This window comes from Balaenoptera acutorostrata, chromosome 13 (genome assembly GCF_949987535.1).
Source record: "Balaenoptera acutorostrata chromosome 13, mBalAcu1.1, whole genome shotgun sequence".
In the NCBI taxonomy this organism is placed as follows: Eukaryota; Metazoa; Chordata; class Mammalia; order Artiodactyla; family Balaenopteridae; genus Balaenoptera; species Balaenoptera acutorostrata.
This window is the reverse complement of record NC_080076.1, coordinates 68065937-68136799: the sequence shown is the minus strand read 5'-3', so window position 1 is coordinate 68136799 and position 70863 is coordinate 68065937. Positions and strand designations below refer to the sequence as shown.

Sequence of the window (70863 nt, the reverse complement as noted above, 5' to 3'; positions counted from 1 at the left end):
AGTGAATGAGGGGTCTGCACCACAGGCGTCAAGGGATTTCCAATGGATTACCTTTTCTGGATCAGTGATGAAGAATCTCTGAGAATTCAATTACAATTTTTTAAAAAATCTGAATTTCTAGGCATGAATCCATCCATAATCTTTGCCGTTGTAACATGTGCAATGCAGAATAATACTCCTGGGAAATCCAATAAGAATCACAGTCAAAAGTGGGTAAACAAAGAACTTTCCTGCAGGTGGTTTGCTTTGGTTATTTCCCCACTGCAAACATTTGGAATATTGAAAGGATAAACAAAGAAGGACTAAGTGGACGTTAGCCTGTGTTATTGAGAAAGAAGGGCTGGACTATTTGGGTATTTTCTCCTTAATGAGGACAAAACACGTGCTAACTGGTAAAGGATTCCCTCCTGCTACTGGGGATCCCCCCCACCATAGAGGCCGGGTGGTGGCCTGAGGCTCTTGTGGGAGCTGTGGCAGCCCTTGAGATCCACGAGGCAGAGGCTCCAGACCATCTTCCAGGGTTGGGGGGCGAATGTGGCTTCATATAGGGCCCCAGCCTTCAGATCAAGGTTCCACAGAAAGAGTGGTGTAGACAGGAGTCCACACTGAAAGTCAGGAGAGCAGGAGATCCGAGTGTGGACCTGATCTTTCTCTCACTGGAGCTTGTGCTGGGGGTGGTGGAGAGCTGTGGTGAGTTCCAGTGCTCGTGACCTCGCGACTCCCTGGGTGGTCCTGGGGTGTCCATGGAGGGGTGGAGTTTGCTACAAACCCTGAATCTCATGATGACCTTTACCCCCCGGGTGCAGAGGGTAGGAGATGGAGGGAAACCCTAGACCCTGGGTTTACTGCTTGTTTTCTCAGATCGTCCTGTGTCGAGTGTCCCCAAGACCACAGGCAGCTATTTGTGTCACAAAGAAGACCCCTAGGACTCAGTAGAGAGTCGTCCTAATGGCTGTGATTTCCTTCAGTGAATGGAGATCAAGCAAAATCAGCAAAGGGCCATGGTGGATGAGGTGAAATACGAAGAAACCAGGAGAAGTTTCCAGGAGGCCTTTCCCAGATGAGGGTCGGGCTTCATCACCAGAATCAAATGGTGACAACGTGTGTGAACTGTGCCCCAGGGAGCCTCATCAGACCCACAAGACTCTTACTGGAGGCTGGTCTCCTAGGCATCCTGTGCCAGGCATCTACTGAAATTCCAGATTCCCGCTGGGGAGCAGGTCAGGGGTTCAGAGTAAACCATAAGGTTGCGGGAAAGTGGAGACTCAGGGGGTCATTCTTCTTGGGGAATAGCCTAAACCTTCCTGAAATCTAATCACAAGACACAAACCAAGGGCGAGTCTTGTGGGCAGGTCTATCTAAGGACATTAGTCTCAGGCTGTGGGGTAACTCTGATGTGCACAAATCCTATGTGTATTCCCGCGCCTGAGTTCGGGCCCTGGATCCAAGGGAAACCCAACATCTCACCATCAGGTCGAGTTACGCTCTATCATAGGATGTGCTCTGTCTCTGTGAATAAACACACATACAGACCCACACAAATGCAGACACACACACACACACACACACACCCAGCACCATCACTCCTGGGTCCCCTCCACAGTACCCAGGAAAGAAGCAGGAATCTGTTCTGTGGGGACCTGGAGCTCCTTCTGCATCACCCCCGGGGCCCTGTGCCCAGAGGCAGGAGCATAAACCCTGGGATGCAAAGGACAATTACACCAATTGTCAACTTTCCTCGTAATCAGGAACTAGACATTTCAGATACTGAGAAAGTGACAATCTTGGGAAAGACCAGTCAGCCCTGATCCTCTGTCTAGAAGACACAATGGGCCTAGCATCTGGACACAGGTGCCTGACCTCAGGGAGGCGCCAGCTCTGGGGTGAGCACCTCCCGCTGAGCACAGGGGACAGAGGAGAATCCTCACTTGCACCACGTGGCAGACAGACCTGCCTGAGGAGAGGGCCCTGCAGCTGGGCCCTGAGGCCGACTCTGACCCAGTCCCTCCTCCCAGCCCTGCACACCCTGGCATCTTCCTTCATTTTCCATTAGGTCTCCCTCCATCCTGACGGAACTAAAATCCTTCTTACATTATTCTTTTTCAAAGCGTTTTGAGAATTCAGATTCATCTCATGGGCCCATATTTCTCATCCGTGTACCTATGGGGGTGGAGTCATTTATCGTGTGAGGTTCCCCTGCCCTGAGCTGAGATCTCCTCAAGGTCACTGTCACTGAGACAAGGTCATGCTGAGACAAGATTAGAGACCCTTCAAGGGCCCTTCTGAGTCACCTGGGGAGGAAGGTGACAATTCTGTCCTGATGGGGCTGCAGGACAAAGGATGAGCCCATGGAGGGGATGAGGAGGGACTGGGTGGCTGGAGCTGAGCTGGGAGGAGCAGGAAGTGGGGGGGTCAGAGCTGGGGGGTCAGCCCCACTCAGCTGCCTCCCTGGGGTTCCGTCGTCACCATCTGAGGCCACCAGGGGGCAGCGAGGGCCTGGGTTTGGGGAGGTTCTGCTGTGGTTTCCTGACCTGTATGAAGCCCCCAGCTGCGGCCTCCTTAACCCCCTAAGGGAGAGTGTGGGGTGCAGTGTCCCCGGTCTGTTCTGCTTCATAAAACCTTTACTAGGAAAGCCAACAAAGGTCCCAGGGCTCCTCCTCAGAGCCCTGCAGAGGCAGGGGACAGGGGGGCAGGGGGCCCGTCCTGCTGAGGGGACAGGTTGGGGAGGGGGATGCACACCCCCAGCTCCCCTGTGGTGTCGGGAGGAGTCGGGATGGAATCTCTAAGTCACCCCAGCCCCTCGGGCCCCTGTCCTCACCTTCCACCCTCAAAACCCAAAGAGTGATTATCGGGATTATTAGCCAACGATATTTTGACTCAAATAGTGGATGACAGGGACATCCCAGGATGGCCCCATTTCCTGGGCCCTGTAATGGTCAGTGTCCTGACTAAGGACAATGTGTCACAGAGTTTTCATCCTCTCAGATGAGCCCTGCTGTCCATGGACACCTGCAGAGCCAGGTCAGAGGGGTGAGGAGAGGATGAGGAGGGGCAGGTGCAGGAAGCTGATTTGCATGGAGGCCCCTCCCTCCTCTGAGCGGGGAGGGGATAAGAGAGGTCTGGGGGAGCAGGCCGAGGGCTGGGGGCTCAGAAGGCAGCGTCTGGAGCATCTCCACCATGTCCTGGGCTCTGCTCCTTGTCACCCTCCTCACTCAGGGCACAGGTGAGGCCTCCAGGGAAGGGACCCCAGAGACATCTGGCTGATCCTTTGTCCTCAGTGTGACCTGGGCCCCACATGGAACTGACCAGAGTGTGTTTCTCCTCTTTGCAGGGTCCTGGGCCCAGTCTGCCCTGACTCAGCCTCCCTCAGTGTCCGGGAATCCGGGACAGACGGTCACCATCTCCTGTGCTGGAACCAGCAGTGACGTCGGGGGTTATAACTATGTCAGCTGGTACCAACAGCACCCGGGCATGGCCCCCAAAACCCTGATTTATGATGTCAATAAACGGCCCTCAGGGATCTCTGATCGCTTCTCTGGGTCCAAGTCTGGCAACACGGCCTCCTTGACCATCTCTGGGCTCCAGGCTGAGGACGAGGCTGATTATTACTGTAGCTCAGCTAGAAGTGGTAGTACTTTGCACAGTGGCCCAAGTTCATGGGGAACTGAGACCAATATCTCCTCTGAGATCACTCAGCCCTTCACACCTAAACTGAGGCTTTCATTTGCTTTTGTTATTAGTTTATTTACAAGCAATTATGAACTTAAACAAAAATATATAGGTTACATAGAGAACTGCTGCATAACCTTTTTCCAGATTCACGAATTTTAAATACTTTGCCATAATCGCTTTTCTTATATCCCGTTTTCTCTCATTCCCTCTCTGCATTTGTATGTCTATACACACACACATCCATATGCACACACAGCACACACCCAGGCACACAAAACATTTATTTTCTGAATCATTTGAGAGTAATTTGTATCTACCAGCAACCAAGCCTTCGTATTTTTTCTTACATAGGATTCATAATCCATAACATACATCATTTTAAGGTGAATCATCCAGTGGTTTTTAATAGAGTCACAAGTTTGAACATCCACTAACATTCTATCTTCCAAGATATTTTCATCCTCATAAAAGGAACACCTCATCCATCACCAGTCAATCCCCTTTCCCTAGTCCCTCCAGCTCTCAAAACCATTTTTTTTAATAGTTTTATTTATTTTATTTATTTACTTTTGGCTGCATTGGGTCTTCATTGCTGTGCACGGGCTTTCTCTAGTTGTGGCGAGCGGGGGCTACTCTTCGTTGCGGTGTGCAGGCTTCTCATTTCAGTGGCTTCTCTTGTTGCAGAGCACGGGCTCTAGGCATGCGGGCTTTCGTAGTTGTGGCACATGGGCTCAGTAGTTGTGGCTCACGGGCTCTAGAGTGCAGGCTCAGTAGTTGTGGCACACGGGCTTAGCTGCTCCGCGGCATGTGGGATCTTCCCAGACCAGGGCTAGAGCCCAAGTCTCCTGTATTGGCAGGCGGATTCTTAACCACTGTGCCACCAGGGAAGCCCCTCAAACCATTAATATACTTCCTGCCTGTTCTAGACTTTTCACATGAATGCAACAATACCTTATGTGGCCCTTTTTGCCTGGCTCCTCTCACTCTATAATATTTTCAAGGTTCTTTCCTGTTGCAGCACATATGAGTACTTCATTCATTCTTATTGCCAAATAATGCCACATTGTCAGCATCGACCTACTTGCTTGAACATCTGGGTGGACCCAGGCATAAGCACCAGATGGCTTTCCCATCTTGCGAGAACTTTCCCAGTTTTAGCTCTGAAAGTGCCCTGTCCTGTCTGGGACTTCAATCTGGGGCAAATCACGGTGGATCGTCACTGAGATGGTTAATTTTATGTGTCAGCTTGACTGGTCACAGGGGACCCAGATGAAGCATCATTTCTGGATGGGTCTGGGCAGGTGTTCCTGGATGAGATGAGCATTTGAATCTGGGGACTCAGTAAATACATTGCCCTTCGCAGTGTGGGTGGGCATCACCCAATCTGTTGAGGGTCTGTGTAGAGAAAAAGGAAAAGGCAGGAGGATTTCACGTCTGTTTTCTCTTCTCACTGTACGAGCTGGGACATTTCACCTCAACTTCTCCAGCCCTCAGACTGGAATTTACATCACTGGCTCCCCTGGTTCCCAAATCTTTGGACACAAACTGAATTACATCACCAGCTTTCTCAGCTTTCTAGGTGTAGAGAGTGGCTCCTGGGACTTCCCTGCTCAATAATCAATACTAATCTCTCTCTCGCTCTCTCCCTATATATATATATATATTCCTTACAAAAAATTCTTCTTTAGTTATATGTATATATTTTTATTTGTTTTGTTTCCCTAGAGAACCCTGACTAATAGAGTCCTCTTAACAGGAAGCTCAATCTTCTCATAATGTTCTCATCATCATTATTTTTTCTAAGCTTTTACCTGTTACCTTCTTTCTTTCCCTATGAACACATAGGTCAGTATCATCATGCTTGAATCACCTTGGCTGGAACAAGGTCATGCAGGGACCCCCAGCAGCTGGGTCACAGCACAGGGGGAAGGGGTCTCAGCTACTGGACACCAAACAATGTCCTGAGTCACGTCCCCTTGTGCATAAGGCTGGTGAGAGGCTACACCTGCCCGACAGGTGTGTGTCCTGGTGGAGACGACAGAGGTGGCACAGAGGCCACTGTCCCAGGATCCTCTGTGGCACCTGCGGGGAGACTTGCTCCCTGACTGTAAGGGCATCAGTGGGATCTTTACCAAGAGCCACCTGTGCACAGGCGGCGGGAGCCACCATGGCCTCTACGAGTGTCTCCTGTAAAGGTGGGAGCACAGTCTCCTGCTGAGAAATTGGTCACTGTTTTTACAACATGGAGAATTCCCAACAAAACCACAAGGCAGATGTGGCGAGCAGAGGATGCTTCAGTAGGAGATTTCTGGAGCCACCCCCCTCCAGGTGTGCGATGTGTGGAGTCTCAGGCTGTAGTGGCAGCTTCCTGTGCAGCTTCAAATAATTATACTATATTTGAATATATGAATATATTTATACAATGATGAGAGGAATGTCACTTTGGGTGGAGGTAACATGAAATGGTTTAGCGGTCCCTATGGTCAGGGTATCCGCCAGGGTTGTTATTATTCACAGCAAAGAGGGATCAGCATCGCCGGCCTGGTACCTTCCTGCGTCCATTGAATTTGGGTCAGGTGTCATTAAACTTTTCTGGCTATTATGACATTCTTTTCTTAAACTGTTAGTATTTAATGAATCCCATATTTAATTTTTTCCAGAAAGATAAGAATCCAGTAATTGATTTTAGTGATTCTTAATAGGTATATGCTTTTACTTTATTGCTTATTACTCCTATTATGTGTTAGTAGTAATTTTCCTCCTTTTGTGGCAGTCATTCTTATTATATTTCCGTCATGTTTTATTGAGTGGGTGCAAACATCTCAGGAATTTTTAATTCAACTGTGACGCCCAAATCATGAGGGGCCCTGAGTTGCTGCTTGTATGAATAAACGTGCAGCAGAGGCAAGACAGCTCCTGTGACCCCGGGGTTTGCTTCTTGCAGGAAGCACTGGACGCCTGGAGTGATCACAGGAGGCCTGTCCACAGCGACCCCCGCAGACAAAGACCCAAACCGCTGGGATCTGACCTGGTGTCAGATGCCTGACTGATGGACTTGTGAGAAGTTCCTGAACCAGTCCCCGCTTTATTATAATCTCAAAAAAAGACATCGTTAAGTGAATGTCTACATAGTACAGCACATACCTCTGTGAAACACACACCAATGATTGTCTCAAATCCAGAGCTAACACTTCCCCGCACACTTTTCCTTTCCCGTCCCCAGAGGCCCCCCTTCACCCACCCCAAGCTCGGCCAGGGCCTCACCCCCTTAGCTCCTGGAATGTGGTCGTGTGATACGAACAGTGACACTAAAAACCTTCATCAAAGTATTTGTGTTTCATAAACTCCTAGTCCATTGCCCGAGGGGTCATGTCCATTTCCATCCAGAAAGGACCGGTCATCCTGAGTGTAATATTTACTGCAAACTCATCTGTTTCTGGAAAAACACCCTTGGGGAAGCGTGTCTGTGATGAAGAGCTTTTACCTCAGGAAGGTGCCAGGCTCTGAGGTGAGGGCGTCTCAAGGGCACAAAGGGGAAGACAGAGAACGTCTGTGTCCCCAAGAACCACCCCCCTCCTGTGGAGAAGACCCAGAGCTGGACCCCCAGGCCCCTCCTGACCCGGTCCATCCTCCAGAGCCTCAGCCCCAGAATCTCCCCCTTGATTCCCTGGGTCATTCTCCATCTGGACGGAGCTCTCTCTCTGTCTCACGTTATCCTTATTTTGTCTATATTTGAGGATTCTGGCATCTTCTCGGGGGCCCGTTTCTCTCATCTGCATCCCTAACGGGACTGGATTAATTTATGTCTCAGTTTCACTCATCCCTGAGCCCACGTCCACCTCCCATGACTAACCCTGTGACAAGGCCAACCTGGGACGAGCAAGGTGACCCCGAGGGGGGCATCTTGGCTTCCTGATTTTACAGGTGACGTACCTCATTCTGGAGGAAGTCGAGGGAAGGTGAGGCTTGCCTGCAGGCATGGGGGCCTGGCACTGAGCTGGGGAGGGGGAGGGGAGACCTGGGTGTCCAGCCCCCACTCGGCTGTCTCCCTGGGCTCAGCTCTCACCACTGAGGCCACCGGGGGGCAGCAGGGCCCGGATCTGGGGGAGGTTGTCTGTGTTGTCATTCCGTCCTGTCCAAAGGCCCAGCAGCTTCTTCCAAGCCAGTCCTAAGCGGGTCATGAGGGAGGGGTGTCCGACATCTCCCGTGTCCCATAATCACTCTACTGGACATGCCAGGGAGCATCTCCAACCTCAGCCACCGCAGAGCAGCGGAGAGAGTGATGCCTGAGCACCTTAGCCTAGGGGACTGGGGAGGGCATGAGGGACAAGGCGAGTATCCCCGGCACTGCCTGGGTCCCCGGAAGAGGGGTCACTGGATGTCCCCTCCTCCGCAGCATAGATGCCCTGCTCCCCTTGTCCCAGCAGAAGGAGGGGACTTCTTGCTTCCCTCTGTATCCACCACGACCCCCCACAGGAAGAGAGGACACAGCCAGCTGGGCTCCGGGTCCTGGCCTCTGTCACCTTCTCAGTCTGTCCTGAATCAGAAAATACATGACAGCCCATTTTAATCTCTCAGGCAGCTCTGCTGTCCAGGGACTCAGACGTTCCCAGAATCAAGGGCCACAGTAGAGGCGGTGAGGAGGGGCAGGTGCAGGGAGCAGATTTACATGGAGGCCCCTCCCTCCTCTGTGGGGGAGGGGATAAGAGAGGTCTGGGGGACCAGGCCTAGGGCTGGGGGCTCAGAAGGCAGCGTCTGGGGCGTCTCCACCATAACCTGAGCTCTGCTCCTTGTCACCCTCCTCACTCAGGACACAGGTGAGGCCTCCAGGAAAGGGACCCCGGGGACATCTGGCTGATCCTTTGTGTCTTTGTCCTCAGGGTGACCTGGGCCCCCACGGAACTGACCAGAGTGTGTTTCTCCTCTTTGCAGGGTCCTGGGCCCAGTCTGGCCTGACTCAGCCTCCCTCAGTGTCCGGGAATCCGGGACAGACGGTCACCATCTCCTGTGCTGGAACCAGCAGTGACAGCGGGGGTAGCAGTTATGTTAGCTCTTACCAACAGCGCCCGGGCACGGCCCCCAAAACCCTGATTTATGATGTCAGTAAGTGGTGCTCAGGGATCCCTGATCACTTCTCTGGCTCCAAGTCTGGGAACACGGCCTCCCTGATGATCTCTGGGCTCCAGGCTGAGGACGAGGCTGATTATTACTGTAGCTCATATACAAGTAGTAGCACTCTGCACAGTGGTCCAAGTTCATGGGGAAGCGAGACCAAAACGTCCCTGAGCTCACAGGCTCCCTATTGCTCTGGAAATGCTTCTCCTCCCTGAGCTGCCGGCTCCATGCAGCTCGGCCATGAGAGGTCAGTGGTCTCTGAGCTCCTCCCTCTGCCTACAGTGAAGGTGGTGGGAAACATGCTCTTGGGGTTATTGTCTTGGGATGGTAACCACCTCCTCATCCTGTATGACGTGCCCCTCTTTCCAGCTCTTCCACAGCAGTGTGATGGTTAAGTTTATGTGTCTATTTGCCTGAGATAAGAGATGCCCATACTGCGGTTAAAACATTATTTCTTGGTGTCTGTGAGGATGTCTCAGGAGGAGGACATTGGCATTTGAGTCCACAGACTGAGTAGAGAAGATCACTGGTGTGGTGCAGTGGGCACTGTCCTTGAGTTGAGGGCCTGAATAGAACAAAAAGGGAGAGGAAGGGGACGTTGCTCTCTCCTCGTCATCAGAGGCATCACCTTCTGACCCTGGACATTGGCACTGCTGCTTCTCCAGCTTTCAATCTCGGACCAGGACTTAACATCCTCGGCCCCGATTCACAAGCCTCTGGACTCAGACTGAATTATATCACTGGCTTTCCTGGTTCCTCAGCTTGCTGATAGATTGTGAGACACCTTCAACTTCCATAATGGTGTGAATCAATTCCTACAATAAATTATATATATTTTTTCCTGTTTCTCTGGAGCCATGTGGCTAATCCCGATTTTGGTACCCGGAGTGCTTCGAGAAAAATAGAATTTTAAGGATGATTTTTCTCAATTGATTCTGAGGTTTCTGGAATTGGCTGTCTAATCTGGTTCTACTGAATGGTGCTAATGGCTATTTCCATTAGTACAGAGAGCACAGCTAGTGTATGTCATGAACTGTTCATTGAAATGAGAAAAATGCCTGCCTTGGATTCTTCTAAGCAACCACTTGTAAGAATCGAGGAGCTAAGTGACCCTGTATATGATATTTTGGAACGTTTTGGGAACCCTACAGAATATCATGACGTTGGTATCTGCTCGGAATGTTGCTGGACAGAGTAGGGAGAGAAAAAGATGAGCTTAGTGATTCAAGAGCCCATCCCAAGGGCCGCACAAGTGACCTGCAAGCTTTCTGGAGTGCCCTGGAGGAGAGCCTCATCTCGTGCAGCACGCGGAGTGAAATAGCTGAAAATCCAACCCAGACCCTCCTCCTTCAATTGGCTAAATTCCAGCAAAGCTGAGCCCCAGCCTTGTAATGAAGAAGGTGGTTGGGAAAGAACCGGATCCTACAGGTTGGGTGGGGATGTGTGGGAGGACCTGAGGGACCTGGGGACACTGAGCCCCTCAATTCTCACGTGTCTTCTTTGCCTGTGGAAGACGCCTCCCCACTCCCAGCGGTACAGGTCTTTCCACCTCTGTCTGGGGCGATTGACCCTGCATTGCCCAAGGAAAAGATCACGGCCGCCCTGAGGAAGCTGCCACGTGAGGCTGTGCTGATTCTCCTCAGGACCCCTCACCCCCATCGCCCTTCTTTGCTTCTGGACCAACAATTAGACTCGGGTCCCAGCAGTTTCCTAGGATGAGAACAGAGTGTGAGCCTCGAGAGGGGCGCTGCACTCCAAGAACTGCTTGTTTCTCCTAATTCACACAGACAGAAATCCCCAGAACACGTTGGGAAGGGACTCGAGGGTGGGGGGCAGTGGTGGGAGGAACATCAAGCTGGATCAGCTGGATCTGTGATCTGGGCTCACTCCACAGAGACTCTGCGTTTCATGTTCCCTGCAGCTCGGGGAGGTAGACAGAGCCTCCGCAGTTTGGGGGTTGGTTGGCGGAAGCAAAGTCCAAGATGGTCCCTAGTGAGTGAACTAGAGAAGCCAGACCTGCCTGGAGACAAATGGATTCAAAAGGTAGGGAGGTTGTAATGTTAGACTGAATTTGTGTTTTAAGACCTGCTACCCACTCCAGGAGGGTCCAGAAGGCACACTTCTCACCAATACTTTAAGAAACAAATCTGTGAGGCGAGCCCCAGAATCCTTGAAGAACTCTGTGCTCACCCTTGTCTAGGCCAGACCTTATAATGGGAACTGCAGCCCCTTAGCCGGAAATCCTAAACACAATGAGAGGAATTGGATGCTGGGTGACAGGGGCCAAGGGGCGCCCCTCACCTGCCAAAGGCAAGGTTACCATCACAGCGGAGTCACAGCAGCAATCAGAAGAGTCTGACGCGTACAGATCTATGTCATGGATTGTTAATCGTGGTATTTCTAGAAGTGAAAAAGGTGGGAAGCCTGCTAAATTCCTACTTGGTCAAAAAACCTTCTGGGTCAAGTGAACAAAAGTCTAACCAAAATCATAAAAATAGAGAGTCACGGCCCCTCGGTTAATTCCTAGCCTTGAGCAGTTTACAGATGCAGAACCCCATGAATGAAGCAGAGGCTGAGTCCCCTTGAGGAAGGACCCTAGTACACTACCAAAAATGTACACTGTGATCTTTCTCCCAATCTACCCAAAGGGACCAATAGCCTGTTATCGGGGTAACTGTGTACTGGGAAAAACAAAAGAATCAGACTTTTCAGGGACTTCTGGACGCTGGCTCTGAACTGATATTGATTCTGGGCCCCCCAAACACTACTGTGGCTTCCAGAGCAGGGGCTTGTGGAGACGGGGTGATCAATGGAATTTCTTCTCAGGTCTGTCTCACAGTGCCTCCCATGGGTTCCCGAATCCATTCTGTGGTTATTTCTCCAGATCCTGAATATAGTTACCGTGTGGCCTGAACTGCCCACCATGAACTGGGTGCTATCTGACCCACCAAGGCACATACATCAAAGTGCACAGAAGTGGACAGCTGCAGCATGACAGCCCCTCTGCAGGACGTCCTTGAAGGATATGGTGAAAGGAAACCCTCCCCGCAGGCAGACCCTCCAACAGTGCACCTGGCTGTGCATTCTGGAGGGAGAAATGGCCCGACGTGCAATTATATATCAAGTCATTGGTTTGGCTGGATGGTCATGGACTTGGAAGGAACGTGATGGAAAGTTGGTGAAAAAATAAATTTGCAACATGGTTGGACCTAGAGGTTGTCATACTGAGTGAAGTAAGTCAGACCAAGAAAGACAAATATCATATGATATCGCATATATGTGGAATCTAGAAAGTATGGTACAAATGAACATATTTACAAAACAGAAATTGAGTCACAGATGTATTAATAGAAAACAAACTTACGGTTACCAAGAAGGAAAGGGGGGGATAAACTGGGAGATTGAGATTGACATATACACACTACTATATATAAAAATAACTAATAAGAACCTACTCTATAACACAGGGAACTCTATTTGGTGCTCTGTAATGACCTATATGCGAAAATAATCTAAAAAGAGTGGGTATATGTATATGTATGGCTGATTTACTTTGCTGTACAGCAGAAACTATCAATAACGCAACGTTGTAAATCAACTATACTCCAATAAAAAATTAATTTAAATAAATAAATTTGGGAAGAGGTATGTGGATAGACCTCTCTGAAAGTGCAAAAATTACGTGAAGATATTTGCGTCCAGTGTGAATGTTCACAAATGCGTTCACCAATGCAGAGAATTTTATAATCAAGTGGATAGGATGGCCCATTCTGTGGATTCCAGGCAGCATCTTTCCCCAGCCACCTCTGTCTTCATCCAATGGTCTCACGAACCAAGTGGCAATGGTGACAGCGACAGAGATTATGCAAGGACTCAGCAACATGGGCCAGGGCCACCACAAACCAAGGTCGACCCGGCAGTCCAAACAGTTCTGCTAATAGCCCAGAATAGCCTCTGGGAATGAAAGTTTGCTTCACCCCATCAAGTCAAGAACCACGACCAGCTGAGGTGCTTGCTGAGGGCAGAGGAAATACAGAATGGATAGTAGAAGAAGGTAGTTATAAATACCACCTATGACTATGTGACCAGTCACAGAAATGAGGACTGAATGGTCATGAGTGTTTCCTCTTCATTTTGTTATGAGTGCATTTGTGTGTATGTGTGTGTGTGTGCGTGCGCACATGCACGTATTAAGCAAACAGCTTTGTTTTCTTTCCTCTCTTGTTCCCTTTCACTGTCACTTCTCTGGGAGTGCTTGGGCTCCATCTAGGGTTCAAATCTCCAGGAGGCAAATAATCTCCAGAGACTTATTGCTGCCTCAGCGTCCCAAATCCCTGCACCATGCTGAGCCGTCTTACAATGTGGGGGCCACAATCTGATAGAATCGACATGCTTAAAATATCCAACCGAATCCAGAAGAGTAGGGTCACATCCCCCACTCCATCCTCCCTCAGTTGCCCCCATGAGGCTTGGAAAAAGACTTAGTTAATAGACACCCAACTCAGAGCAATGAGTCCCAGGTTCCCTTACTCCTCACGTCCATAAACAAGCAGACTTTGTGGGAATCGAAAAGGGTGTCTCCAAATGTCCACATGCATTCTCTTCATTTCAGAATGTAATAGAGGACAAAGACAGTATTTGATACAGAGCTACTGGCTGGATTCTAGGACTTCTAAGCTCAGATAGAGCTTGGATTTGAGACAGAGAAGTTTTATTTAGAGGCTTTCAAGGAAAGACTGAGGTTCATTTTAGAGGGAATCAACCAGAGACCTAAAGTCAAGTCTATCAGGCCTGAAGTCTCTTTTGGGAAAGGAGATTTTCAGACATTTGAGAAGCAGGGGACACTGTGAGTCCATCTCTCTGTTTGTGGGGAACTGGCCCAGCTGTGCATCTTTTTAACAGACACCATTTTCATTTCCCATAAGTGGTCCCCAAGCATGCCTCAGCAGCTGTGACGACCCTCATGCCCAGAGAGGGTGGGGACTGCTGAAGGAAAACAGACACAAAGCCCTCACCACCCCTTCCACCCACTCTTCATCTGCAGGTGTTTACCCAGCTGGGATGCAGCCCTGGTGCAAGCAGGAAGCTGGGTGGGGGATTTGCATGAGGGCTGCCCTTCACTGAAGAGATGGAGAAGAGGAGATTTAAGTTGAAGGAGTCCAGCCGCAGCTGTGAGGTCCTCAAGAAGCAGTGCATGTAGAAGCATCACCAACATGTCCTGGACCACTGTCCCCTTCATGGGCTTTTGCACAGGTCAGGGAAGACTCCCTGGGCTCTGGGGAGGGGGCCTGGGCAAGGGGCCCTGTGGAGGAGTCGCCCTAACGGTGGTGTCCATGGACGTCTCCTTCTGTTCTCGTCAGCTGTCAGCTCCCAGCCTGTGGTGACCCAGGAGCTCTCCCTCACGGTGTTGCCCGGACTGACAGTCACCCTTACCGGCTCTATGAGTACGGGATCCAGCACAACTGGGAATGCTCAAGGATGGTTCCTGAAGAAACCTGGCCAAACTCATCTGCAGCTCATACACCACATGGACAAATGCCCAGCATCCATCCCCAGCTGCTTTTCAGGCTCCATCCTTGGGGGCAGAGCTGTGCTCACCATCGCTGGGGTGCAGCCAAAGGAAGAGACTGAGGACTTCTGTATAGTCTGGTCTGATGCACCTGTTTCATAGTGACAGCTTCTAACAGGGAGCTGAATCAGCCTGGAGTAGCCAGCTCCACCTTCCTCCCCGCAGGGTCCTTCCAGGGCACGGAACCTGGATCAGCACCACGGACAGGGCTTCCCTTCCCCATAGGAAGAGCAGCTCCTTTCTCAGTGGACCATGGGCAGAGCAGACAAGCGACAAAGACCAGACTGGAGGCTGAGCTAGTGATGACCATCACAAGTCAAGTCATGTTGATCCAGCATTTTCAAGCAAGATCTCTTTAACCTAAGACTTCAGGAGAATGTTTTTAACGTTCCACCAGAAAAACCATCTTCCCCCCACAAGTGAACTTGGCATTGTTATTGCTTCTCTCAGCCCCTGCCTTTCCCTGTCAAGTGTGTTTCCCCAAATCCTCTGCTCCCAATCACAGCAGCAAATCTACAGACATTTGGGGAAGGCAGTGACTAGTCACCCACACAGAACAGTAGACAGGGCTCAGGACCAGAGGCACATGCAGCAGCTAAAGCCCCAGCACTGCTTCATAGTGAGTACTGGGCAGAGGAGAAGGAGGAGTAACCCCTCCCCTGAAGATCTTCAGACCCCAGGTAAAATAGGGAAGGCCAAGGGGTTTGTCTCAACCTGCCTGTGTCAATCCTGTTCCTGCTCCCAGGGCTCCAGCCTATGCTAAGCAGCTGCAAAGACCCGGATTTATTACGTGCGAATCCCCTTTGCTCCACCTGAACACATGTCACTTCTACCCCTCAAATTCTTAACTCAAGGAAAATATCACTCTGGCCCTGAGCTGGGTTTGAATCCCAGATCCCTCAGGATCTGCCCATGTATAGATGTTGTAAATGATGCGGACCATTTTAAAGTGAAAAGTGAGTAAATGACAAATGCCAGGGGGATTAAATATCTGATTTTATCCCCCAAAATAGATATATAGACAGAAGACTCTCTGACATAAATTGTAGTAATATTTTTCCATCTGTCTCTTCAGGCAAAAAAACAAAACCAAAAATAAACAAATGGGTCCTAATGAAACTTAAAACTTTTGCACAGGGCTTCCTTGGTGATGCAGTGGTTAAGAATCCACCTGCCAATGCAGGGGACATGGGTTCGAGGCCTGGTCTGGGAAGATCCCACATGCCACAGAGCAACTAAGCCTGTGTGCCACAGCTACTGAGCCTGCGCTCTAGAGCCCACAAGCCACAACTACTGAGCCTGTGTGCCACAGCTACTGAAGCCCGCATGCCTAGAGTCCATGCTCCACAGCAAGAGAAGCCACTGCAAAGGGAAGCCTGTGCACCGCAACGAAGAGTAGCCCCTGCTCACCACCACCAGAGAAAAGCCCACGTGCAGCAACAAAGACCCAACGCAGCCAAAAAAATAAAATAAATAAAATAAAATAAATTAATTTAAAAAGAAAACCTTTGCACAAGAAAGGAAGCCATCAAGAAAATGAAAAAGGGAACCTACTGAATCGGTGAAAATATTCAAATGATGTGAAAGATAAGGGGTTTATAGATCCAAAATATATATAAACAGGTCTTACAACTCAATATCAAAAAAACAAACAACCCAAAAACAAATATGTAGAAGACCTGAATAAACATTTTTCCAAAGAGGACATGCAGATGGCCAACTGGCTCATGAAAAGGTGCTCAACCTGGCCAATCGTAAGAGAAATGCAAACCAAAACCATAATAAGATATCACTTCACACCTGTCAGAATGGCTATCATCAAAAAGAATACAAATAACAAATGTTGCTCATTAGTGCTACAAGAGAGAAACAAAGAGGATGGAGTGATTATGTTCAGCTTGGGATCTGATAAGAGGTTGGGTAGGGGTAGAGATGAAAAAAGACGGCATGAATTGATAATTATTGAGCTATTCTAATGTGTACATGGGGCTTCATTACATTATTTTTGTCCATTTTTCATCCATTTATCTTTTTCATAATAAAAAGTGCTTCTTAAAAAGGAAAAAAAAAAAAAAAAAAAAAAAACAAATGTTGCTGAGGATGTGTAGAAAGGGGAACCCGACTACACTGTTGGTGGGAATGCAGCAACTATGGAAAACAGTAGGGAGGTTCCTCAAAAAATGAAAAATAGAATTACCATAAGATGCAGCATTTCCACTCCTGGGTATATATCCAAAGAAAATGAAAACAATCATTCAAAGCAACACATGCACCCCTATGTTCATAGGAGCATTATTTACAAGAGCCAATACATGGAAGCAACCTATGTGTCTATCAACAGATGAATGGATAAACATGTGGTATATGTATACAATGGAATATTAAATGCCAAATGAAATTTTGCCATTTCTAACAACACAGATGGACCTGGAAGGCATTATTCTTAGTAAAATCAGTCAGACAGAGAAAGACAAATACTGTATGTAATCACTTATATATGGAATCTTAAAAAAAAGAAAACAGGGCTTCCCTGGTGGCACAGTGGTTGGGAGTCTGCCTGCCAATGCAGGGGACACGGGTTCAGGCCCTGGTCTGGGAGGATCCCACATGCCGCGGAGCAATTAGGCCCGTGAGCCACAATTGCTGAGCCTGCGCGTCTGGAGCCTGTGCTCCGCAACAAGAGAGGCCGCGATAGTGAGAGGCCCGCGCACCGCGATGGGGAGTGGCCCCTGCTCGCCGCAACTGGGGAAAGCCCTCGCACAGAAACGGAGACCCAACACAGCCATAAATAAAGAAAGAAAGAAAGAAAGAAAACAAATGGATGTATGTAACTAAACTGAAACAGACTCAGATATAGAGAACAAACAAGTGGTTATTGTCAGTGGGGAGAAAAAGGGCGGAGGGGCTAGATACGGTAAAGATTTAGAAGCACACACTATTATGTATAAAATAAATAATCTACAAGACATACTTTATAGCACAGAGAATATAGCCAATATTTTATAATAACTTTAAATGAAATATAATCTATATAAATATCAAATCACTGTTGTACACCCAAAACTAATATAGTATTGTAAACCAACTATAATTCAATAGAAAAAATATTTAATTTTATAGAATAATTATGTAATGTTATAGAGGTGTTAATTATGGCTACAGTGGAAATCATATTACAATATACAAATGTAACATATTACCATGTTGTACACTTTAAATTTACACAGTGTTATACGGCAAATATATTTCAATTTTAAAAGTCAGCTAAAAAAAAATGATGGGGACCAGCAAGAACACCTGTCCTGTTTCAAAGTACTACCCCAGCCTTCACAATGGACACCTCAGTTATACCAAAACCTTTGTCTACATCTGAAACAGGATCCGGGGAGGAACTGGGCTGGTACCTGGACAGCTATTAACCCACCATTCGTTGGCTGGATATGTTTCTCCTTCATGTAAAAAAACAAAATCCTGACAGCCTCACTGGTTTGCTAGCCAAACCACTGTCCAAACTCTTAGAGGTGCAAAAGGAAATTTCTGGGTGACCTACAAAAATAGTGAACTTTTCACACAAAGACCATTTCCCTGGAGAATATTTAAATAACCATATGACAACCTGGACAAGGGGCACATAAATCTCCTACTTGACACAGAATTCCAGAGGCTGCAGGGGAAATGTCCACATTGGAAATATAAACATGTCACCTATGGATTGTTTTGAAAAGAAAAGCCAGAAATTTCCTCCAGGTACATCCCCGTCTAGCATGAGAGCTGATGACTAACTTGGAGGATGGAGATCACATGGGGAAAAATTATGTTCAAAAAGTATTGACAGGACTTCCCTGGTGGTGCAGTGGTTAAGAATCCGCCTGCCAATGCAGGGGACACGGGTTTGGGCCCTGGTCCAGGAAGATCCCACATGCCGTGGAGCAACTAAGCCCGTGCGCCACAACTACTGAGCCTGTGCTCTAGAGCCTGCGAGCCACAACTACTGAGCCCACGAGCCACAACTACTGAAGCCCACGTGCCTAGAGCCTGTGCTCTGCAACAAGAGAAGCCACTGCAATGAGAAGCCTGCGCACTGCAATGAAGAGTGGCCCCTGCTCACCACAGCAAGAGAAAGCCCACGCGCAGCAACGAAGACCCAACGCAGCCAAAAATAAATAAATTTATTTTTAAAAATGTATTGACAATTACAGATTATTAAATGTACAATTAACTTGTCACACTCATGGACCATGAACCAGCAACAGATGATATTTTATGCACCGGATCCCTAAGACCTAAGCAGTAATTCCAGAGAAAAGATCATGAAAATGCTGCACTAGTTGCTTTGAATCTGGAGTGTGCTGTCCTTGGGTTTTCTGTTCAGCCCCACAGGGAGCAGGGCATTGTTAGCCTCCCAGGTGTCAGACCCCCACCCCAGGGCCGGTGCAGCAGCGCTGCCCTCAGGCAGCAGGGAGAACTGACAGGAAGCATCTACAATTTAGGCTGAAAATTTCCCACACCCCCTCCTAACCCAGACATGTTCTAGAACGCTTAGAAGAGGCTATTATTTAGGGATTAAGACATCTGCCACTGAGGAACTGTGATCCAGGGCAGGACCTTACCCCTATCTAAGTCCCAGCTTGTCACCCATAGAATGGGTTCAGAGAATACAGACCCACCTCTGAGCTCTCAGTGGCCAGGCCCGTCCAGGAGTGAGGCCAGGACTCAGACTGGGGTGGAGATGTCACCCCCAGACCACGGGACCAGCAGGTGGAGGAGGACCCCCCGGGCCGAGGTGGGGTCTGCAGGGGCCACCCCTCCCTCTCCATGTCCCTGGGGGCTGAGCCCTTCTCTGAAACCACAGAGCTCCCCAGGCAGCCCCCCTGGGCTCTGGCTGATTGGCATCCCCAGCAGCTCTCTCTCCAGCAAGGGGATAAGAGAGGCCTGGGAGCAACCCAGCCCAGCCTGGGCCTCGGGGAGCAGACTCGGGGTGCCTCCACCATGGCCTGGACCCCCTCCTCCTCGGCCTCCTGGCTCACTGCACAGGTGCTGCCCCCAGGGTCACACCCACACCTGGCCCAGGACTCGGGGACAGGCGTGGCCCTGACTCTGAGCTCAGCAGGGCGCTGCCCGTGGGGTCAGGAGACTCCTGGCCTTGCCGCAGGATGGGGGGCTGGAGGGGCTGAAATCTCCCCACTGTGCTCACTGTGTGTGTGAGCCCTGAGGGGCTGCGTCTGCCAGAGAAAGTGAGGGGGGTTCTCATTTGTTCAGAGGCTCCATCCATCAACCAGGCCCATGGGCCACTGGGGCTGAGACTGATGGGAGGGGGCGCCCTCGGGGCCCAGAGAATCTTTGGAGCTTAGTCCAGGCCAGGCAGGTGGGGGTCTCTGGACATGGGTTCTTCACCTCCAGCCCACCTGTCCTTTTCTCTCCTGCAGGCACTGTGTCCTCCTATGAACTGACTCAGTCGCCCTCGGTGTCGGTGTCCCTGGGACAGATGGCCAGGATCACGTGTGGGGGGAACAACATTGGAAGTAAATATGTTCAAAGGTGACAGCAGAAGCCGGGCCAGGCCCCTGTGCTGGTCATCCATGGTGGTAGTAACCGGCCCTCGGGGATCCCTGACCGGATATCTGGCTCCAAATCGGGGAACACTGCCACCCTGACCATCAGCGGAGTCTGGGCTAAGGACGAGGCTGACTATTATTATCAGTCATATGACCGCAGTTATAATCCTCATGGTGACACAGGCAGATGGAGAAGTGAGACACTAACCTCCCTGCCTGGCCCGGCGGCGCTCACTCCACCCGCCTCTGAGCAGCTGGAGGGCAGGCCTGAGGCTTGGGCGTCCTCTCTGGTCCTGGCAAAGCTCCTCCAGGGCTGGACACTCTGTCCTCTTGGGGCCTTGGTTCGTCCTGATGAAAATGGAGAAAGGTGTCTGTTCTGAGCTACAGAGACTGCTTTCAGGGTTGAGAGGAAAGGAAAGTTTTAGGGGTCACGATGCGGTCCAGGACCCGAGTGTGATCCCGTGTCTCAGGAGAGGCCGCGCTCTCTGAGCCGGCGGAGCTCTGTGGGGATCCGTCTCCTCCTGGTGGAACCCGCTGCAGGAGTCCTGGGGCTGGGTCCCCTGCCCTCCTGGATGAGGCGCCCCATGTCCTGCAGGGCTGCCTGCGGCCTGGAGAGGCCTGAGACCTGGTCCTGTCCCCTGGGACCCTTCCTCTCCTGAGATTTCACAGAAACCGCAGAGGAAGTGCTGAGTCCACCTGGCTTCTCCTGGGGACACTCTCCTGGACACACGGTCCTCAGGTTGGACCCCAGGTCCCAAGTGCCCAAAATTACTGTCTGATGGGGGCAGAGTTTCTGTTTGGGGTGATGAAAAAGCTCTAAAAATAGATCATGGTGATGGGTGCACAACGTTGTGAATGTGTTTTAGTACCACTGGATTTTCCCTCAGAAATCATTGTATTATCCAGGTTTCTCCAGACACAAAACAAATAGGATAGGTATGAATAGAGAGAGATTTATTGTGAGCAATTTATTATGAGGATTTATTATGAGGAATCTGCCCATGAGGTTTTGGAGGTTGAGAAGTCCCAGGAAGCACCGTCTGCAAGTGGACACCTGACAGAGCCAGGGGTGAGATTCAGTCCAAAGGCCTGAGAACCAGAGAAGCCGATGTATGACTCTCAGTCTCAGGGTGGGAGACCGATGTCCCAGCTCCCCCGTCAGGGAAGAGGGGGGTTCTACCTTCCTTGGCCTTTTGTTCCTCCCAGGCCAACATGGGGAGGGCCGCCTGCTTCACTGAGCCCACAGGTTCAAATGCTCATGTCCTCCAGAAACACCCCCGGACACCCCCAGAAATAAATGTAAGTGGGACCTTGGTTTCCGAGTCAAATGCACACACAAGATGAACCATCACGGTGATTAAAGTAATAACTCTTATGTATGTATATTTTACAATATTTTTTAAATTGCTCAGTCTGAAATAAAGTACAGGAATTTGAATTTTGAAGTCATTTGACCAACAAAGCAGAAGAAGAATTGTGTAGTGATCACCCATATACCCTCTCCCTGGTCGTAACATGGGTTACATGGTGCCCTGGACAGTTACAGCCTTTCTCTCTCTCCATATATATGTATGTATGTATGTATTTCAGAGAATTCACATTCATCCGTCCAGTCCACAGCCGCCGCATTCCCAGGTGCCCAGAAGTTTATTTTAGCTGTTAGTTTTGTTACCAGATAAGATCCTCAAGGTTCCCGCCCTCACATTTGGTTCTCACTTCTCTCTGATCCAGCATTTATCAGCTAAGATTCCTTATGACTCTAGGCTATGGGACCTTTTGCAAAAGTTCCACAGAGAGGGGTGTGTTCACTGTGCACAGGAGGACAGTGGTTCTATTGTGAGAAATGCTAACAGAGCCCTTCACACAGACATGAAAGGATCAGAGATAGTAATTACAGTCATTCTAAGAAATAAGAACTATAATAAAGGCAACACATAAGTTAATTTAAAAAAGGCTGGTCTTAAGGTACTTTTGGTAAACCTGCAGGCCCTACAGACCGCTGAAGACTCAGCTCTCAACCAATAGATTGGCCATGAGACACCAGTCACTCCCACCTGCTCAGGAGAATGAGGACCAAGCATCACTGCAGCAGAGGCAGCAGGACCCAGCCAGGCCCCTGAATGGCCAGGCAGCCCCGCATCCCCGCAGATTCTCCAGCTTAACCTGGGGTACAGCCCCACTGACCACCCCCACGTGCAGGCTGAGGGGGCTTCTAACGACAGAAAGGATGTGGTGGGGACGACAGTGATCTTGGGGACCCCGTCTCTCCTCCCAGCCTGGCCCTCATGCTCCCCTCCCTCCCTGATGAAGTTCTGCCCCAAAGGGCCAGGGTCTGAATCCAGGAACCCTGGGCTCCATCCTGGGCTCACCCCACTTTTCTCTATTAATCTGGGGACTTACTCTCTCTGGGCCACAGCTTTACCTGCTATAAAATGGGGAGGTATGTACTGATCTTAAGAAATTTTTTTCCAAGTTAAATTATAAAAAGGCCACCAAAGTATATTGTTAACTAAAGAGGGAATCAGTGAGTTATGAGGTCCTAGAGTTTCCTGTCGTCACTCTGCAGGAATCCAAGGAGAGGGGTTGAGCCATCTGTATGATTTCTGGATAGAATCCCAGTGGAATAAGCAGGAGATCCCCAGTTTCCTTAAAAAGGCAGACTATGCTAAGGTAGAAATGCTAGCACCACAAACTCTGAGAGGTGTGAGATGACATAAAAAATTTTTTTAAATTTAAAAAGGAGGAGAGATGGTGGAGATCATGATGTTGATGGTGGAGATGATGGTGATGAAGCTGGTGATGATGGTAATGATGATGGTGATGAAGATGATGATGACTATGGTGATGATGATGATGATGATGATGACGTAAGGGCTTAAATGACCTCAAGTGCCAGGAACATCATCACCCAACTGACCTCCTGGGGAGGGGATAGTATCAATCTTGGTTCCCAAATACAAGGAACCTTGGGTCCTGAGGGGATTACACACGTTGCTATGGAACTTGACACTTTGCAGCTACAGTTCATCCTGCACACTCTACTCTACTAACAAAACCAAAGGGACAGGAAGGGCATTTCTACCCTGAGACATGGTTGCAGGAATAGCAATTGCACTGTGTAGGTGACCTCTCTGTGCTGGGCCGGGCAGGGCAGGGGTCACAGCTGCTCAGAGGCAGGGCTGGACTCCCTGGTCCACACTCTCTCAGGTGGTCTTTGGGGTGACCTGAGGGAGGGGAGTCCCAGTCTGATTCTACTCCACCAGCAGGGGGAAGCAGAGCGCAGCCATGAGCATCAGGACAGAGGGTGGGGCTGCCCAAGTGGAGCCTCAGAGAGAACCAGCCCTCAGGGTCCACAGGTGTCCAAGGTTCAGTGCTCGGCAGGAAGCTGGGACTGACTGTGCCATCCCCTCAGGACACAGTAACCAAATTAAAGGGTCACATTCACAGTGAACCCCAGGACACCCAGGGAAAGGGGCACAGTCCATGCCTCAGCCCACGGCCAGGATGCTGCCAGGCTGACAGCCCCACTGGGCCAGCCCAGGAGAGACCACAGGCCAGGACGGTTTCGAACAGTGGTCATGCGGTCAGACATAAGGAAGGTGACTGTGACCTCAGACCTTGGAGGCCAAGTCTGATTTTTTGGACATGCGAAGCCGTGGAGGAAGCTGGGTGACAGTCACCTGGGCTGATGGTTTGGGTGACTCCCATCTCAGTGAGGAGCCCCGGGGGGGTGTAAATTTGCATAAACCCAAACCCTCACTGCCCCTCTCAAAGCTCTGAGAGGGAATAAAAGGATCTGAGTAGAGCCCAGCGCTGCTGTGGTGTCTCGGAGGCAGAGCTCAGGGCAGCCCCACCATGGCTTGGACCCCTCTCTTGCTCCCCCTCCTCGTTCTCTGCACAGGTGCTGCTCCCCGGCCCTGCCCGCAGGCTCAGGCCCCCCAGGACCCTGGGCTGGGCCTGCCTCAAACCCAGAGTTCAGCCCAGGCACAGCTTCAGAGTGGGACCCCTCCCTGCGAATGGGTCCTTCAATCTCAACCCCTCTCCCATCCTCTCTTACAGGCTCCGTGGCCTCCTATGAGCTGACCCAGCCACCTTCAGTGTCCGTGGCCTTGGGACAGACGTCCAAGATCACCTGCTCTGGAGACTTACTGGACAAAAAATATACATCTTGGCACCAGCAGAAGCCAGGCCAGGCCCCTGTGCTGGTCATTTATGAGGATAGCAAGCGGCCCTCAGGGATCCCTGACCGATTCTCTGGCTCCAGCTCAGGCAACACAGCCACTCTGACGATCAGCGGGGCCCGGGCCGAGGACGAGGCTGACTATTACTGTGGGTCAGCTGACAGCAGTGATTATCTTCACAGTGACACAGGCAGACGGGGAAGTGAGACACAAACCCCCTTCCTGTCTGGCTCACACTCTCCTCCAGCCCCAGGAGGACTGTGAACAAAGCAGTGACAGGTCTGGCCCAGTTCCCCCAGATCTGAGCCCCCCAGGCTGCCCCTCGTCCCAGCCCTCCAGGCAGGCTCTGCACAGGGGCATCAGGAGTGGATTATGGGCTGGCAGGACCAGGTTGCCTCAGTGCCTGGGCTGTGGTGTTGACTTGAGGAAACAAGGCCTGAATGAAGGACAGACAGAGAGGCCAGAGACCCAGTGCTAGTGGACCCTGGATATCCACATGGTGCTGACTGGCCACTCATCAGCCCAGATCTCTTGGATGGATGCCCAGAACCATCCAGCTCGTCAGAGCTCTGGAACCTCCAGGATCCCGTGACAACCTGGGACTCCAAACAAGGCAAAGCAGCACAGTGGACAGAGTGGGGGCCACCACGTCCCTCCTCCGTCTCACCCACCTCCCACCCATGCTGGAGCCCCTGGCAGCTCCCAGCTGTGCCCTCCCTGGGGAGGGCTGTCGTTGTAGAGACAGTACCCCCAAGGTCGTGTCCCCTGGTGCCATCTAAAAAGGTGTAAAAGCAAGTACAGAAAGGATTTAACTGTGACCAAGTACCTTTGTTGAAACTAAAAAAAATAAGAAAGAAAGAACATAGGGAGAAACAAAATATCCCATACCCAGCAAGGAAAGATCCACAATACCTGAATATCAAAAATTTCCTGTAAGGAATCAGAAAAATAAGAGTCAGAATAAGTACAAAAATCAGTTAATCCAAACTTGCCCTGAATGGCCCAGATGATGTATTTGATAGACAAGGACACAAAAGCAACTTTTATAGTGACAGTCCATTTGTTCTTGAGGTTGAGGAAAGATTGAACATGTTAAATGGAGACACAGAGTGTAAAAACATGATCCACATTGAATTTCTGCAAATGAAAACTACAACATCTGAGATTAAAATAAACTGGATGAGACTGAGAGCACATAGATGCTGCAGAAGAAGATCACTGAACTGGATGAAATAGCAGTAGAAACTATTCAAAATCAAACACAGACCCCCCCCAAAAAAATGATGAGAGATGTCATCCCCTGCCCAAAACCCACCCATGTGGCCTGAGAAAAAGTCTCCTCTTAACAAATTTTGCACATCATTCCAGGGTCTAGAGTCCGACACATGCTCAGTTTGATGAGTTTAGGACAGTTAAGCTCCAGACCCAGGTGGTCTTAGAAAGACTAAGGAGGCCAGCAGGAGGGGGTGAGGGTGTCCATAGTGACCTGGAACAGAGCTCCTGAGACCTGGTGGGCGCACTGAATGGGTTTAGGGGCCCCTCAATCCAGTATGAACTCACCTTAAGTAATTACATCTGAATGGACCCTATTTCCAAATAAGGTCCCACTCTTGGGCACTGGTGGTTAGGACTTCAACTGGCAATTGTTAGAGGTCCTACAATATGTTTGCGTATTTTGGTGTGGCCAGAAAATTTTGTCAGTGGCAAATCCCAAACCCAAGACTTTTCCCTTCCATCCCATTCCTACATCCACTATTCCATTGTATCTGCTTTTTATTAAGTGTAAGGATAAGGATTAAGGATATTCATAGATGGAAGAGGAGTAAATATTCATGTGTGCTTAATACATATCAAGACCCATCCACGTTCTTCCTACTTATTAACTTGTTTAATCACAAATAATCAATGAACAAGCATCCCCATTATATCCCATCTTACAGATGCGGAAGCTGAAGCATGAAGGGCAGAGAAACTTGTTTCACATCAGAACTGGAACGAGGCAGACCCGGCAGCAAAGAGGTCCCTCCACCCGAGTTCCTGGACTTCCCCACCTTCCTGTGGCCTCTCATGGTGCTTCCAAAGCTAAGACATGGCCTTTCCTGAATGTGCTAGGAAGTTCTCTCTCCTATTTCAGACACAAGTGACTGGCATTGTGACTTTGCAGTGCTGCCCTATCCATTACATACACTATTTGAACCACATATGTAATTTTAAATTATCCAATAAACATTTTAAAAATTAGGAGAAACCGATGCAGTTAGTTTCCACAATAGGTTTTGCTTAACTAATTACTTGAAAATATCATTTCAATATGAATTAAATATAAAAATATTGATACATTCTACACTACACTATCCTAAGCCTTTGAAATGTGCTGGGTATTTCAGATCTACAGCACATCTCACTGCGACCACCCACATCGCATGTTCAGCAGCCTCATTGGCTTGTGGCCACCATGTTGGACAGAACAGGTGAGATGGATGAGGTTTCCTTGGGGGTAACTGTGCTTGCACTATATACTCACCACCACCAGGAGGCAATGGAGGGTCCCAAGCCCAGAGTTCCTGGAGAGGAACTGCTGATCCATTTTCCACGCAGACCAGGGATATTGAGGGTACCCCAAGATGAGGAGATTTAACACATGTATCCGTGTGACTTCTTTCTCAAAGGCAAGATAGTAAATACAACTACAATTTTAAAAGTGGCTCTGAATCGTTAAACACACTTTTATTATAGTCTGTGAAATGAATGACAATAGTCTGTACATTTTAAAGTAAATAGTGTCACATCATCCCTTTCAGTAGGGAGATCATTTCCATAAACCTCACAAGTCATAAAGTTATATTTTGTGAATAGATCTAGATGGAAAGGTGGACCATAAGGAATATTTTATTGACATTGGATACCGATCACCTGAATACAGAAGAGGGGGTGGTGACAGGAGGGGCTCAGGAGGCCTGGAGTAGGGATGGAGGAAACTATGGGGGGTTTTGAGGGGGAAGGGTGGGGAGGGGGCTGAAAGCTCAGACTCTGAAGTCAATCCCTTGGATGGAATCTTGACCCATGGATCCCTGTCTGGGGGAATCTGGGAAAATCATTTACCCTCCCAATGATGGCTCCTCCTCACTAGACTGGGGAGAGGTTGTGCCTTCAGCAGAGGGCGCCGTGGGATTATTAAGATACCAGGTGGGGTGCTGCAGGAAACTCACCAAGTGTCTGGCATAGACTGGGGGCTCAAAAGTTGTCATTCTATTAAAGTAGCTACATGTGTAGGAAGACGTCCATCCTGGGGGCACCAGGGGGCACTGTGGGTCCTGGTTGGGGACCTTCATTCGTCCAAGTTCCCTGGGCAGGGTTCAAGTGCAAAGGGCATGACTGACGCTTCCTTGAAGACACTTCTCTTGAGGAGAGTAAATCTCTCTCTGAAACCCACACGTGGCCCTTCTTCTGACCCCAGAGAATTACAGGCGTGAGGCCTCTGGGCTTAGGGCTCAGACAGGAGCTGAGACACAGGATGGGGAGGGAGGAGTAGATTTGCATTCACTGCTCCTCCTTTTTTGAGCTGCAAGGGGAGAGGGTAAGACAGGGCCCTGGGGAGGCTGGTCCAGCTGCACAGCCTCAGGGCAGAGCTCCCAGAAGCGCCTCCCACCCTGGCAGCAGGGATGGGCGTCAGGGGATGCTGAGCTGGAGAATACGGTCCCCACACCCTCGAGTCTCAGCCTGTGGATAATCCACTCAAATGCATTTGGGAGGGAGGTTTGTGAACATGAGGTTTCCTCCATAGCTTTTCTGAAATCTGAAAAATAAGCATCTTTCACAGCCACCAGTGCCACTGAGTCAACCTGGGGCAGCTGTACTGAGCACAGTAACCCTGAACCTGGGCACTGACCTGCCTGGGGTTGGGTGGGACTTTGGGGCTGGATCCTGAAGGTCAGCCAGGCTCCCCGTGACTGAGGCCTGAGAGGGAAAGTCCAGGAGCTGCCCGTGGCCTGGAGGACTCCACGGGGGCAGGAGGGGAGGAGGCGGCTGGTCTCCTGGGGAGGGATGGACAGGGGAGCCGGGGGCAGGACTGGACAGGACGTCAGGGCTCCGTCCTGCAGTGACCTCTGTCCCCGACTCGGCCTGGACTCACAGGGGACACAGGGCCCTCTCCCGTCACCCCACCCCAGGAAAGGGTTGTTCTCTCCAAGGGTTTGCTGTGACTTTGTCCCAAACAAGGCCTCCTGCAGGTCCCTCTAGTGGGGAGTGTCCCGCCCCCCTTACACTGTAGGAAAGGGAGCCAGCAGGATGGCAGTGAGTAAACGCACCCCCATGCGGGTCCCACCACATCCACATGCCCCGGGGCCCGTGCTGCTAAGAAGTGAAGACAGCAGGAGCCTGTGACGGACACACAGAGGGACAGACGGCAGGATGTGAGGACAAGGATGGAAAAGGGAAGCCGATGAGACCATTCCCTGCTGTGCTTAGATGGCAACCCACCAGGGAGGGGTCTGCCCCTATGGACTCGATCAGAGAGGGATGGACACCCATTAGAGGGCATCTCTCTGGTCAAGGTCATAATAGGGTCAGGGTCTGGGTGAGAACACTGTCTTCCTGTCTGTGAAAGTGACTGATGAACAGGGTGGAGGACGGTATCTCCTCCCAGGTTGGTCCGCACCTGTGGACATAGGATTAGTGACCTTATAAGAAGAGACCAGAAACACACCCCCAACCCCGAGCGAGCCACTGAGACAGACCTTCTAAGGGCAGAGCCAGAAAGTGCCTTCAGGGAGCCGGGAGACAGCTTGCACTAAAAGCAATATTAGGGCATCTTGCTCACGGACTCCTGACCTCCAGAACCATGGAAAATAAATTTGTGGTGTTTAAGCGACATGTGGGTGGTATTTTTCCATGGCTGCCTGAGCTGACTAAGACAGGAGCTGGGAACACTTGCGTGTAGGTGTTTATGGGAGCATTAGTCTTCATTTCTCTGAAATGAAATCCCAAGGGTACAATTCCTAGATTGCACAGTAATTGCATGTCTAGTTTCATAGTAGCTGCAAAGCTGTTTTCTAGGGTGGCTGTACCACTTCATATTCCTACCAGCAACACCTGAGCGACCAGGCCCTCTGCTGCGCAGCCAGCACCGGTTGTGCCGCTGTTTTTTACTTTAGCCCATCTGCTCCATTCTGACTGGTGTGTAGCGACAACTCTTTAGGGTGTGATTGACATTCCCCTAATGACTCACGGGGACCATCTTCCCACGTGCTCATCTGACATCTGTACATTCCCGAAAAGATGTCTGTTCACATCATTTCCCAAATTCCACTTGGATTTTCGTTATTTTGTTTATTGATTAGTTTTGACAAATTTTTTAATGTATATACAAGTTTTTTGAGGAATATGTGAGTGGAAAGTATTTTCTCCCACTTTACTGGATTTTTCAACTCCATGAAAAGGACTTGTATAGAACAAATGCTTTTCATTTTAATACATTTCAATTTATCTTCTTCCTTTTACAAATCATGCATGTATTGTCAAGTCCAAGAATGCTTGCCTAGGTCTAGATAAGGAAGACATTTTTCCTTTTTTTTTAAACATGAAATGAAAAAGAATATATATGTTGATTTGAATCACTTTGCTGTGCACCTAAAACTAAAACAACATTGTAAATCAACTATACTTCGAAAAATAAAAAAACAAAAACTTTAAAGAAATATAATAAAAATTCTGCCAGAGGTACATGACCAGTGTCTCTGTGTCTGCTGCTGGAATTCTGGGCTCTCACAGCAGCATGACCGTGGTCCCCGCAGTGCCAGCTTCCAGCACTGTCCAGCCCACCACACGATAACCTCATCCCCAGAGAGGACGCCTGTGTGTCCCCAAGGCCCAGAGGGGAGCCCAGGAGCGGACTGAGAGGTGTGCGCACATGCTGGGGCAGGGCAGCCTTTCTCACTCAGCACCAGAGAGAGTTCTGGGGACCTGGGCTCAGGCCTGGAACTCAGGTCCCAGTTTAACTCCTCCTTGGATCCCAGCTGTTCTCTGCTCAGCAGGGAGCCGGTCACAAGGCCAGAGGTGGCAGGAAGGAGATTTGCATGAGGACAGCCCTTCTGAGGATAAGAGAGGCCCAGAGGCCCCACCCCAGCTGTGAGCTCAGAGGCAGAGCTCAGGGCCTCTCCACCATGGCCTGGACCCCTCTCCTGTTCGCCCTCCTCACTCTCTGCACAGGTGCTGCCCCCAGGCTCAGCCCGAAAAGTGACCAGAGCTCAGTCTGGTCCTGAACTTCAGCTCAGCACAGGAGCTGCTGCAGGGGGCATGAGGCTGCAGGGGTGAGACCCTCTTCCTCACCCTCACTCTCCTCTCCTCTCTTGCAGGTTCTGTGACCTCTTCTGAGCTGACTCAGCCACCTGCGGTGTCCGTGTCCTTGGGACAGACGGCCAGGATCACCTGCCAGGGAGACAGCTTAGGAAGCTATTATGTTTCCTGGTACCAGCAGAAGCCAGGCCAGGCCCCTGTGCTGGTTATTTATGGTGGTAGCAACCGGCCCACAGGGATCTCTGACCGATTCTCTGGCTCCGGCTCAGGCAACACAGCCACCCTGACGATCAGCGGGGCCCGGGCCGAGGACGAGGCTGACTATTACTGTGGGTCAGCTGACAGCAGTGATTATCTTCACAGTGACACAGGCAGACGGGGAAGTGAGACACAAACCCCCTCCCCGTCTGGCTCACACTCTCCTCCAGCCCCAGGAGGACTGTGGACAAACAGTGACAGGTCTGGCCCAGTTCCCCCAGATCTGAGCCCCCCAGGCTGCCCCTCCTCCCAGCCCTCCAGGCAGGCTCTGCCCAGGGGCGTCAGGAGTGGATTATGGCCCGAAGGACCAGGCTGTCCTGGTGTTATCCGGGCCGTGGTGTTGACTTGGGGAAAGAGACCTGAATGAAAGGACAGACAGAGGGGACACAGACCCAGTGCTAGTGGACCCTGGATATCCACATAGTGCTGACTGGACACCCATCAGCCCAAATCTCCTGGATGGACTCCCAGAACCACCCAGCTCATCAGAGCTCCTGAACCTCCAGGATCTTATGAAAACGTGGGACCCTGAACAGAGCAAAGCAGCACAGTGGACAGAGTCGGGGCCACCACGTCCCTCCTCCGGGCTCACCCACCTCCCACCCATGCTGGAGCCCCTGACAGCTCCCAGCTGTGCCCTCCCTGGGGAGGGCTGTCATTGCAGACATGGCCCTTCCCAAGGTACTGGCCCCTCTCTGAGGATGACTCAGATCCAATGATGCCTGAGGCCAGGATCCCAAGTCCCTGCCTCGGTTCAAGATGACATGCAGGGCCCCACCGCCAACTCCTCACCTGTCACCACACTGCAGGGCTGACCTGTCTAGCCTCCCACACTTCCATCCAGAGATCACACTTAACACTATGCATGCAGCATTCAGAGTGAAGTTCCAAGGATCCCAAAAAGAAAATGCAAGTCTAGAGGGAAGAGTATTGAAGGGGAGAGAGCTGCACAGAGAGAGCTCTGCAGACTCCAAATATTCCTCAGATACTGAGGGGCTCACATGTAGGAAGAAACGACGTGAGGTTGAGGAAGGAAGCACCAAGGACATTGGAGGACGGTCCACACGCGTGGAGTCACACATGCGTCCGAATAGGGCCCGCTCCGCAGACACAGGGGGAAGCTCCTAATCAAGGCATCAGGGTGAGCAGTCTGAAGAACACCCCACAGCAGTGGGGAAACTTAACCCCAGATCAAAGGCTGCCCTGGTCCCACCTAAGAAAGTGTAAAAGCAAGTACAGACAGGATTTAACTGTATCCAAGCAACTTTGCTAAAACTAAAAACAGTACAAAAACCCTATAGGGAGAAATACAAAATATCCCATATACAACAAGGAAAATCTCATAATACCTGAACCCTGTCAAAAATTTCCTGTAAAGAGTCAGGAAAATAAGAGCAATAAAAAGTACAAATGTCAGTTAATCCAAACTTGCCCTGAAATGGCCTAGATGATACAGTTTACAGATGAGGATACAAAAGGAATTTTTATAACATATTCCATTTGTTCTTGAGGTTGAGGAAAGATTGAACACATTAAGTGGACATGTGGAAGCCTAAAAGATGATCCAAATTGAATTTCTACAGATGAAAGCTGCAGTATCTGAGATTAAAATACTCTGGATGAGACTGACAGCACTTAGATGCGGCCAAGATGAAGACTAGGGAACTTGATGGCATAGCAATAGAAACTATCCAAAATCAACACAGACCATTAAAAAAACAATGACCAGAGATGTCATACCCTGCCCAAAAAACGACTCTTCTTAACAAATTTTACACATCATTCCAAGGTCCAGCTCTCACTCAAGCTCATTTCGACAAGGTAAGCTCCAGACCCATGTGGCCTTAAAAAGACTTAGGAGGCCAGCAGGAGGGGGTGAGGGTGTCCACGGCGACCTGGAACAGAGCTCCTGAGATCTAGTGGGCGCACTGAATGGGTTTAGGGGTCCCTCACTCCAATGTGAACTCAGCTTAAGTAATTACATCTGAATTGACCCTATTTCCAAATAAGGTCCCACTCTTAGGCACTGGTGGTTAGGACTTCAGCTGGTAATTGTGGGAGGTCCTACAATATGTTTGTGTATTTTGGTGTGGCCAGAAAATTTTGTCAGTGACAAAATCCCAAACCCAAGACATTTCCCTTCCCCCCCCCCATTCCTATGTCCACTATTCCATTGTCTCTGCTTTTTATTAAGTGTAAAGATAAGGATTAAGGATGTTCATAGATGGGAGAGGAGTAAATATTCATATGTGCTCAAAACATATCAAGCCCCATCCCTGTTCTTCCTACTTATTAACTTGTTTAATCACAAATAATCAATGAACAAGCATCCCCATTATATCCCATCTTACAGACGGGGAAGCTGAGGCATGAAGGGCAGAGAAACTTGTTTCACATCAGAACTGGAACGGGGCAGACCTGGCAGCAAAAGAGATCCCTCCACCCGATCCCTGGACTTCCCCACATCCTGTGGCCTCTCATTGTGTTTCCAAAACTAAGACATGGCTTTTTCCGAATGTGCCAGGAAGTTCTCTCTCTTATTTCAGAAACAAGTGACTGACATTGTGGCTTTACAGTGCTGCCCTATCCAATACATACACTATTGGAACCACGTATGTAATTTTAAATTGTCCAGTAGACACTTTTTAAAAATTAGGAGAAACCGATGCAGTTACTTTCCATAATAGGTTTTGCTTAACTCAATTACTTGAACATATCATTTCAACGTGAATTAAATATAAAAATATTGATACATTCTACACTATGCGATCCTAAATCTTTGAAATCTGCTGGGTATTTCAGATCTACAGCACATCTCACTGCAACCACCCAAACTGCATGATCAGTGGCCACATTGGTTTGTGGCCATCATGTTGGACAGAACAGGTGAGATGGATGAGGTTTCCTTGGGGGTAACTGTGCTTGCAGTATATACTCACCACCACCAGGAGGCAATGGAGGGTCCCAAGCCCAGAGTCTTTGCTGGGGAGGGCCTGCTCATCCACTTTCCACCCAGACCAGGGATATTGAGGCCCCCCAAAACAAAGGAATTTTATGCATGTATCCACACGACTAACTTCTCAAAGACAAGATGGTAAATACAACTACAATCTGACAGAAGAATCTCAGCCATCAAGCACAATTTTATTACAGTCTGTGAAACAAATGACAATAATCTGTGAATTTGTTAATTAATATTGATACATCATCCCTTTCAATAGGAAGACCATATCTGGAAACCCCATGGCAATTCAAAATGTTCTATTTTGTGCATAGGCCTGGAAGGAAAGGTGGGCCATAAGGAACATTTTATTGACATAGGATATGGATCACCTGAATGCAGAAGAGAGAGTTGTGACCAGACGGGCTCAGGAGGCCTGGGGTTGCAGAGGGAAGACCTATGGGGCCTGTTGAAGGGGCAGGGCAGGGAAGGGGCTGAAAGTTCAGGCTCAGAAGTCAGTCTCCTGGATGGAATCTTGAGCACTCATCCCTGTCTGGGGACTCTGGGAAAATCACTTACCCTCCCAATGATGGCTCCTCCTCATTAGACTGGGGAGAGGTTGTGCCTTCAGCAGAGGGTGCTGTGGGATTATTAAGATACCAGGTGGGGTGCTGCAGGAAAATCACCAAGGGTCTGGCATAGATTGGGGGCTCAAAAGTCATCATTTTGTTGAAGTAGCGACACATGTAAGAAGACGTCCATCCTGGGGGCACCAGGGGGCACTGTGGGTCCTGGTTGGGGACCCTCATTGGTCCAAGTTCCCTGGGCAGGGTTCAAGTGCAAAGGGCATGACTGACGCTTCCTTGAAGACACTCCTCTTGAGGAGAGTAAATCTCTCTCTGAAACCCACACGTGGCCCTTCTTCTGACCCCAGAGAATTACAGGCGTGAGGCCTCTGGGCTTAGGGCTCAGACAGGAGCTGAGACACAGGATGGGGAGGGAGGAGTAGATTTGCATTCACTGCTCCTCCTTTTTTGAGCTGCAAGGGGAGAGGGTAAGACAGGGCCCTGGGGAGGCTGGTCCAGCTGCACAGCCTCAGGGCAGAGCTCCCAGAAGCGCCTCCCACCCTGGCAGCAGGGATGGGCGTCAGGGGATGCTGAGCTAGAGAATACGGTCCCCACACCCTCGAGTCTCAGCCTGTGGATAATCCACTCAAATGCATTTGGGAGGGAGGTTTGTGAACATGAGGTTTCCTCCATAGCTTTTCTGAAATCTGAAAAATAAGCATCTTTCACAGCCACCAGTGCCACTGAGTCAACCTGGAGCAGCTGTACTGAGCACAGTAACCCTGAACCTGGGCACTGACCTGCCTGGGGTTGGGTGGGACTTTGGGGCTGGATCCTGAAGGTCAGCCAGGCTCCCCGTGACTGAGGCCTGAGAGGGAAAGTCCAGGAGCTGCCCGTGGCCTGGAGGACTCCACGGGGGCAGGAGGGGAGGAGGCGGCTGGTCTCCTGGGGAGGGATGGACAGGGGAGCCGGGGGCAGGACTGGACAGGACGTCAGGGCTCCGTCCTGCAGTGACCTCTGTCCCCGACTCAGCCTGGACTCACAGGGGACACAGGGCCCTCTCCCGTCACCCCACCCCAGGAAAGGGTTGTTCTCTCCAAGGGTTTGCTGTGACTTTGTCCCAAACAAGGCCTCCTGCAGGTCCCTCTAGTGGGGAGTGTCCTGCCCCCCTTACACTGTAGGAAAGGGAGCCAGCAGGATGGCAGTGAGTAAATGCACCCCCGTGCGGGTCCCACCACATCCACATGCCCCGGGGCCTGTGCTGCTAAGAACTGAAGACAGCAGGAGCCTGTGACGGACACACAGAGGGACAGACGGCAGGATGTGAGGACAAGGATGGAAAAGGGAAGCCGATGAGACCATTCCCTGCTGTGCTTAGATGGCAACCCACCAAGGAGGGGTCTGCCCCTATGCACTCGATCAGAGAGGGATGGACACCCATTAGAGGGCATCTCTCTGGTCAAGGTCATAATAGGGTCAGGGTCTGGGTGAGAACACTGTCTTCCTGTCTGTGAAAGTGACTGATGAACAGGGTGGAGGACGGTATCTCCTCCCAGGTTGGTCCGCACCTGTGGACATAGGATTAGTGACCTTATAAGAAGAGACCAGAAACACACCCCCAACCCCGAGCGAGCCACTGAGACAGACCTTCTAAGGGCAGAGCCAGAAAGTGCCTTCAGGGAGCCGGGAGACAGCTTGCACTAAAAACAATATTAGGGCATCTTGCTCACGGACTCCTGACCTCCAGAACCATGGAAAATAAATTTGTGGTGTTTAAGCGACATGTGGGTGGTATTTTTCCATGGCTGCCTGAGCTGACTAAGACAGGAGCTGGGAACACTTGCGTGTAGGTGTTTATGGGAGCATTAGTCTTCATTTCTCTGAAATGAAATCCCAAGGGTACAATTCCTAGATTGCACAGTAATTGCATGTCTAGTTTCATAGTAGCTGCAAAGCTGTTTTCTAGGGTGGCTGTACCACTTCATATTCCTACCAGCAACACCTGAGCGACCAGGCCCTCTGCTGCGCAGCCAGCACTGGTTGTGCCGCTGTTTTTTACTTTAGCCCATCTGCTCCATTCTGACTGGTGTGTAGCGGCAACTCTTTAGGGTGTGATTGACATTCCCCTAATGACTCACGGGGACCATCTTCCCACGTGCTCATCTGACATCTGTACATTCCCGAAAAGATGTCTGTTCACATCATTTCCCAAATTCCACTTGGATTTTCGTTATTTTGTTTATTGATTAGTTTTGACAAATTTTTTAATGTATATACAAGTTTTTTGAGGAATATGTGAGTGGAAAGTATTTTCTCCCACTTTACTGGATTTTTCAACTCCATGAAAAGGACTTGTATAGAACAAATGCTTTTCATTTTAATACATTTCAATTTATCTTCTTCCTTTTACAAATCATGCATGTATTGTCAAGTCCAAGAATGCTTGCCTAGGTCTAGATAAGGAAGACATTTTTCCTTTTTTTTTAAACATGAAATGAAAAAGAATATATATGTTGATTTGAATCACTTTGCTGTGCACCTAAAACTAAAACAACATTGTAAATCAACTATACTTCGAAAAATAAAAAAACAAAAACTTTAAAGAAATATAATAAAAATTCTGCCAGAGGTACATGACCAGTGTCTCTGTGTCTGCTGCTGGAATTCTGGGCTCTCGCGGCAGCATGACCGTGGTCCCCGCAGTGCCAGCTTCCAGCACTGTCCAGCCCACCACACGATAACCTCATCCCCAGAGAGGACGCCTGTGTGTCCCCAAGGCCCAGAGGGGAGCCCAGGAGCGGACTGAGAGGTGTGCGCACATGCTGGGGCAGGGCAGCCTTTCTCACTCAGCACCAGAGAGAGTTCTGGGGACCTGGGCTCAGGCCTGGAACTCAGGTCCCAGTTTAACTCCTCCTTGGATCCCAGCTGTTCTCTGCTCAGCAAGGAGCCGGTCACAAGGCCAGAGGTGGCAGGAAGGAGATTTGCATGAGGACAGCCCTTCTGAGGATAAGAGAGGCCCAGAGGCCCCACCCCAGCTGTGAGCTCAGAGGCAGAGCTCAGGGCCTCTCCACCATGGCCTGGACCCCTCTCCTGTTCGCCCTCCTCACTCTCTGCACAGGTGCTGCCCCCAGGCTCAGCCCGAAAAGTGACCAGAGCTCAGTCTGGTCCTGAACTTCAGCTCAGCACAGGAGCTGCTGCAGGGGGCATGAGGCTGCAGGGGTGAGACCCTCTTCCTCACCCTCACTCTCCTCTCCTCTCTTGCAGGTTCTGTGGCCTCTTCTGAGCTGACTCAGCCACCTGCGGTGTCCGTGTCCTTGGGACAGACGGCCAGGATCACCTGCCAGGGAGACAGCTTAGGAAGCTATTATGTTTCCTGGTACCAGCAGAAGCCAGGCCAGGCCCCTGTGCTGGTTATTTATGGTGGTAGCAACCGGCCCACAGGGATCTCTGACCGATTCTCTGGCTCCGGCTCAGGCAACACAGCCACCCTGACGATCAGCGGGGCCCGGGCCGAGGACGAGGCTGACTATTACTGTGGGTCAGCTGACAGAAGTGGTTATCTTCACAATGACACAGGCAGACGGGGAAGTGAGACACAAACCCCCTCCCCGTCTGGCTCACACTCTCCTCCAGCCCCAGGAGGACTGTGGACAAACAGTGACAGGTCTGGCCCAGTTCCCCCAGATCTGAGCCCCCCAGGCTGCCCCTCCTCCCAGCCCTCCAGGCAGGCTCTGCCCAGGGGGCTGAGGAGTAGATTATGGGCTGGCAGGACCAGGCTGTCCTACTGCTGTCAGGCCAGGTTGGGAACTTCGGACAGAGGCCCTTATGGAAGGACAGACAGAGGGACACATCCCTCCAGTGATAGTTTTCCCCACATTTCCATATCATGGTCACTGGGCCCCTCTTGGCCCAACTGTCTAGGATTTGACCACAGAATGTTCCATCCCATCTGATGCTGAAGCCCCAGGCTCCCATGGCAGCTGGGATTCTGAATGGAACACACCAGAGCAGTGGGCATTCTGGCATCTACCTCCTTCTCTCTTCCAGCCTCGTCTACTCATCCACAGCTGCTGGGAGCCTGTGACAACTCACAGCGGTGCCCTCACTGGGAAATGCTGTTGGTGCAGAAAACTGCTCCCCACCCCGGTTTATCCCACTGGTCAGAGAGGGTCAGGTGAATGATGCCTGAGGCCACCATCCCCAGGCTCTGACTCAGTTTAGGATGACCCGAACGGGCCAGCTTTAACTTTCCTGCAGAACCCTGAGTCCTCATTTGTGTGACCAAATCCTGGGTCCCCTCCCCTCTGCCCAGTCTCCCTTCCTCATCTCCTTCCAGATTTCCAGGACATGCACTTAACATCTCAGAGTCGGCTTCCAGGGAACCCGATCTAAGTTGGCCAGCTGTTCCCAGCATGCTCATCAGGGACCCGAGGAGGTTATATATACCCCCAAGTCTCTGCTTTCCCACCTAAATCCACAATGTGCTCTTCAAAATCCCCAGTTAGATCTGGTTGTCCCTGAATTTTTATAAAAAGGTGCATTGGAGACCAATAAGCTACGGTGAGAATGTTTGTGAAAGAAACTGGCAAAAAACGATTTCTCTATCCAAAGTGATGACTGAAAACTGTCACCACTATCATGCTGTCCTATGAGTAGGTGTTGTAAGTGATGGGGCCACCGAGAACATCTGTTCTGTTTCAAAGTAGGGCCCCAATTTCACAGTAGACACCCCCGTTATACCAAAGCCTTAGTCTTCATCTGAAACAGGATCCGGGGAGGAGCTGGGTTTGCACAGCTATTGACCCATCAGTTGGCTGGATATGTTCCTCCTTCTTGTAAAGAAATAAAACCTTGACATCCTACAATGCATGGCTTTCCTCACAAAAAAAGCCAGTGTCCAAACTCGTAGACATACAATGAGGAAATTTCTGGGTGACCTTGGAAAACAGTGAATTTACACCCAAAGACCATTTCCCTGGAGAATGCTTAAACAAACATGTGACAACCTGAACAATGGCACATAGATCTCCTGCTTCACACAGAATTCTAGATTCTCCAGGGGAAAGGTCCACATTAGAAATATTAAAATGTCACCTGTGGATTTTTTTTTTAAAGAAAAGCCAAAAGTTTCCTCCAAGTGCACTCCTGTCTTGCATGAGGGCGGATGTCTAATTTGGAGGATGGAAACCACATGGGAAAAAATTACATTCAAAAAGTATTGACAATTACAGATTATTAAATGTACAATTAACTTGTCACACTAATGGACCATGAATCAGCAACAGATGATATTTTATGCACCGAATCCCTAAGACCTAAGCAGTAATCCCAGGATTCCTCCAGAGGAGAGATCATGAAAAGGCTGCTCTCGTTGCTTTGAGTCTGGAGTGTGTTGTCCTTGGGCTTTCTGTTCAGCCCCACGGGGAGCAGGGCATTGTCAGCCTCCCAGGTGTCAGACGGCCCCAGGGGAGGTGCAGCAGCGCCCCCAGAGGCAGTGGGGAGAACTGACAGGAAGAATCTACAATTCAGGCTGAGAATTTCCCACAGCCCCCTCCTGGCCCAGTCTGGTTCTAGAACACTCAGAAGAGGCTATTATTTAGGGATTAAGACATCTCTCTTCTCTCTAGCCCCCAAGTGACCTTGGCATTGTCATTCCCTCTCTCAGCCCCTGCCTTTCCCTGTCAAGTGAGCTCCTTGAGTCCTGGGCTCCCAGTCACAGCAGCAAATCTGCAGACATTTATGGAAGGCAGTGACCGGTCAGCCACACGGGACAGTAGACAGGGCTCAGGACCAGAGGCACATGCAGCAGCTAAAGCCCCAGCACGGCTGCATGGTGGATACGTGGCAGGGGAGAGCCCTCTTCAGCCCTCAGGTAAAGTAGGGAAGGCCAAGGGGGTGGTCTCAACCCACCTGTGTCAATCCTGTTCCTGCTCCCCGGGCTCCATCCTGTGTTAAGCAGCTGCAAAGACCCGGATTTATTACGTGTGAATCCCCTTTGTCCCACCTGATTCATGTCGTTCCTGCCTCTCAAATTCTTAACTCAGAGAACATATTACACTGGCCCTGAGCTGGGTTTACATCCCATATCCCTCAAGTTTGCCCTGTCCTTTCAGATCCTCCAACACACCCGACTCCTCCCCACTGGCCAAGACTCAGCCCTTCCCACACTCACTTCTTACTACTTGATTTTCCCCGGTCCTGAGGGCAGCTCCAGAGTTACCCCTTTGGGGAGGCCCCCAACCTCTGATTACAGAGCAGCCTGCCTGTCATTGTCTGTCTCTTCTCTGGATTAATTATCCCCACAGCACACACCATGATGGGGTTCTTTCCCCATCACTAGTTTCGTTAACTGATGCATTTGTGCTCAGACTTTCCCTGCTTGGTCAGAATACATATTTTTTTTTAATTTCAGGACTCACTGATGAAAAGCAGAGGCATGAACAGGCGGGACCTATTGTAGTCTCACCAAGATAAGTCTGAGGGAAGACTTCTCTTGTTCTCTGGGTGATCACAGATTCCACGTGGGACCCAAGATCTTGCCAGCATCCAGGTCCCTTGTCCCTATATGTTGGCCATGCTTTCATTCTTGTGGATGACAGACCTCAGGATGGCTGCTGCAGCTCCAACTATCACACCATGTTCAAGAGGAAAGGATCTGCGTCAATTCCTGCTATTTCTTTCCTTTACAAGAGCAAGAGTTCCCCGAGATAAACTCCAGCCAACTGACCCTTACATCCCATAGAACAGCGCTGGGCCACCTGGTCAAACCTGACAGCCAGAGACCTTGAAGAAGCAAGTGTTTGGCTTTTAAATAAACACTGCAGGCAATGTGTAGGTGACGGTGGTAGAGATTCTCTGCCGGGTGTGCAAAGCCACTGTGTCCCCTGCACTGCCCCACGCACAGGATGGAAACACCCTTCAAGCAGGGACTGTGTCCTGTTCATGCTGAATTCCCTGGAGGGAATGTGCCAGCCCAAAGTGGGTCTGAATGAACATTTCCCGGTGGGTGTGGTCCTAACCGTGCCTTTTGGAGCTGTAGCCGCCACCCCGCATCAGGCCCATACCCACAGCTGGCACCAATAAGAGCCACCCCCTGAAGGAGGTGTCCCCAACTGCCCATCCCACCTGCGTGACCTCCTACCACCCCACATACAGGAGCAGGGATGCCTCCGTGAGCCCAGCCCCCTCCTCTTCCAGATGAGCCCGTTCGTATCTTCACGGGTAATCTCAGCCCCTCGTGCCAGGACGTGAGGCAGACAGAGCTACGGACGGGGAGTAATTCCTGATTGGGGTCGCCATCCCTGGATCAGGGAATCACCACCTGAGCAGTGCGCTCTGAATCTACACCTAGAACTGAGTCTCCGCCTCCAGTGTGAAGCGGCCACCAGGGGGCAGCAGAGGTAGCCTGGCAGAGCCACCTGGAGGAGTGGTGTCCTGGGCGTCAGGGCTCCAGTGCCGGGGAAGGACTAACCAGGACCTCACACCTGAGGACAAGTGTCCTTCTGTTTCTACAGTGTCACCTTCACTCTCAAGTACATACTTCTGTCTCCGTGTGTCCCAAGTCCTGCTCTTGGAGACGGTGCCTGTTTCCTTGCCCCACACCCACTGCCAGCCCACCTAATACCGCTAAAAAGCCACCGCAGTCCGGAAATGCTCATCCTCCCTGTGACCACACATTGCCACTCCCCTCCCTGTGCTCAGAGCCCCTGTCCTCCAGACACAGCTGCTCCTACTCCCTGGAAGCTCTCCCACTGCCCCCCCAACCTGTCCCTCCACTTACCCCTCACAGGGAAGGGGGGGAACCAGAAATTTCCACACTTCCTGTTTCCCAGTATCTGACACACAGCAGTCACTCAATCAGCTTTCCATAATTGTGATGTTTATGACGTATATATTTTCCCAGCAACTGAAGGGAAATGGATTAGGATTGACATTCCCTTGCAGAGTTATTAAACCCTGAAGCCCCCTCTCATTCTCTCATAGAGCAAACATTTCTTTTAGCCCCTTGTCTGTTCCTGCCCCTGAGGCACGATGGGGACACTGAGACACAGCCCCAGGAGCTCACAGCCCAGGGCAGACACAGCACCGCGATGGCCTGGAACACTCCATGTGCTTTGTCAAACCGTGAATTTTATTCAGTCTTGGGCCCGGGAGCTGTGATCCGGGGGATAATCCTGTACAGTCTAAGCCTCCTAGTGTCACCCATGGAATGGGTTCAGAGAATACAGACCCACCTCTGAGCTCTCAGTGGCCAGGCCCGTCCAGGAGTGAGGCCAGGACTCAGACTGGGGTGGAGATGTCACCCCCAGACCACGGGACCAGAAGGTGGAGGAGGACCCCCCGGGCCGAGGTGGGGTCTGCAGGGGCCACCCCTCCCTCTCCGTGTCCCTGGGGGCTGAGCCCTTTCTGAAACCACAGAGCTCCCCAGGCAGCCCCCCTGGGCTCTGGCTGATTGGCATCCCCAGCAGCTCTCTCTCCAGCAAGGGGATAAGAGAGGCCTGGGAGCAACCCAGCCCAGCCTGGACCTCGGGGAGCAGACTCGGGGTGCCTCCACCATGGCCTGGACCCCCTCCTCCTCGGCCTCCTGGCTCACTGCACAGGTGCTGCCCCCAGGGTCACACCCACACCTGGCCCAGGACTCGGGGACAGGCGTGGCCCTGACTCTGAGCTCAGCAGGGCGCTGCCCGTGGGGTCAGGAGACTCCTGGCCCTGCCGCAGGATGGGGGGCTGGAGGGGCTGAAATCTCCCCACTGTGCTCACTGTGTGTGTGAGCCCCGAGGGGCTGCGTCTGCCAGAGAAAGTGAGGGGGGTTCTCATTTGTTCAGAGGCTCCATCCATCAACCAGGCCCATGGGCCACTGGGGCTGAGACTGATGGGAGGGGGCGCCCTCGGGGCCCAGAGACTCTTTGGAGCTTAGTCCAGGCCAGGCAGGTGGGGGTCTCTGGACATGGGTTCTTCACCTCCAGCCCACCTGTCCTTTTCTCTCCTGCAGGCGCTGTGTCCTCCTATGAACTGACTCAGTCGCCCTCGGTGTCGGTGTCCCTGGGACAGACGGCCAGGATCACGTGTGGGGGGAACAACATTGGAAGTAAAAGTGCTTACTGGTGCCAGCAGAAGCCGGGCCAGGCCCCAGTGCTGGTCCTCTATCATGATGACGAGAGGCCCTCTGGCATCCCTGACTGGTTCTCAGGATCCAACTCAGGGAACACGGCCAGCCTGACCATCAGCGGGGTCCAGGCCGAGGACAAGGGCAACTATTACTGTGCAGTAGCTGATGGCAGTGGGAGCAGCTGGCAGTGACTCACGGTGACACAGGCAGATGGGGAAGTGAGACCCTAACCTCCCTGCCTGGCCCGGCGCTCACTCCACCCACCTCGGAGCAGCTGGAGGGCAGGCCTGAGGCTCGGGTGTCCTCTGTGCTCTCAGGGCCTCTGTTTATCCTGCTGAGAAATGGCGAGTGGGGATTCGGTCCTGAGTCATGGAGACTGTCGTCAGCACCCTTGAGCCAGAGGGTTCCCCTTGCCAGCTGAGTCCTAGGACAGCCGTGTCCCCTCTGCAGGCTCAGCTTCTCCACTGGCTTCTCTCAGGAGTGGGGGCAAGATTCCAGATACAGGAAGGAAAGCTTCCGGCCCCTGGTGGCCGCTGGTGGCCCCTGACTCACGGAGGTCATTCTTGTCACTTGTGCTTGATCGTCCTGCACTGAGACCCAGGGCCTCCCTGCAACACCCTGAGGCAGGCCCTCAACACCATTGCCCACAACCCTCTAAGAACTGGGCTTCCCCACGATGCCTGCTCCCTTGTAACTTGACATCTGAAAATTGTCATCAGAAGATTGTAAAATGTTCACATCACTCCTTTACATATATTCATCGGAGTCTAAAAATCACCATGATTTGATATCCACTGTCCTTAAAATTCTTCTATAACATCCATCTTTCCTTCTCCTTAGACTTGTTTTCATTCCACATCCCTTACTACATTTGGTCTGCTCATACATTTTCATACCTGAAAATCTCATTCATTATGCTGTCATACATCTCTGTCATAATAATGTACATTCATTTAAAATTTTTGAATTTGTTTCATTTCCCGTGATTTTAAGTGCCAAAAGGTTTCTCCCACATTGTTAATTATTAGCAGCAGAGTTTGATCAAAACAACATAAATGCATTGACATTTTCATAAATAACTATTAACTAGTGTTGATTCATGGATCCATCAATTAATATAATTTACCTCTAGAATGAAGTAAGTCCAGCACCAAAGCTGTCCTGGCTTGCGTTTCTATATGAAACACGGAGAAACTTTGGTCCATCAATAGGAGTCTTGTAATACAGTGTCACTGCCTGATATGAACTCCTTCCTAGTTATATGCCAAAAATCTTTCATGGTTGATGGTCAAAAATAGTTTCTCTAAATGATTTATCAGCTGACAGCTCCATTTCATACTCTCGTAATTTTGTGGAAAGCAAAGGATTGGACACCACCCGACTTCAAGAGGACTCGTGTGGGAGGCAGTTCAATGCACTTCCAGACCCCTCAGGGATGAGGGCTCATTGCCTCATATACTGGGAGAGCCTGCAAGCCGGCTCCATCCCAGAGTCAGCTTTTCGGGGAACCACCCTCAGAGAGGTGTCACCCAGCCACTTGTCATTCATTTTCTCGGAGATAAACACCGAGAAGGCTTGAGCAGAACTTACTAGTTAAATGTATTACTCCTTTACTTAAGAGGCCCCTTGTGTAAGAAGATATAAAGATTGGGGAAAATTTAAATATCTGTCATCTTAGTGCATCTTTGCCAATACGGTATCTTTTGAGAAAAATACTTGCATCTTATCATGTGCTTTGAGTATATGCTTCCTCCAAAACCTGAGGCTGCTGACTTGAATCACTCAATCTATGGAAGAGTCTGACCGAGTGATCTAATTTGCACAGCCAGTCCTCACTGCCAAATGTACTATTCGGACCAAGTTCTGTTAGAAGCCTTCCCACTGTATTTGTCAATACAAGTAAATGTGTTAGTGGGCATTTTGAGGAACGTCATAAATCACTGAAAATTAAAGGATGTGTCTGGTGAGATCAACATTAAAAGGATGAAAAATGAAAAATAATATTTTGGGAATTCCCTGGAGGTCCAGTGGTTAGGACTCCACGCTTTCACTGACGAGGTCACGGGTTCAATCCGTGGTCGGGGAACTAAGATCCCGTAAGCCCCATGGCACGGCCAAATTAAAAAAAGATAAATAATATTTAATGCAATATTTTTTAAAATTGAAATTAAAGCCCCCCAAAATCCATATGAGTAAAGCACTGAAACAGTAAGTAAAGTCAGGATCTGACCATGCACTGGTGTGACTCACCTTAAGCACCCCCCAGCCCAGGACAAGCCTGGGCTCCAGGAAGATGAAGAACGGAGTCCAGCCCCTGCACCCCTTCCTCCCGCTCACGGGAACCCCCCACCCCGACCCCCAGGTCTCCCGCCTCCCACTTCTGAGAGCCACATTTTCTGGGCGTTGCTTCCCTTGACAGCTGGTTTCTGCTGCCCCCTACCGGGCCCTCCCCGTCGGGCTGCATCCCTGACGGCTGGACTGGGAGAGTTAGAGGTTAAAGCACGGAAATTTTCCAAAGCCCCCAGTTCCAGGCTGGGCCCTCCCCCATGTCCAAAAAGTCTGGTCCTCCCAGGTCTCTGGCTGGTACTGGTAAGTCCCAGGACACGGTCTTTACACCAAGTAGCTGTGTGTCTTAGGAAAGAAACTCTCCCTCTCTGTGCTTCAGTTTCTTCATCTGTAGAAGGAGCTACCAGGTCGGTGAGTCTGTGACATCTCCAGAAGCAGCAGGATTCTCTCCCCATTTGCTGGAGGAGAGTGCAGGTGGGGGGCTGCACCCCCAGGACTGCCAGAGGAGCCGGGATCTTCAGGGTTCCCCGGGCACCCTTCAGAGGGGACTCAGGAACCACAGAGCCAGATCCTGATTCCAGAAACTTTGTCATATCTCCAGATGGACACTTTGTCCCCCTCTGCCTCAGACCCTCCAGGCCCCAAGAGTAAAACGCTGAAGATGTTAAGAGAAGGACCAGCGCTTAACTTTTGGGGATGGAGGGGAGTGGGGAGCTGGGGAGACCTGGGCCTGGGAGAGAAGAGTCCACTGTGACTATAGGCAGGGTCTCTGGGGCCTGTGGGATGGAGAATGGGCAGGGGGCTGACCAGCAGGAGGCAGGGGGCGCCCTCTGACACGGGAGCAGGGCAGAAGTGACTGGACATGACACACCCCTCCGCTCCAGGGGAGATGGGTGGGGGCGGGGCATAGAGGAGCCAGGGACCCTGAGCAGGGGGTCTGCTGAGCAGGAGAGCTGGACCCAGACCTCTCTGGCTCAGCCTGAATCCAGCCCTCGGCCATTCTCGGTCCAGGGAGGTGGTGGGGACAGGCCCAGACGGCCAGAGTTGCAGCTGCACCAGCTGGGAAGGCCCTGCCCATCCCCCGAGGGTCTCCAGGGACCAGCCAGACCCGGATTTCCGACCATGGCCACCACAGGAATATGTGGTCTGTAGCAACAGCAGGTGCAGGGCAGGTTATGGGGAGTAGCTGGGGTCACTGAATTCAGGGACAGCCCCTTCTTCTCCCCAAGACCTGGGGCTGTCCTCGGGGGAACCACAGCTTCTGGGCCCCGGGCAGTGGGTGAGTGTCACACCCACATAGGGGAGCTGTGAGGGAACAGCTTCAGCCTGGACCCTGGCAGGAACCCCACCCCAGGCCCCAAGGTACAAGGAACCCAGGTATGAGGCTGGAGTGGGCCAACACCACAATGGGGAGAAGCTGGACTGGATCAGGGCCTCCCAGGGGCTCCCCCATATCCTGCATGATGGCTGGTAGGGCGCCCACACCCCGTTACCATTCAGTGCCTGGTCCATGTTCAAGGCCAGGGATCTGTGTGTGTGTGCTGTGTAGTCCAGCCCTCAGCACCGGGCCCGGCAGCCTGGGGTTCCTCCAAAGCTGCTTTATGAGTTTGGTCAAACTGTGAGGTTTTGATCACCATCATCACCTTCGTTCCCTCCTTCCCCCATCACAACCGTCATTATCAAGAGCTGTGGAGGGTCTGGGATTTGTTCCTGCCCGTAAGCTAAAAAGTGAGCCTGCCGCAGTTGCACAGATGCTGGTGGACACAAGATGCTGGGTTGAAGACAAAGGCCAGCTTGTCACTCCCAGCAAGAGAGGCAGCTGGCATATCAGCATCGCCCTGCACTGGTTCTCTGAGCCCCACAGGGTGATGCAAACGGGACAGGAGACACCTGCACATCCAAGCTGGGGACCCCAAATCTTTTCTGCCGGACAGTAAGCATGTTTTGCTCCAGAGGGAGACGCTATCTCTACCCTCCAGGTCGTTCATTACACAAACATCCTCGAAAAGATGATCCAGAACAAAGGCAATCCGTTCCTTTGCTCGTGAGACGTGCAGAAATACAGAGATCCATAGACATTGTCTCCCAGGGACCCTTATCTATGTGAAGGAAATGAAGTCCCAGGCTGTGTGCCTGTTAATGCATCCCATGGAACAGGCTGGACTGATTTTCACCAAATGTAGCAGGAAAGTTAAGGAGCATCGGCCTCAAAACACGGGCCAGACACCTCTGAAAGGGCCCTCCCAGGAAAGTCACTTTGGGGTTCATCCCTGGGAGGCCTCTTTCAGATTTGCTGAAACAGAAGATTGGGAGGGCTGCAGAGCTGGACTTGACATAGGTATTAGAGCTCCTGTGGCCGGAGAGCAACTGGAAAGCCAGAGGGTAGGTGCTGGCTGTGACAAGTGGAAACTTTCAACCTGCCACTTGAAGTTCTTCCTATACAGCACTGGGACCTAGAGAGAGGGGCACGCCCTGGAGCTGTGTGAGGGCCAGGCCTCTTGACGGTGTGGCATCAGGAAAGTACGGAATCTGATTGAACATCAATTTCTTCATCTTCAAACAGGGGAGAAAAAAAAAAATCTTAGCTCAGCAGGGAGCCGGCCCGGTTGTCAGCACTGGATAAACAGCATCCCTCTCATCACTGTATCATGTGTTATCTTCCTGGGCTTCAAAACGGACCCCAACCTAAGCAGACACGTGATCACACTGATCCTCATGGCCTTCCTGCCGCAAAGGAACTGCCCCCATTTTACAGATAAGGAAACTGAGATCCAGAGGGAACCTCAGTCTGGATGGTGTCAACATTCATGACTTAACGTTTCTCCTTGAACGAGGGGTATAGAATCACTCCCGCAGGGCCGTTGCCTGGCTGAGAAGCTGAGTGAGGAGTTGACCAAGGACACCAGGCAGGCTTGGCCAAACCAACCAAGGAAGGGCGATCTTGACTAGCCGGAGTGAAGACTGCAGGGACCAAGCTGGAGGACTGGTCAGAAGAGAAGCCCCAGCCCACTGCACTTAGGCCTCACTGACTCATTCCATGGGCACACGGCTGCCCTCCCTGGCCCCTCCAGGCCCCAGGGAGGTGCTCCACAGCCCGGGGATGCCGTCGCAGAACAGGGAAGGAGAACAGGGCGGATGTGTCCGAGGCAGGGACCCGGGGGCGGGGCTGGTGGGCGGGCTTTGCTGTGAAGCCCTTGAGCCCTGGATCCTGACCACAGCAGAGCAGTTAGCAAAGGCCCCGCTGGGAGAGGCCCCAGGAGTAACAGCCATGGATCCTGAAGGGGGCCGGGTGCTGGGGGCAGGGACAGAAAAGGCCCAGGCAGAGGACAGGGCCATGCGGGCCAGGATGCGCTGGGACGGCCACTGCCAGTGAGGGGAACTGGGGGCACCTGCCGATCCCCCTCCAGGGAGCCCACACCAGCAGGTCGGCCGAGGCGCGTTTGACCCTGAGGGCACATGAGGCCCAGGTCAGGCCAGGTGGGCCCATGAGGACCCCAAGGGTCAGAGCTCTGTCCCCAGGAAGCCCTGGCCTCTAATAGTGCTGGGCCTGGCCATGGGAATCCATGGCCTGCTGCCCCCGATGGCAGCATGGCCCCCCACAAGGAAGCCCCGGCAGGAAGAATCCCATCCAGCCTGCGGAGACTGTGGGACAGGTAAGAGGCCGAGGGAGTTGTGGTACAGGGGGACTGGAGGTCCCTTTGACGGGGCGCAGGGGTGAATGACTATAGAGGAGAGGGGCAAGAAGGGAGAATCATTCGTAAAGAAGGGGCCTGAGCAGACAGTGGCTTTATTTAAAGTGTTGACATTTTGTCTAGTGTGGATTTGTTTGTATTGATTTTTCTTTCTTAATATTGTATTAAAGTATTATTTATCTCAATGACTGGGGTTTTTTGGCGTCCCTTAAGTTTTGTGCCCAAGACTGGTGCCTCACTTGCCTCGCCCTGGACCTCTGAGCAGGGCAGAAACAGGGTGGCAGGGGCAGGACGTACCCAGAAGGCACTAATCACTTTAGGGGCAGCAGCCCCACAAGGCAGGTCCTGCCGTCATCCCCATCTTACAGACAGGATTAGAGGTCCAGAAAGGCGAGGCAACCTGCCCAAGTTCACACAGCACATGGGCATCGTCCCAGGACTATAGAAATCCCAGGACTGAACAGGCCAGCATGTCCTGTGTTTTAAGAAAATGGTGCAAGAGAAGGGGCAGTCTACAAGGTGTCCAGAGAAGGAAGCAAAGGTTTGGCTTGGTGTCCCCCAAGGAGGCCAACTCCTCAACTAAGTTCCTGAGAGTTTATTGGGGCCAAGCCTGAAACAAGTGGGATCATGTCCAGGCATTGGGCAGACCCATGGGCCATTTTAGGAGCAGTAAGATGGGAGGGGGGGATGCCCGAGCTGGTCTTACAGATCCAGGGTGCTGACACGTGATGGGGCGCTCCAGGCAGAGGGAATGGTGGGGGGTCCGAGGAGGAGAGTGAGGTGGCACAGGCCCGCAGGAAGCTTCCGGAGCCAGGGAGAGTGGGGTGCAGGCCGCCGGGGTCTTGTACACCTCATCCTTTATCCTGGGGTCCAGGAGGAGTCACTGAAGGATTTAAGTGGGGAGCTGTCAGAGTCAGGTTTGTGTTTTGAAAAAATGGCTCCAGATCAGAGACCAGTGTGAGGCCAGATTAGAGGATGGAGAAGGGGCAGTGGAAAGTCAATGGGGAGGGGGTGCTCATCCACGGTGACCAGGTACCAATGTCTCCTATGGAATTGGCAAGTGCATTTAAAGTGACATTATCATGATGGGGAGGAACGGGCACAGTCATGAACTGTCTATAAAAGACTAAAATGTGGGCTTCCCTGGTGGCGCAGTGGTTAAGAATCCGCCTGCCAATGCAGGGGACACTGGTTCGAGCCCTGGTCCTGGAAGATCCCACATGCCGCGGAGAAACTAAGCCCGTGCGCCACAACTACTGAGCCTGTGCTCTAGAGCCCATGAGCCACAACTACTGAGCCCATGTGCCACAACTACTGAAGCCCATGTGCCTAGAGCCCGTGCTCCGCAACAAGAGAAACCACCGCAATGAGAAGCCTGCACACCACAACGAAGAGTAGCCCCCGCTCGACACAACTAGAGAAAGCCCGCGCGCAGCAACGAAGATCCAACGCAGCCAAAAATAAAACAAATAAATTTATAAAAAAAAAAGACTAAAATGTACACCCTTTTTAGCAATATGCAGTGAGTCATAAAAGAAAGCGTATTTCTTTAAATTGTGTAATTCCACTTCTAGGAATTCATCCTGAGCAGAGGGTGGGGGGAAACAACCAAAGATGTAACCAAAGGTTTACAAGCAAGAAACTCAACATTATTAATGATGGGAGAAAGCTGGAAATAACCTAAATATCCAGCAGAAAGGGTGTGACAAAATACAGCATGGAATATCCATCATAAGGAATCTTACACAAACCTCCAAAATTGTATTTCTGAAATTGGGTTTTTAAAGTATGTGTGCATTTTCAAAAGCCTGTCAGAAAATGTAGGAAAATGTCAATGGTGTGTCTCTGGCACTAGGTGGGATTTCACCTAGTTTCAATTTTTACTTTATAATTTTCTGTAGTTATGAAAATGTTCACAAGAAGATATATTTCATTTTTATCTTCTAAAATAATTTTTAATACCAGAGTAATATGTGTTTTAAAAAAAGATTAAGCACAGAAGTATATTAGCCTGCAACTAGCTTTTTCAACAGTCTGTTGAGATTTTCTGTATCAGCCCATATGGATCTCCCATGTTCTCCACACAGCTTTGTAAGACTTCAAAGTTTGGATGAAGCAGCATGCCTTTAATGATTCCCCTGTTAATGGACATTTAGGTTGTTTCCACTTAAAAATGTAAACTACAAGAGATGCTACATGGAAACCCCCACGTGTGTAGCTGTGTACCCATACTAACTACACTGTGTATCTCCATGGGATAGATGCCTAAACGTGGGATTGCTGGATCAGAGAGAACAGGCTTTGAAATTTTCATAGGAGATGCCAGTGGTCCTCCCAAAAGTCTGTTCCAGCTTACTCTCACCACAGTGAATGACAGTGCCTTTCTCTCTCCATTGTTGCCAATAATGTGACAGGGTGGATCTTTTTTTATTTTGCACGTCTGATGAGCAAAAATGAGAACAAAAGTGTTTGTTGTCTGTTTATTTGATCGTTGGTGAAATTTATTTTTCTTTCATATTTTTATTGACTGATTTTATTTTTTCTGTGAATTCACCAGTCATAATTTTGCCTGGTTTATTTTTCGTTCGTTTGGTTGTATTTTCTTAAAGATCTATAAGAAACTCTCCATCTATTTGGGATAGTAACCCCTTATTAAGTATGTACATTGTAAATATTTTTCCCTGATCTGTTTTACACCTTTTGTTTGTGGGGTCTTTCACCATAAAACCTTTTTAATTTTTACATGTCAGATTGGTGGTTTTTCTTTACAGTGTCTGATCTGTGGCAAACATAGGGAAGGCATATTCATTTCTATTTTTTTTCTATTTTATTCAGGTACTTTCATTGTTTTGGTGTTTGTTTTTACTTCACCTGGAGTTTATTTTTGTGTAGGTAGGAATATAACCTTATATATTTTTCAAATGGAGAGCCAATCATCTGGTATTTGTTGAATACAAACATAGCTTTTATCCAATAATGAATTATGGATTTATCACATCCTCTCTGTGGTTCTGTTGATCTAATGATCAATTCCCACATCCTTTCTACCCTGTTTTAATTATTGTAGCTTTACAATGTGTTTCGATACCTGGTAGAGAACAACCCCGTCGTTATTATTCTCATTCAGGATATTTGTGTCTATTCTCCATCATTATTCTTACTGTTGGACTTTAGAATCGGTTCACTAATTTTCAAAAATTATTCCTTTGATGTTGTGCTTGTAATTTCATGAAGTATATGGATTCATTTAAGGGGAATTGATGTCTTTGCTGTTGTGTCCATTAGTCAAATTGTGTTATATTTCATCCATACAAATCTTGCACATTTTGTGTTAAGTTTATTCCTAGGGCTTTTAATAGAATTTTTATTGAGGTTGTCAGTGTTTCCCAAATTTCATCTCCTCAATAGTTACCTATTGCTCTTGTGTTCAATCATTTTGGTTAACTCTTGTATTAGTTCTAATAGTTCTTCAGCTGATTGTCTTGGGTTTTGTTTTGTTTTGTTTTGTTTTTTTGAAGTAAACTAGCCCATCATCTGCAAAGAACAATTTTATCTCATTTTTCCTAACACACTCTTTCCCCCACCTCATCTCACTTCATTGGCTCGAATCTGTAGAATATGTTGAATAATAAAAGTAAGAGTGGGAACCCTGACCTTTAAGATGGTTTTACCTTTAAATGTGAAGGTTGCTATAAGTTTCGGGAGATACTCTTTATCAAGTTGAGGATGTTTCCTTAGATAATGAACTTAATAAAAGGCTGGATATTTGCTTTCTTTAATCAGAAATAAGTGTTGAATTTATATTGCTGTTCTGTTAAATTTTGTTTCAAAAATCTTATGTGCACACCTTAAACACAACCATGACCAAATAGTTCCACCGCTGAATTTAAAAAATTCTTGTCCCAATGCAAAGGGTTACCTTCTGACTTAGATAAACTTCATTGGGAGATACAATCAGATTTGGCAAAGCCTGAGGATTCTTGTCATCATAAACTCTTAGGGTGAGGTTTGGGTGTTTTTTCTTTTTCTGAGTATTTTAAAGGTATTTTGTGTTGTAGTAGGATTCCTAGAACACAGAGGGTGATTCAATGAGGGGAAAGCATTGTGGGATGACTCCAGGCCTCTGGCTTGAGGAGAAATCTACTGAAGTGAGAACAATGAGGGGCAGCAAGTTTGCAGGGAACTGTGAGGAGTTTAGATGGGGGATGTTGAGTTTGAGGTGTCTGTAGGGCATTCAAGCAGAGATGCATTCAGGAGGCAGAATGTGCATAAATCTAGAGCCAGAAAGAAAGGTCAGGACTGGAAATAAGGATGCAAGACCACTGGGCAGTTGTCAGAGTGCACAATGTGGGTCAGAGGCAGAGAGAATGGGAAAACACAGGGGACTGGGAAGGGACCTCAGACTTGACCAGGATGGGGACCTTGTTGGCCTTGACCTGAGAAGTTCCAGGGAGAGATGGGGGTGAGAGGAAGAGGGCTCCCCATACCACGTCCCAGCCTGTGAAACAGTGCCTGGCAGACAGGTGCTTGGGGACCATTGTTGGACAGATGGACAAATGATGGATGGATGATGGATACATGGATGGATGGATGGATGGATGGACGAATGATAGATGGGTGATGGATGGATGGATGATGGATGGACAAACAAATGGACAGAAAGACAATGATCTGAGAGAGCAGAGAAGGCTTCATGAAAGAGGAGGAACTGAATTGTGTCTCAATGTGTGGAGACAACAGGGCAGGGGGTCCCCACATGGGGGACCCCCCGGGAATGACCTGGTGTCCACAGGCCCAGGGAGGAAGCTACCTGGCTGGACTGTGGGAAATTATGGGGACGGAACACCCAGAGGCCCTAAAATGAGGCCAGGAGAGGTAGGGCAGGTCCGAGCCAGCTCAGAACTCACTCTGCCACACCACATGGCCACCCGAGGGGACTCGGCACTCAGCAGCACCATCCGCACTGAGGATTCAGTGGTCACAGGACAGCCTCAGAGTGGGGGGGACACACTGGGTGACAAGGTGTGAGTGGCTCCTTCCTCAGACAGGGGGCTGGGCATGGGGGCACCCAGGGGTGCCCCAGCCTCTGGGTGGCTGGCTGCCCAGCCCGAGGACACAGCCCCGCCTGCTGCAGCTCTGAGCCCATCATGCCCAGCAGTTCCCTGCTCCATCCTGGCCCCCAGGGAACAGGCCCCAGGTGCTGGCCCAGCGGGTTTTGGTCCGAGTCTCAGTCACTGTGGTACGTCTTCGGCGGCGGGACCCAGCTCACCGTCCTAGGTAAGTGGCTCTCACGTCTTTCCCAGCCTGTCCCACCCTCTGCTGTCTTGGGAAAGTCACTTTTTTCTCTCTGGGGGCTGCTTCCCCTCTGCCCTCCCAGCTTAAGGACCGACCCCCACCTTTCTCCTTGGGGCCTGGGAGGCAGGTTGGTCTTGGGGTAACCAGCAGGAAGGACCCCAACCGCAGGAGCAGCCACCTCCAGAGTCCAACGGTTGGACATGGCCCGTCCAGGGGCCTGGGCTGGGGTTTGGCCCAGGAATGGGGGCTCCTTCCCCTCTTCTAGAGCAGACACTGGCGTAGGGACCAGAGGCTTGTTCTGACAAGGGGCACTAGGGTGGCCTTGGAGACAGTCTCCAAGCCCCAGGGTCTGGGCTGAGGGCCACAAAGGAGGTCGGGGACATGGCTGGAGCTATGACCCAGCCTCCAGGGACACAGAGGAGCAGCCCGAGGGAGGCCCACGGAGGGCAGAGAGAGGGGTCCCACTCACTCTGGGCTGAGGCTCTCTGGGCCCCGGCTGGGCTGTGAGGACACAGGGACATGGAGACACAGGTGAATTGGGAAAAGGTGACCAGAGGCTCCCAGGATGGTGGTCAGAACGGAGCGAGTCCTGTAGGGCAGAACTTCTCTGTCCCCGGAGCCCTGACCCCCTGGGGCCCAGGGATCACACCTGTCCAAGGGTCGGCCTCCACCTGCCTCAAAGGTTGCATAAGACTCAGGAGATCACGAACAGGGGCTCAGAGCTCACAGCTGCCCCATAAAATCAGAGTCGTCAGAGGTGCTGCATGGGGGCAGCTGTGCCGTCCTCTGGGGGAGCAGCTCCAAGAAGACAGCCAAGGCGAGGGGCCTTGCAGTCAGGGCAGAGGTACGGGGAGATGGGCAGGGCCTCGGAGGAGCCCCGGGGCTATGGTGAGGCGGACCCAGCCCTCGCCGGAACGGCTGAGGCCAGGCTGGGGCAGAGCCGGTGCCCGACAAGGAGAGGAGGCTCCAGGTCCCGCTGTGCACATGGCTCCGCTTCGGGGCCTCTCCATACACGGTCAGGATCCTGGCAGGCGGGGTGGGGGACCCCGGTTCACAGAGGAGGCATCCGGGCTCCTGAAGGATGAAGCCATGTGGGGGCCTGATGCTGGGCTGAGGGCTCAGGAGGTCGGGGCCAGATTTCAAAGTCAGACTCCAGGGACCAGGAGGAGGGAGGAGAGCTGCCCGGTTACACACAGGGACACTGAGGCTGCAGATGGAATGGCTTGGCCGGGTCACCTGGGAGGGTGACATGGAAGAGTTTCTGAGGATCCCCCAACAGAAGGTGAGCAACCCCAGTCATGGCTGCCTAACCTCAGGGGAGCAAGGGCCCGCCTGGGATCCATGCACTGGACTTTGGGCACCTGTGCCCACTTCTCCTGAGGTCAGGGGCTCCCGCGATGGACGCTGCCCCAGTCACCTCCCGTCTCTCCCCCACTTTGCAGGTCAGCCCAAGTCCACGCCCTCGGTCACTCTGTTCGCTCCCTCCACTGAGGAGCTCAGCGCCAACAAGGCCACCCTGGTGTGTCTCATCAATGACTTCTACCCGGGCAGCGTGAAGGTGGTCTGGAAGGCAGACGGCACCGCCATCAGCAGGGGCGTGGAGACCAGTCAGCCCTCGAAACAGAGCAACAGCAAGTACGCGGCCAGCAGCTACCTGGCCCTGACGGCCAGCGAGTGGAAATCTCACAAGAGCGTCAGCTGCCAGGTCACGCACGAGGGGAGCACCGTGGAGAAGACAGTGTCGCCCTCCGAGTGCCCTTAGGTCCTGGTCCCCCCACCCTCAGGGGACTGGAGCCACAGGACCCCTGGAGGGTCTACCCACCCACCCTGCTCCCCCCAGCCCTCCCTCCTGCACCCAATCAACTCTCAATAAAATGTCCTCATTGTCATTCAGAAGTCGTGCTCTCTGCTCATTTGTCTTTCTGCATTTGGTGTCCTGAACTCAACCATCCTCAGAGGTGAACAAAATCCTCTTATCCTTTCAGAAATCAAGATAGAGGATGGAGTCTTGGGACTCTTGCGAGGGATGGTTTCACTGTCACCCAGGAACCCCCCCTCCCCCCAGACAACATTCGAGAACAGGGAATTGGGTCGCTGCAGGAATGGAAGTCTGTCCACCTTCCCCACCGGCTTCCATGCTTCCTCCTCCGTGTGGGCCATGTCCACATCTGATTGTCCTGGTCACACACTGTTTGGTCGCCAGGGCCCCCGGGACAATACCTCAGCTCCCTTCCCTGGAATCCTCAGCATCACATTCTGGATTGTGTTCCCCCTCGAGAGTCTGTCAGTCCTATATATGATGACCCTCCGATTCCATGTGTCCTTTTGCTCAAAACCCACCCTGGTAATTCCCCATGACCTCATCCTAGAGTGTCCCCCTCCTCAGGGCCCCTCTTGCTCCCACCTCCCTAGGGAAACGGCCCTGTGCCCCTCCCCCAGGCTTTCCTGTCACACTCTGCACAGGACCCTCAGTCCCTGACCCTGGTCACTCATCCCACACTCCCCCTAGATAGCCCTCCTTCCACTTGTGTCAGGAGGGTCCCAGCTGCCTTCAAGGCCCTGGGACTGAGGCCAGCCTTTCTCTCTCTGACCCTTTAGAAGTCAGCCCACCACTGACTCCACCACAAGTGCCCCATGTCCAAGTGTCCATGGTGGACGATGGGCCCCTTGAGCTCGAGGTCCAGAATCAGGTTCTGGGAAGGTGCTGTGGGTTCGTCTGTGGACTGATGCACTTCCTCAGGAGCTCAGAATGGGATCTGAGATCATCACAGACGACTGTCCTAAGTGCTTACGTAGGATCTCATAGCTACACCTTTAGATGCACACACACACGCACACACACACACACGCAAGTTACTACAAACATGGCCGTGTTGGACGTGCCTCTAGGACGAGTAGCGCCTCAAGAATGTCCCGGGCCTCAGTCTGCAGAGGGCACATCTCCATCCCCTCCGGGCTGTAAACAGGCTACTCATTCTGCCACCACAGCACCCCCCCAAGCTGCTCTCCAGGGGCCACCGCCTCCTCCAAGAAAGGAAGTTCCCTGGGATGTGATGTGGCACCCAGATGTCTCTCCTGCACCTCCCATGACGGGGGATGGATGGAGCTCCGCTTCCCAAGGGTGAAGTTGCTGGTGGGGTGGGGTCCCCCCCTCATCCTCCCCGAGGCCAGACCAGCCCCCATGACAAGGAGGGTGGCCCTGGGGCCTCTGTGCAGCTGCAGGTGGGCCTGGGCAGGGGGTGGAGGGCGTGTCAGGAGGGTTTATGTTCGAGGCTGTGTCACTGTGTGCTGTGTTCGGCGGAGGGACCAAGCTGACCGTCCTGGGTGAGTCTCCCCCTTCCCCTCCTCTTCAGGGTCCACAGTGAAATTTGGGCAGATTTTCTTGTCTTTTCCCTCCTGTCTGGGGCTGGGGTCTCACTCTCTGGAGCCTGTCACCTTCACCCTTCTAGGCTGTCCATCCCCCCCAAGCCTGTCGTTCTTCACAGAAACTGGTGGACATGGTGGGGACGGGCTCAGTGACCCTCCTGCCACCCCTCGCTCTGCCCACCCCGAGCCTTCCCTCCAGGCCCTTCTTCTCTGGATGCTGGCATCTCAGCTCCCTCCTCAGGGTGCCCATCCCCGGGGTCTGAGGAGAACGGAGGGGCTGAGGCCCAAGGAATGGGGGGTCTCAGGCTGGGGCACCGGGTCCAGGGATGTGGGAAGGACACTGGAAAGGGCTGGACAGAGCATGGGTGTCATCCTGGGATCTTTCTGCTCAGGGACCCAAATGGGGGCTAGTGAGGGACCCCAAAGCCAGGGGACTTGGAGAGAGGAGGAGGGAACAGTACACGGGGGAAGGGTGGACGAGTGTCCCGTTGAGAAGGTGGCCTCAGGGTGCTAGGTCCCCATCCTCCTCCCAGCAAGCAGGACACCCCAGGCCGCACAGACCTCAGGACACTCGGGCCTTAACGGTCACCTCACCCAGTTACACACTGGACGTGAGCCCCTAGCTCAGACGCCCAGGGTGGGGCCTCCTCATAGGGACAGGTGACAGGAACTGACCCGGCCAGGCAGACAGATGTCCTAGGACAGACAGATCCCCAGCGGGACTTCACAGGTCAGGGGACCCCTCAGAACAGACACAGCCCCAGGCTCAGAACATAACATTCACCCACATGGAAACTCTCATTTGTGGGACTCCCTGGACCCCAGCCCCGGGGCTGACGCTTCCTCCACCCTGGCAGCCCTAGAGGGGTCTCTGTGGCAGCCCTAGAGGGTTGGGGGCTGTGAGGCTGGCGTCAGGGGGACTGTGGGCAACAAACCCCCGCCCTGAAAGGGAAGAGAGCCTGAACGGGGGACAGACAGACGGCCTGTGTGAGGACACCGGACAAGAACCAGGGGAAGATCTCAGACAGACAGAGGCCCAGGACGGACAGACACCCAGAGGAAAGAGGGGACCTCAGGGTGGACGCCAGGCAGCACCAGGGAGCAGAGGGTGGGATGTGGTTTATGGGACGTGGGAGCCTGAGCAAGAGATGGAGACTTGCAAGGGAGCCCCGAACTCCCAGGAGTCGGGCACTGAGGATCCCCCGACAGAAGGTGAGCGACCCCAGCCATGGCTGCCTGACCTCGGGGGAGCAAGGGCCCACCTGGGATCCATGCACTGGACTTTGGGCACCTGTGCCCACTTCTCCTGAGGTCAGGGGCTCCCGCGATGGACGCTGCCCCAGTCACCTCCCGTCTCTCCCCCACTTTGCAGGTCAGCCCAAGTCCACGCCCTCGGTCACTCTGTTCACTCCCTCCACTGAGGAGCTCAGCACCAACAAGGCCACCCTGGTGTGTCTCATCAATGACTTCTACCCGGGCAGCGTGAAGGTGGCCTGGAAGGCAGATGGCACAGCCATCACCGAGGGCGTGGAGACCAGCCAGCCCTCGAAACAGAGCAACAGCAAGTACGCGGCCAGCAGCTACCTGGCCCTGACGGCCAGCGAGTGGAAATCTCACAAGAGCGTCAGCTGCCAGGTCACGCACGAGGGGAGCACCGTGGAGAAGACAGTGTCGCCCTCCGAGTGCCCTTAGGTCCTGGTCCCCCCACCCTCAGGGGACTGGAGCCACAGGACCCCTGGAGGGTCTACCCACCCACCCTGCTCCCCCCAGCCCTCCCTCCTGCACCCAATCAACTCTCAATAAAATGTCCTCATTGTCATTCAGAAGTCGTGCTCTCTGCTCATTTGTCTTTCTGCATTTGGTGTCCTGAACTCAACCATCCTCAGAGGTGAACAAAATCCTCTTATCCTTTCAGAAATCAAGATAGAGGATGGAGTCTTGGGACTCTTGCGAGGGATGGTTTCACTGTCACCCAGGAACCCCCCCTCCCCCCAGACAACATTCGAGAACAGGGAATTGGGTCGCTGCAGGAATGGAAGTCTGTCCAGCTTCCCCACCGGCTTCCATGCTTCCTCCTCCGTGTGGGGCACCTCCACATCTGATTGTCCTGGTCACACACTGTTTGGTCGCCAGGGCCCCCGGGACAATACCTCAGCTCCCTTCCCTGGAATCCTCAGCATCACATTCTGGATTGTGTTCCCCCTCAAGTGTCCTTCTGTCCATTGATGATGACCCACTGATTCCATGTGTCCTTTGGTTTAAAACTCACCCTGGTAATTCCCCATGACCTCGTCCTAGAGTCACCCCCACTGCACCCCCTCCTACTCCCATACTTAGGGCCCCTCCTGCTCCCACCTCCCCAGGGACACTGCCTTCTGCCCCTCCCCCAGGCCCTCACTGTCACACTCACAGGAACCTCCAGTCCCTGACCCTGGTCACTCATCCCACACTCCCCCTGGTATCCCTCCTCCCACTTGTGTCAGGTGGGTCCTCCCTCCATTCAAGGCCCCAGGGCCAAGGTCAGCCTTTCTCTCTATGACCCCTTAGAAGTCAGCCCACCACTGACTCCACCGCAACTGCCTCATGTCTAAGTGTCCATGGTGGTCGATGGGTCCCATGAGCTTGAGGTCCGGAATCAGGTTCTAGGAAGGTGCTGTGGGTTCATCTGTGAACTGTACACTTCTTTAGGGGCTCAGAATGGGATCAGAGACCCTCCCAGATGACTGTCCTAGGTGCTAACATAGGATCTCATAGCTGCACCTTTAATTGCACACACACACACAAGTTACTACAAACATGGCCCTGTTGGAATGCCTCTAAGGAAATGGAGCCTCCAGAATGCCCTGCGGCCTCACTCTGCAGAGGCCACAGCTCCATCCCCTCAGGGTGCTAAAGAGACTTCTCACCCTCCCACCATGACACCCCCCTCAAGCTGCTCTCCAGAAAGGAAATTCCCTGGGATGTGATGTGACACCCAGACATCCCTCCTGCCCCTCCCACAACTGGGGATGGGTGGAGCCCCGCTTCCCTGGGGTGAAGTTGCAGGATTAGAGGGGTTTCCCCTTCCCTCCTCGAGGCCAGACTAGCCCCCATGACCACAAGGGTGGTCCTGGAGCCTCAGTGCAGCTGCAGTTGGGCCTGGGTTAAGGGCTGGGTGGTTGACAGGTGGGTTTATGTTCGAGGTTGTGTCACTGTGTGCGGTGTGGACCCAGCTGACCATCCTGGGTGAGTCTCCCCCTTTCCATCTTCTTGGGGTCAGGAGTGACAATTGGGTAGATTTTTCTGTTTTCTCTGTCCTGTCTGGGGCTGGGGTCTGAATTGCTCTGGGGCCTGTAACCCTCACCCTTTTAGTCTGTTCACTGTTCTTAGACCCCGTTTGGGGACAAGATGGGATGGTCTCAGTGACCCTCTTGCTCCCTGCCACTGTGACCCTGAGGTCTCTCCCGGGGACCTTCTCCTCTTGATTCCTCATGTTTCCTTGAGGGATAGTTTCACTCTCACCCAGAAAAGCCCAGAGAATATTCCAGAGCAGGGGATCAGGGCAGCAGGACCCAGGAGAGCCCACCTCTGCAGCTTCCCTACACTTGCTATTCTTGTGTGGACCTCACCCACCGCCGGCCCTCAGGCCCTCTCCCCCACTCCCCTGCCTCCAGGATAATATCTGAACTGCTTCCCTGGATTCTTCACAGTCTGAGACTATGAGGCAAGAAACCCCCTCCCCAAAAGGGCGGAGACCTGACACCAGTACGGATGGATGGATGGACATGCTGTATGAGGACATGGGGAGAGCGTCTGGGGGGAGGGGATCTTCAGGCAGACAGATGCCCCAGGAAGGATGAGAGGTCACAGCTGGTGTCGGCAGCAGCAGGGAGCACAGGGCAGGAGGTCAAGTTATGAGGACGTGTGAACCTGAAGGGTCAGGGGCCAAAGAGGGTGCCCAGAGCTCCCACGATTAGGGCATCCAGGACTTCCCAGTGGGTCTAGTGGTTAAGACTCCACGCTTCCACTGCAGGGGGCACAGGTTCCATTCCTGGTCGGGGAACTAAGATCCCGCATGCCACACAGCATGGTTAAAAAAAGAAATTAGGGCATAGAGATTCTCCCAACAGAATCCAGTAGGGTCTCCCCGTGCCCAACCTGGGCCCACCGCAGCCCTCTTCCTGCACCAAACAACTTGCAATAAAATGTCCTCATCGTTATTCAGAAATCATGCTCTCTGCTCATTTCTTTTTTTTTTCTCATATTTAGTTTGCAACCTCTGCAGAATTCTGGGGGTGGGGTGGGGAATCCTAGGCACCAGTGAGAAAGTAACTAAGGGGAGAGGCTCACAGTCTCCTGGGTGGGGGCATCTCCCAGGAAACCAGCCAGGACACATCACCCATCTGCCTTCTCCTTCCTCCCACTCCTCCTCCAGCACAGGGCCGTGCCCACCCCCTGCCACCTTCCTGGCCGGAGCTGCCCATGGCTGATGACCTCCAGATGAGCCCTCCCTCTCTGCCCTGGTGGGGACGCCCTAGACCGCCCCCCAACCCACGTCCTGTCTTTCCTGCCCTGGCCTGGACCCCCTCTGCTCCTGGCCCTGCCCACAGGATGCCCTCCTCCCTGGCTGCCCAGCTCAGCTCCTGCCCCCCCCACCCTCCCTGTCACTCCCTAGGGCTGGACCACCCACGGGGGCCAGGACACTCCAGCAACATTGGCTTCATGGGCTCTTAAATCTGGGATCCATCTCAGTTCTTCACCCGACGGCAGGTGCAGGGCTGCAAGAGGAGTAGGAGGAAGCTAGGAAGGAAACTGTCCCACAAAAGCCCTGCCTGGAAGCTCGGCACATGACAAAGATCAGCTCTGAGCTCCCCAGGAGCCAATGCAAGGAGGGAATAGGTGCCTCAGAATCTCTGAGATTCAACAAAGCCTTTGCTGGAGGGAAACTGGTGTCTCAGCGCTGAAGCCAGGTGTCTTGTACCACGGTTAAAAGTGGGGACATGTTTTACCCGAGGCCTCAGCGTTGACGGGACCCGGGCTCTGACACACACACAGGTGATCGCCTGGCAGCCTCATGACATGGTGATGACCACCAGGTGAAACAGCTGTCCCTGCATGGGGAGCCCTCTGTGTTCCTGTCTGCAGTACAACCAGGTTACCATCTCTGGGGGATTACATAGTAACTGTACATAGTACGGTTCCTGTACATAGTGTAGTTACATAGTAACAGTCCCCTGATTTGGCTCCCGGGGGTGTAGCCAGGAAAGCTCCTGCCCCTGGACCCAGGGTGGACCACCATCCTGCACACACCACACACACAAGACCTCTCCCACCCCTGCCTGAGGCCCTCTTGGGTGTCCTGGGACCCCCAAGCTGCCCCCCACTCACAGCCCAGCTCTGCCAGGTGGGAGCAAAGAGGCGAGGGGCGCTCTCTCAGGTCTGTGCCAGAAAGGCACGTGCCACCTTCCTGGGGCTTGTCCACTGGGCGCCTCCTCCCTTCCGTCGTGCTGTCAGTGGGAGAGCCCCGTCCCGTGGAGGGACTTGGTGTCTCTGCGAGGCCCCTGGGGTCTGGGGGCTCCAGCCACTCTGACGATGAGGGGTGTGGCGAGAGACCCAGCCCCAGCCCCGCCCGAGCACTTCATGCAGGGACCCTGGGCTGTGGAGATCCCACTGCACTTGGGAGTTAGAGGGGTGGGCCATGGCGGTGGGTGACTCTGTCCCTCGGCTCCTGCATTAGCAGCTATAATGAATCACCCAAACTCAGAAGCTTTAAACAACATGTATTCTTACAGGTCGGGGGGCAGAAGTCCAAAATGAGTCCTACAGGCTGAATTTGATGTGTCTCAGGGCCAAGCTCCTCCCAGAGGCCGTTTCCAGCCTCTAGAGGAGCCACAGTCCTCGGCTCAGGTTCCCCCCTCCCGCTTCAAAGCCGCAGCAGCTTCTAACCTCTCTCCCTTGCCCCCTGACCTCTGTCCCCATCGCCACACCCCGTCCCCTCACTCTGACCCTCCTGCCTCCCTCATTCCCTTCTAAAGACCCTTCATGGGGGCACCCAGATAATCTAGGATAATCTCTGCATTTCAAGGCCCTTAACTCCATCACATCTGCAAAAGCCCTGTCGCCCCATAAGGGACGTACTCACAGGATCTGGGGATTAGGACGTGGACAACTTGGGGCCTTATTCATCTGACTACAGCTCCAGTTCCCAGATCCCCGAGGCCTCGGGGACCTTTGCCCATGTTCCTCTCCCTCTGTGTCCTGCCCGGTCCCTGGGCTGGGCCACTCCTGGGGGCCTCCCAGCCCAGGCTCCCCTTCCTTCCTCCTTGGCTTCCTGCGGCCCCTTCTCCTCCTGGGCTCCCAGGAGGCGCCTGATGTTAGCTTCAGTTCCGGGCACTGCTTCCCTCCGGCCCCAGCTAAATGCTCTCCAGGCCTTACCTGTCAGTCATCAAACCTCCCTCGGAGGAAGATACACGCCCTACAGATGGAGACACAAGGCCCAGAGACCCTGAGTGACCTGCCCACGGTCATGGCAGGACTGAACCCCAGCCGCCCACCCGACCCCAGAGCTCAGCTCCTGCCCCCAGGTTCCCAGCCGCCCCCAGTGCCCTGCCCACCCTGGCCGGGCTCTCCTGATTCATCCAGCCTCCTCCCTGGGGAGCTCCGAGCCCACCTGAATCAGGTCCCCCTCCCTGGGACCCACGGCCTAAGGGGACAGAGTTGCTGGTGCCCATGAGGGACCATGGGGGACAGGGGCCTTAGGTCAGAGTGGCTGGCTTCCTCATGCTCTGGGTCAGAAATCAGGGTCAGGGCACTGGGGGAGGGGCCGAGAGAGGGTCGCCTCTTTCTGAAGACCCCACCTCAGTCCAGGCTCCCAGGGAGGGTCACCGCAGGGCTCACCCTTGGTTGCCCCAACACCAGGAGGATCAGTCCCCAGCAGGTGGCTTCCCAGGCCCAACCCCCCACTCCCACTCCCTGGTCCCAGAGGCTTCCCTAAAGATGCAGGAACTGTCATGACACCTTCAGTCAGGGGTTGCTGTCTGAGGAGCTGTGGGTCTGGGGTCCAGGGAAGGGGGCCCAGTGCTGAGCACAGCAGGAGCTCAGAGGCCAGGACAGCCCTCCCCCGACCCCCCAGAGCAGCAGGCCAGCTCCCCCTCTCCCCCGCTGAGGCCCCTGTGTCTGCCTCTGCCTTTTCCCGCCAAGAACCTTTGGGGTCCCCACTTCCTCCGGGATGTGAGACTTCACCACCACTCCTGGGGGGTGTGAAGAGGGGCATCCGGCAGAGGGGCCCTGAATTCTGGGAACCTCAGGCCCCGTGATGGATGGATGCCCTACTGGGGAGCAGCCACTGGGCTGTCAGCCGTGGGGATGCTTCACCCCTCGGATGTCCCAGCCCCTCCGTGAAACCTCAGAGACACCCCACTTCCCTGCGGTCACTGTAACCGCATCCCACTCCAGTCCCCTTCCCTGCAGTTGACACTGGGGCTGGAATCACTACCAGCCCACGAGTGACCCAACCCCTTCCAGGTCTCAGACCACTGGCTGCCAAGCAGCTGCTGTTTCCCAAGTGCCCGAGCAAGCCCTGCCCCAGCTGGGACCAGTCCTGGCCCTGCCTGGTCCCGATATAGCAGTAACGGAGGACCCAGACACCCAGGCCAGCGGTCAGAGAGCTGGAAGGCCGTCTCTGGGGCCCCGCACCAGCTTTCAAGCCTCAGCAGCTCACAGTTTCCCTCCCGACTGCCATTATAGGCCCACAGACATGATCCTGGGGAAAGAAATAACCCGGAGGTAATGAGGTGCCCAGACTCGAGGATGGCCTCTGTGACCTGACAAACTCCTGAGGATTGTACTTCCTCATATAAAAGCAGTAGGGCCACCGAGTGTGAACCCACCCCCCTGAGCCCACGACACGGGGCAGTCCGGCAAGGCCTCTGACTGTGACCTCACTCAGTTAGCAGGCACCCCCAGTGGCTTCCAAGGCACTCGGTCACTCCAGGGTAAGCCGTGTGGCTCACCCAGGCTGCGCCTCCTGGCAGCCATGCACCCACGCTCTGACCCTCAAGGATGGCACGTCGAGGCCAACCCACTTTCCTGCCCCCCCTCCGGTCCCTCTGGACCTGTCTCCCACCCGTGACCCGACTTGGGGGCCACGTTCTCTCCAGCCACACCCTCCTCCCTCCAGCCCCTTACAGCACATCCCTGGGGGCTCCACGTCGCCCTCCCTTCCTGCCATCACCCCATCTTTCCCTGCACTGCTAGGTACCAGTGACCTCCAAGGGGCCCAATCCAACCATCCCCTCTCTGTCCTCCCCACTGTCGGCCTCTGAGTGGATTTGAGAACCACACCCCATTTTTTCCTCTCTTGAAACTCAGCCCCCAAATCCCCTCTCCTGGGTCCTCTTTCCTCTCCTCTCTCCTCCCCTCCCCCATTTGTGCTGTGTTGTCATCAGGCCCCAGGGAGCCGGCGGCCTGGAGGCCCTTCCTTCTCTGTCCACGGGAGCTAGAAACTGGCTGCATCTAAAAAGGGCTCGTGGAATATGACTCAGCCATTAAAAAGAATGAAATAATGCCATTTGCAGCAACATGGATGGACCTGGAGATTATCGTACTAAGTGAAGTTAAGTCAGACAGAGAAAGATAAATATCATATGATATCACATACGCAGAATCCAAAAAAAGTGATACAAACGAACTTATTTACAAAACAGAAACAGACTCACAGACTTAGAGAGCGAACTTATGGTTACGGGGGGACGAGGGGGGGAGGAGGGGAGGGATAGATTGGGAGTTTGGGATTGACATGTACACACTGCTATATTTGAAATAGATCGCCAACAAGGACTTACTGTATAGCACAGGGAATTCTGCTCAGTATTCTGTAACAACCTAAATGGGAAAAGAATTTGAAAAAGAATAGATACACGTAAACGTATAACTGAATCACTTTGCTGTACACCTGAAACTAACACAACATTGTTAATCAACTGTACTCCGATATAAAATAAAATTTTTTTTAATTAAAAAAAAAGGGGGGGCTTCCCTGGTGGCGCAGTGGTTGAGAATCTGCCTGCTAATGCAGGAGACACGGGTTCGAGCCCTGGTCTGGGAAGATCCCACATGCCACGGAGCAGCTGGGCCCGTGAGCCACAGCTGCTGAGCCTGCGCGTCTGGAGCCTGTGCCCCGCAACGGGAGGGGCCGCGATAGTGAAAGGCCCGCGCACCGCGATGAAGAGCAGTCCCCGCACCGCGATGAAGAGTGGCCCCCACTTGCCGCAACTAGAGAAAGCCCTCGCACGAACCGAAGACCCAGCACAGCCAAAAATAAATAAATAAATAAATAAATAAATAAATAAAATTAAAAAAAAAAAAAAAAAGGGGGCTCCTGTTTCTTTATCCATCCAATCTCCCAGCCTGACCAGGGCTCTGACCTCGCTCCAGAAGGTAGGTGCCCTGAGGGCAGGGGCTGCACCCCCCTCAGTGCCTCAGACGGTCAGCTGGGTGCTGGGCAGGCATCAGGAGCCTCTTGATGACTGCTGTCAACTTACTGCAGAACTGTTCCCAACTCTGCCCAATTGTGGGACTGACCATCCCCAGCTCTGCCTGGTTATGGACTGATTGTCCCCGGCTCTGCTGCAGGTGTCTGTCATCTCTCTGCCACAAGTACAGAGCCCCAGGTGGGTACTGCCTGTGGATCATGTTCTAACTCCCCCAGACCAGCCCAGGAGGTGGGTGCTAACACCCCCTCACCTCATGGATGAGGAGACAGAGGTTCCCAGAGCTGAGGCAGCTGCCCAGGTCCCGCAGGCACTCAGGGCCACACACACAGTGGGCACCCGGGCCCCCCTCATGAGGTCACCCCCCACCCCCCGCTTCCCGAGGAGGCTGTGCTGTGCCGGCCGGGAGACGGTGCTGAGCACACGACCCCGCAGCCTCTGGACATCAGAGGCATCCTAAGGCTCCGTGGGGTGGGGGACCCTGGCTCCTCAATCTATACTGACTCGGTGCAGGTAGGGGCAGGCAGGAGGGGGTTCATGGACCCTCTGAGTCCATACAGCAAAGCAGAGCGGGTTTTGTGGGCCCATTTCACAGAGAAGAGAACTGAGGCTCTGTCAGCGGGATGGGGGTTGGGGGACCTGCCCAGGGTCACAGGGTGAGCTGTTGGCTGACCTGTCCCCCCACCCCCAGCTCTTTCCATGGCTCCTCAGCCCTGCGAGACATGTCATTCATTCATCCACTCACTCATTCATTCAGCAAACCGTCAGTGAGCAGTGCTGTGGGCCGGTGCTGGGAGCAAGGAGACAGGACCACTTTCCCTGGAACAGCTCATGCGCTGGGGGGACAGCCGTAGAGCCCACCGCTGACCCCACCATGTCCTCAAGCCCCCAGGTCAGCTTTCCACCCAGGGAGCATCTCCCCGCACACTTGGGATAAGATTTCATCCACTGCCCGGCCCCAAGTGGCGGATCCCCCAGCAGCCGGCACTGGGCACGCCTCCAGGCTCATCACAGCCCCTCAGGGAGCCTTGAAGTCCCCATCAGGGCTGCCATTGCCCACTTCACAGAGGGGACACTGACCATGAGGGACGCACCGGACCTGCCCTGCTCAGCTCAGAGCCGGGACAGCCCCTGCGGACTGGTGGCCCCAGGGCACCGGCTGCGGGGGCGGGTGTCCATGCTGGGCTGACTCTTTGTGGAATAAAAAAGAGTGTCAGGTCAGGGGAGGGGGCTTGGCCTGGCCCTGCCCTGCCTGCTGTGCGACCCTGGGCAGCGCCCTCCGTCCAGGGCTTCCTTGTGGGAGGCCAAGGCTGGGGGGGGTGACTGATGGGGGACGGGGGTTGGGGCTTCCTTCACAGCAGAGCCCAGAATAGCCTCGGGCAAGGAGGGCAGAGGGGCCCTGGGGGAGGGGAGGGGAGGTGACTACTGGGGCCCTGGGGGTGGCCCAGGAGCTTCTACTGAGCTGAGCTGGGTGATTCTCCTGGCCCACTGTGAGACCTGCAAAGCCACCAAGAAAGCGCAGCCTGGCCAGGTCTGGGCAGGGGGACACCCTTGTCCTTCACCCCACAGTGTTCACCAGAGTGCCTCAGTGGTTGCAAGGGGCTCTGCCCTGGCCTGTGTCTCTCTGGATACAGACCCTCACTCCCAACACAAAGGTCTAAACCCAGGTTTCCAGCCGCTTTGAAAATACAGCTTCCAGGGGTGTCCGCGGAGCAGTCAGCTGTCTGCTGCCACACCCGCTGGTTCAGTGACACAGGACACAGCAAGGTGATGTCTACGTCTCTCAGAGCGTGCTGTCCTCCTCCTGGTCAGGTCCTGCGTCCCCAGCCCACCTGTGCCCGTGATGGGGCGTCAGCCTCCTCCTTGCAGCTCCTGAGCAGGACGGGTGGGAGGAACGGGTCAGGTTGCCAGGGTCCCTGGCTGCACACACAGAAGCATCCCCCACCGGCATCCATGGGCCAGGCTAAACACTGCTGTGCAGGAGACTTTGTGAGGCTTCGAGGGGACGCACTCCCTCGGGGTGGCCAGAGAACCCCCGCTTCTGTATGGTCACCTGGAGGGACTGCACACCGGTCTCACGGACACAAACGCAGTGATGTGACAGAGGGTAGTTGGTCCTGGCAGGGCCAGTCTTTGGACCAGTTTTTCTGAAAAGCCAGTTGGTCACCTGGGATCACAGCAAACCTAATCCTGTTTGGCCAGGAATCCCCCAGTGACAGCCTCCCCCAGAACACCAGGCCCAGGGAGGGGTCCAGGGGGTGACCTGCCTCCTAGGTCTCACTGATGTTCCCAGTTCATGCCCATGTCTTGGTGTGGTTATTTTTTTAATTAATTTTTATTGAAGTACAGTTGATTTACAATGTTGTGTTAGTTTCTGCTGTACAGCAAAGTGAATCAGTTACGTTGCTGAAGCTCTGGCCTCTGTTCACCAGTGCTGGATAGAAACGCGGAGACAGAGCTTTGGAGGAGTAGAAAAGAGCAGCTTTATGACTTTGCCAGGCAAAGGGGGCCACAGCGGGCTAACGCTCTCAAGACTGTGAACCCCTTCCTGGGAAATAGGAAGGGGTCTTATAGTTTCAAGGTGGAAAACAGAGCTGTAGAAAAGGATCGGGACTGACGTAGTCTTGCATTCTTCTTTCCTCCTGGAGACATTGAGATCATTAGGGCTGGCGTCCGGTGGTTCCGGAACAGGTTCTGGTGGTCCTCGAGGTTATCATCCCATCACTTTTCTGGAATAAAGAATGGTCCCAAAGGAAAGGAGTTTTAGGGAGTGTCATCTTGGAGAAGTAAACATCAGGTGCAGAGTACAGCTTTAGCTAGAGGGCAATCATTTTCAGAGTGCAATTAAGCAAGAAAGGGGAAAAAAACATCTGTAGGAGACAGGTTGAACAGGCAGAAAGAATAAGGGCTGAATAAGGGCTAACATAAAGGGGGTGCCTCAACAAGCTTCTGCTACAGCAGTTATACATATACATATATCTACTCGTTTTTAGATTCTAGATTTAGATTTAGATTTAGATTTAGGTCATTACAGAGTATTGAGTAGAGTTCCTGTGCTATACAGTAGGTTCTTATCAGTTATCTATTTTATATATAGTAGTGTGTATATGTCAATCCTAATCTCCCAATTTATCCTTCCCCCTCCCTTACCCCCTGGTAACCATAAGTTTGTTTTCTACATCTGTGACTCTATTTCTGTTTTGTAAATAGGTTCATTTGTACCGTTTTTTTAGATTCTACATATAGGTGACAAACCCACAGCAGACATCATTCTCAATGGTGAAAAACTGAAAGCATTTCCTCTAAGATCAGGAACAAGACAAGGATGTCCACTCTCTCCACTTTTATTTAAAATATATTGGAAGTCCTAGCCATGGCAGAGAAGGAAAAGAAATAAAAGGAATCCAAGTTGGAAAAGAAGTAAAATTGTCACTGTTTGCAGATGACATGATACTATACATAGAAAATCCTAAAGATTCTACCAGAGAACTACT

At 52.2% G+C, this 70863-nt stretch overlaps 2 protein-coding genes and 5 gene segments (V, D, J or C); all 7 read left to right on the top strand.

Annotated features, from left to right (window-relative positions):
* The first annotated feature begins 3142 nt into the window (after positions 1 to 3142).
* Positions 3143 to 6639, top strand: LOC103000996 (immunoglobulin lambda variable 2-14-like). The segment is given in 3 exon segments: positions 3143 to 3223; positions 3332 to 3652; positions 6617 to 6639. Coding segments are annotated over 3 exon segments (390 nt in total).
* A 12706-nt stretch (positions 6640 to 19345) lies between these two features.
* Positions 19346 to 20533, top strand: LOC103000726 (immunoglobulin lambda variable 3-9-like). The segment is given in 3 exon segments: positions 19346 to 19390; positions 19783 to 20106; positions 20382 to 20533. Coding segments are annotated over 3 exon segments (521 nt in total).
* A 3209-nt stretch (positions 20534 to 23742) lies between these two features.
* Positions 23743 to 24356, top strand: LOC103000440 (immunoglobulin lambda variable 3-25-like). The segment is given in 2 exon segments: positions 23743 to 23812; positions 23971 to 24356. Coding segments are annotated over 2 exon segments (432 nt in total).
* Positions 24357 to 30237: 5881 nt separating this feature from the next.
* LOC103000168 (immunoglobulin lambda variable 3-19-like) lies at positions 30238 to 31459 on the top strand. The segment is given in 3 exon segments: positions 30238 to 30299; positions 30446 to 30769; positions 31404 to 31459. Coding segments are annotated over 3 exon segments (426 nt in total).
* Positions 31460 to 37223: 5764 nt separating this feature from the next.
* Positions 37224 to 41437, top strand: LOC102999895 (immunoglobulin lambda variable 3-19-like). The segment is given in 3 exon segments: positions 37224 to 37269; positions 37416 to 37739; positions 41349 to 41437. Coding segments are annotated over 3 exon segments (459 nt in total).
* A 1269-nt stretch (positions 41438 to 42706) lies between these two features.
* LOC102999621 (immunoglobulin lambda-1 light chain-like) lies at positions 42707 to 59705 on the top strand. The gene is given in 5 exon segments (XM_057526500.1): positions 42707 to 42716; positions 42719 to 42751; positions 43144 to 43445; positions 57824 to 57857; positions 59272 to 59705. Coding segments are annotated over 5 exon segments (699 nt in total). The 3' UTR covers positions 59592 to 59705.
* Positions 49003 to 56409, top strand: IGLL5 (immunoglobulin lambda like polypeptide 5). The gene is given in 5 exon segments (XM_057526501.1): positions 49003 to 49029; positions 49031 to 49133; positions 49136 to 49199; positions 54397 to 54515; positions 55976 to 56409. Coding segments are annotated over 5 exon segments (633 nt in total). The 3' UTR covers positions 56296 to 56409.
* Positions 59706 to 70863: the final 11158 nt, after the last annotated feature.